Genomic DNA, 72089 nt, shown 5'->3' with positions numbered 1-72089 from the left:
TGAGTTTCATCCACATAGCACTGAAAGTTGGAGCAGAGAGCGGCAATGCAGTCAGTGAGATGAGCCAGGTATTGGTTGAACAGCCAGGGAGAGAGGTTAGACCCCTGGGGAACACCACAGGTAGAACGTGAGATAGAGGAAAGGAAGGACCCAAGTTCGACCTGCAAGGGTCTCTCAGAGAGGAACGAGGTCAGCCAGGCCAGGGCCTGATCGGTGATACCCAGGTCATCACGGAGACGATTGAGCAGGATGGCCTGGTTGATCGTGTCAAAGGTAGAAGAGAGATCGAGTAAGATAAGGACAGAGGGGAAATTAGAATGAAGGTTAGAGAGCATGTCTTCACCGATGTTCAGGAGAGCAGTTTCCATGCTTCTGGCTGCTCTGAAGCCAGACTAATGGTCATTGAGACAACCAACAGATTCAGTGTGAACATTAAGCTGGGAGATGACCAGTTTTTCCAGGAGTTTGCCCAGAAAAAGAGTGATGGAGATTGGACGATAGTTAGCCGTGAGCGGGGGCCGGCTGAGGGTTTCTTGAAAAGAAGGTGCACAAGAGAGTGCTTCAGATGGGAAGGGAAGGCTGCAGTGGCAAAGGAGTGGTTGCAGAAGTCAGCCAGGGCAGGAGCAAGGGTGTCAATCTGGTCCTTGATGGTTTTGGAACAAGAATCTGTTTTGACGAGAGTTTCATAGATCAGACTTGTTTTCGTCAGGGGAGAACAGAGGAAAGGAAGAGAAAGGGGGAGGAGATGTGGCCACAGGGGGGCCAGAGGTAGAGGAGAGAATAGAGGGAGGAGGAGGGGAGGACAAGATGATTGTCAGGATATACTGGGTTTTAGAGATGAAATGAAAAGCCAGGGCTGTGCTGAGGACCTGGGAGGGGACGGGACAGGAGAGGTAGAGACTGGAGCAGGATTGGCCAGCTACTTGCAGATTTTAAAGAGTTCGGCCAAGCTATTAGATGCCGCAGAGACACACACTTGGATTTGGGCTCTCTTCTTAGTGCGGACAGAGAGCCGGTATTTTGGAGCAGGCGGCAGGCCAGTTTGTCAGAGGATGCGCAGGAAGCTAGCCATTTCCTCTCAGCCACTCTGCACTTTCATTTAAGGGTGACGAGGTCAGAGTCATACCAGGAGTTGCACTTGGCTTTGGGCTTCAAGCAGATTCTCATGACAGGGGTAAGAACATCAAGCGTATCAGAGATAGAAGAGTGGAGCATGGAAAGGGCTGTGTCAGGATGTGAGTCAGCCATAGAAGGAGGATGGGGAGAGAAAGTGGCGGCCAAAGCCTCAACTGACACACGCTTCATGGGTCGGATGACCAAGAAGGTACGTGGCAGTGCTGGAGTTGGCTTGGCCTGAGGGGTAGAGAGGGAGAGACGGGAGGAAAGGAGAAAGTTATCACTCCAGGAGAGAGAAGTGGTGAAGGGGGCAGAAAGGGGGACGTCTGAGGAGATCAGAACATCCAGAGTATGCCCGCAGAGTGAGTCGGGCCAGAGGGGAGAATACAAAGAGAGAGAGTCGAAGAGGTCGCGAAAGAGTCCAGAGGAGGGACCGGAAGCATCCGGGTGGATGTTAAAGTCTCCAAGAAGGAGGAGTTGAGTGGTTGAGGCCAGGAGGGAGGAGGAGAGGTCCACCCACTCAGAGAGGAAGGAGGTGGTCTGACCAGGTGGCCGATAGGTGGTAGCCACGGTAAGAGAGTGGCCAGGAGAGAGAGAGAGCCTTCACACAAGGCATTTCAGAGAGGAGTAGGCCTGCATAGGAATGACAGAGGCATGGATCCACTCCGGGAAGATCAAGGCTACACCCCCTCCAGAACGGAAAGCACAGGAAGTCTCAGGTAAGGCACTGTTCATCCTAGGTTCCAGAATCGGTCTCACTCAACGGCAGGAATGTCTTGAAAGTCCTCAATGAAGAAGGGTGCCACCGTTCCTTGGCCTAGAGAGCTAGAGCTAAAAGCCATGCTCCAGGCAAAACAGGCATCCGTTGTGCCCCCAGTACTTGTTGCTCAGAGCACCAGACAGCAAGGTGTATTGCAAAAAATGATGTTTGTTAAAGAGAAATGTAGTAATTTACATATTCACTAACTTGCGTACAGTGCAGGAACGTTATGAAACACCCACAGTTATACACAAAAAATAATAGAAATTCAGTCAACGGGACGCTATAGTTAAGTTACATTTGGAAAAGGAGTGCTTCATAAGACATTTTTTACAAGTGAAGGCATATTACAATGTTACTGAAATGAATGTCAACTCTTTAAAATGCCCTCTTTTTCCAAACGAAGCGTACCCATATCATCCACTTCATAAAAGCAAACTATAGCGGGAGAGCTTAAGACTTACCCTCTGGAATGCCTTATCTGTTAAGGTGTTTCATTTCTCCACAAATAGCCTTATTCTTCATAAGTTACCCACACATTCCAGTCTGTAAGATTGAAATGGGGCGCTGCAAGCAAGAAAGAGCAAGAACAACTGCGTGAAGGGATGACGTAGTGCCAGTCATGACACGTGCAAGCCTGCTGATGGCTGGTAAGTTTTAGGTAGAGCCAGTTACGTGTCCTTTTCGATTGAGCCGGGTGCCCGTAATACCCATCTATGTTTAAGCTTGGGTTAGGGACTGCAGCCATTACCCTAATTCATTTAATACAGAAACTCCTTTCAACTATCAGCCAGAGCAACCGAGATCCCAGACGCAACCCACACATTTGGTATCAACGAATATTTCTCTGTGTGGGTAATATGTTCAAAACTGAAATTGAGGCGCTTGACCACATATAAAACCAGCTCAAACTACTATTGATGCATTCTAATGTTTGGCTCCTCAGGGGTAAAGACATATTTTGCGGCTGGAGCAGGTAGACAAGCAGGGGCGTTGCTAGGGGGGGATAAGTGGGCTATAGCCCCTGATCTTTTGGTTGTAGCCCCGGATAGAATCTCAGGAACTACAGCCAAAAGACTAGCTAGCCCCGAGTCCCAACAGTTCCGACATCAGCTTAGCCCCGGGTCTTTTTTTTAGACCTAGCAACTCCCCTGTAGACAGGTCTCCTAGGTGATTACCTGAGTAGGATATCTGAGGCGCTGCAAGCATGATGCTCCATAGGCAGGCTTGCTTGGTATTGAAATTTCGCTCATGGCTATCAGTGTCTTGCGGAGGTGCATCAAGCCTGCAAGGGAAGGGAGGCAACCTGATGTGTGAGATGCCGGCCAGGTGGCCTCATGCTGTACATCATGGGGCCAAATGGTACGCCTAGCACCACGCTGCCAGCATGTAGTCTCTGCTCAAGTAAAGCTTGCATCTGTGGCTTCAGGCTGGTGGTGGCTCTCGCACTCTAAAGTGGCACCCATGCTGATTCTCCTTCTTTTAAAGCGCGCACTTTCCTTGTTTGCACATGCCTGTGTGTATGTATGGGATTTCGGGACTGGGAACCTAGCTCGGAAGCAACTGTGTACTGTGTAAAGGGGACGCACCAAGTCGAGCGCAGCGGTAGCAGAGGAGCTGTGTGCTCCATGCCAAGTGCCGCTCGGACAATGTTGCAAGTGAGGCCATCTTTCTCCTGCACCCTTAAAACCTTTCCCCAGAATATTCTGGGGCTGGTTTTATTTACTATTCCAAACTCCAGTCCTAGATTATTCGGGTATAGAACCTGATTTTCTTCTAAGTGCAACGTTGAGGGGGCATTTTCCTAGGCAGCTTTACCACTGGATGCCGAGATGGGATGGGTAGGGGGTTGTCCATGAAATGATCGAAATAAAATACCTAATGTTTTTGGTCGAATTCGTTTTATAATGCAGTGGGAGACCTTCCGCCCTTCCCCCACTTCCACCTATCGGCGCCTATTCCCGTAGCCCAGCCCCCTTCTATTCCCCCCATCTATTTATTCATACAAATGTACAAAAATCCCTAACAAATGTAATCGATAATAATGAAGGAGAGAGGGGGTCTGGCAGAGTATAAATGTGAACAAACCACAGCCAAAGAGTTAAAGTTACGAGGTAAGAGTGACAGCGGTCATAAAGCTAACAGTGAATTGAAAGGTTCTATGTCAAAATGTCCCTGTTTCCCTGCACCCCTAAAAGCCGTCCACCCCATATTCTAATCTGGGTATTAATTGCTATTCTAACTCCAGTCCTACAATATGTAGGGAAAGTGCTTGATTGTTGTTCAGGTGCAATTTTGGGGAAATGTCGCCCCCTGCCGACCTTTTCCCAGGCGACTTTATCACTGCATAGCAATTGAAACTATGGGAGAGGCGCAATGTCAGGAGACAACCAGTAGGGGGAGGAGAGAGTGCGCAATGTCAGGAGACAACCAGTAGGGGGAGGACAGAGTGCTAGAGCGAAACCCTACTGGCATCAGTTTGATGCCCTGGTAAATGACACAGAAGCGGTAATACCAGCAAAGATGAACTGTGCTATTTTAGGAGTGGTCCCCTGGGAGGAGCAGGCCACGCAGCCGTAAACCCGCTCTGTGCGTTTTTCGCCATCACTCTTATCACATTTTGCTCTGGTAGAAGATGCGGGGCTTCCTATGGATTCTGTCTGATCCTTTTGCTCAACAAAAGAGCGAGTGCAGTCCATAGGGATCCCAGGTAATGACAAGCGTCATATGTGCATGCATGACTGTGGTCTTGGTGCATGCTCTGCCTGATATGAAGGAAAGTGACAGAGTACAGCGGTGAACAGGCTGCATAAGAGCTAGTGTGAGAAAGGGGGGCAATGGGGATGGGAAGGAACGAGGCAAAGAGAGATCAGCAAGAGAGTCAATGAGAGGACAGATACAGAGAGAGTGCAAGAGAAGGTCATATCCAGTCATAATGCTGCTGTGAAAATGGCCGCCGGGTGGCGACATTTCCCTAAAAATGCACCCTGCAGACAAACACTTTAGGAGCAGGACATTTCGGCGCCACCAGTTCGGCGCGGGCCTTATTTGGCTCAGACGTTTCGCTGCAGGAGCCAGTTTGGTGCGGCCTGTTTTAGGGTGACCAGACGTCCGGGTTTTCCCGGGACAGTCCGGGGAAATCACCTGACGTCCCGGGGTCCCGGGAGTTTTTTTAGTTTATAAACCCCGTCCGGGGTTTTGATTACAGACCTTTTTTGCCGTTTTTTTTTTGCCGGGCCCCGATTTCGAAATCCTGAAATCGGGTCCCGGCGCAACTTTTCCTGTGAGAATGGGCCCCCATTTCCTCCCCCTTCCCCTCCCCAGCGCTCTCCTCCAATGCGAGGAGTGTGCCTGTTAGCACACCCCCTCCATGACCCCCGCAACGGGCCAACGAAACAGAAGTAGGACTAAAGTCGAATGTGTATTTTCTTTAGTCCTACTTCTATTTCCATAGCCCGTCCGGGTTTTTTTTTAGAAAATCTGGTCACCCTAGCCTGTTTGGCACGGCCACTTTGCCACAATTTTAATGAACAGTGTACTTTTAATGCGTCCCTGCAGGCCAGAGTTCGAAATAGTATTAATATTTAATTTATTTTATTTCATGAAAAATAATGCTGCCGCGCTGAAATGTGCTTGCGCCAAAAGATGCCATTGCCGGACCGGAAATCGCCACAGAGGGCGTGCCAAACCGGCCCGCGCCGGACTGCCCACGCAGAAATGTGGCATACCGAACACTTTCCCCTAATATTCTACGATTGGAGGTAATAATATATAATTACACCCCTCCTCGAATATTTGGAGAAAGAATTTTAAGGGTCAGGAAAAAAAAAGTCGGCCACCTGGTCACTTTTTCACAGCAACATGATCACATGGAACCGACAGAGTTACAGTAAAGCCAGTGGGAATGCAATAGGGAGACACCCGCGACTGGGCGGATACATAGAAATAAAGACTGGCAGCCAGAGAAGGATATGGTGTATGTGAGGCAAAGATGCCCAGATACAGAATGCAGGCAAGAGAGAGAGGTAGTCGGACAGGATGGATAGAACTTAAAAGAGACAAAGACATTGAGGTACAACACGAAACAGAGAGTCAAAAACCGAGAAAAATAACGTGATTAAACTAAAAAGCAGAGACAGAGGCGCCCAGGGAGACATCAAGTGAAAAAGACTTTCTATAAACGGAGAATGGGAGCCTTGAGACAGTGTGAGACGGAGCGGCAGCAGAGTGACATCCAGAGAAGCAGACATCACGTTAAATGGATTTTGACAGACGGAGAAAATACGAATCAGGTTGTGATTGCTTTATGTAGCAGACAGGTATTGTGAAGCAGAGCAAGCAAAAATGAAATCGCCTCTCAGGGGCTCGGGGGAGGAGGAGTAGCAGTGCACGTTGGCATGTCCCAGTCTCCCGAGAATGCAATGATGTACCGGTACAGGAGGGCATCCTCCCGCTCAGCAACACACTGGCCTTTATGCAAGGCGACAACGTGCCCAGCGTTACTGACCCAAGAAGTAAAGGGCATGGGCAATTACTGTCAAGTAATGCCCAGCTGGGAGATCAGAAATCATATCGTGTCCTGTTGTGAAAAAATACTTCTGTAATGCTCCAGCAAAAGGTTACTTAATATTATGTGCCGGCGAACTAGTATCTAGTGTCTAGAGCTGTGCTCTTGCGTAGACGGATGATGATGCATGGGGCACCAGTGGGGGCATCTCACCCAAAACCAACATGTGATGTCTCCATTCCACAGCCTCTAAGTAAAAGATCTCTTGACTGCAGTTAGCATGCCCCAGCTCTCACTCATGACATTGGTAGAGTCTCATGGTCTGCCGTCATAATGCTTCCCACCATTGGTAGATTCTTACTCATTGGACAGCAGCCACACCTATGCTTTGCCCTCATGAGTGCTTCCGGACATTGGTAGAGTCTTACTCATTGGACAGCAGCAATACCTCTGGTCTGCCTTCATGAGTGCTTCCAGGCATTGGTAGAGTCGTACTCATTGGACAGAAGCAATACCTCTGGTCTGCCCTCATGAGTGCTTTTCCAACATTGGTAGAGTCTTACTCAATGGACAGCAGCAATACCTCTGGTCTGCCCTCATGAGAGCTTTTCCAACATTGGTAGAGTCTTACTCAATGGACAGCAGCCACACCTATGGTCTGCCTTCATGAGCACTTCCAGGCATTGGTGGAGTCTTATCATTGGACAGCAGCAATACCTATGGTCTGCCTTCATGTCCTCCACGGGTCCAGGGAGTCTAATGTACTAGACGGAAGTCTCCCTCATGGACAGACTCCATGAATTCAGATATGTACACTGGGTCTTGTGCATTCGGAAAAGCCACTGGATCCTAAGACCATGGCCGATCTGGATGGCAGCTTCAGATCTGTGCTCTCGCCACCCAGGACTAAGCATTAACATGTCGCCGGCCCTTTTTTTACTGAAGTTCATTGGACATTACAGGGAAGGCTTCAAACAATAGGTACCACCTCAAATAACATCATATGGAGGACCTATGCGATATGTGATCACCTTTGAAGGCATTGTGAAACTGGAGGATTACAGTGGAAAGGACAAATAAAGACAGTCGGCAGCTTGCACCCACACAGGCTCCACAGCAACGAGAACTTGGCAGAACATTGCGGAGAATGTGTTTTCCCAACTGGTGCCTCTGTCAGAGCCATCATGCAGAAGGTGTCTGGTGTAAGGTGTCTGGTAGAAGGTGTCTAGCAGCACCTCCAGCAGGCCTTTTCAATCCTATTGCTTTAAAGCAATGCACCTCGAATGAGTAGCACTTGTAGTCCTACCCACACAGCAGACACTGCAAATAGTGTAGGAGTGACCTGTTTCCCTGAAAACGATCATCTCCTGTTAAGGGTTAATGTTGATTATTTGATATGCAAAAGTGGTGCATATTATGTTTCACAAAGGGATGCAGGCCTTTATCAAGCACAGTGGTGTAGGCAGGTGGGTTTATCACAGACTCTTCTGGGGTATTTCTAAATCTTGAAAGTAGAAAGACCTATAGGACAGTTTACATAGAACATGCCAGTTGTGCAATAATCCACACTGACTGGATTCTAGGCTCACATTAGATTGCACGCATTCATGTACTTCTTTCTATATTTATAATGAGTACACAGAGGGCAAACGGAATGAACATTACTTGATCGCTCTGTTTTAGCATACTTTGAGGAAACAAGGGTGTGAATGGTGCAGCAAAGTTAGGTCACAATGTGAGAAGTGGTTTGTCTTTATCACTAATTTTGGTGGGATATAGAATTTGATGAGAATGTGAGAAGTGGTTTGTCCTTATCACAGGTTTCGGTGGGATTTAGGATTTGGTGAGAATGTGAGAAGTGGTTTGTCAGTATCACTAGTTTTGGTGGGATTTAAAAGCTGGTGAGAATGTGAGAAGTGGCTTGTCAGTATAACTAGATTTGGTGGGATTTAGAATTTGGTAAGAATGTGAGAAGTGGTTTGTTAGTATCACTAATTTTGGAGGGATTTAGAATGTGTACATTTGGAAGGTGCTTTGCTTGAACATTACAATGTCAGAAGAGAAACCATTTACTTCTGCTAATGAAGTGGGTTCATCCCGTGGGGCCAGGCACATATATATGTTGATCTGACTCCTGTAAGATATGGCAGAGAAACATGTTGTGTGAAAATTGAAAACGAACAATGAAGATGTAGGGTTATACAAAAAAATACTGAGGCTAATTTTAACGTGACTTTCACATTCTTGGTAAAAACAATTATTTGAGCTATCATGCCAGAAGTGGTCAGTGTTTCGTGCCACAAAGTCAAGTGGGATCAGTATAAGGGGGAAACAAAAGTTTAGGTTTTAAAAGTTACAGATGTATTAGAGTTCATTACACAAGTGGGCCAGCTAAGAAAAAAAACTATACCTCAATAACATCTTGGGGTTCCAAGAACACAGTCCCTTGGTTTTGTAATTCTCACTCCAGGGAACCATTCCCTGGATACATAATCCTCTGTCAGTCAATTACAGTCTTGAGGGATTGAGTGTCCCCATACTTAATTCGGATTGGGGTTGGACGCCATGGCTGAAAGGTTCGAGGGAGAAAAGACCAAAAGTTATTTCTTCAAAACTTTTGTTCTTTTCTCCCCTGAACATTGCAGCCACAGGCTTCCAACCCCACCCACACCCCCACCCTATTTACCTTCCGGTGGCACACTTTGCTGTGTGCCGCCAAATTGCTGTGTCCCTTTCACTTCCGTGATCGGGAACGGGTGCCACAGGGTCCTTTCATTTTTTAATTAAAAAAATAAAAATGTGTACGGATCGGCTGCGGGGGACACCCCTGAAACTCCCATGTACTGTATAGTGAACAAGGGTGTAGGGGACACCCCCGCAGGCCCCATTCACTGTGTATTGAACAAGGGTGGGGGGGACACCGCCTAGCCCCTGCAGCCCTTGCCAATGAATGGGGGATTTGATCGAACTTTTCAGCCGTTCGGAATTTTCGAATGGATGAAATTCGGCCAAATCTCTCATTCAGGGTTTTTTATTCTGGCTTTTTGAATGATACCCTTAATTCTTGGCTCTTTGACCTGTAGGTTAAAGTCTTCTGCTTCTTGTACTTGACATCCGGGATAGCCCTTGCATGGGTTTGGGTGCCCTGCTGTGACAGTACTCTAGCCCTGGACTGCAGCAGAAGTTATGACTGGGCACTATCAGGATAAGCCCCAACACTTCCACCAAGAGTCTAGTTACCTGAGCTTCTCTTCAGATTGGGTCAGAGTGCCTTCTCAACACCCACTGTCTTGGGTCCTGGATCTCATCCACAAATACCCATCCTTGCCTACCCCCTTGGCGAGTCACAAAACTCTTCTACTTAAAGGGACCTTTGCTCCTCCTCCTGTCTTCTTTGCTTCTTTCTCACTTAGATGCTGGACAAGATGCTTGTACCCCCACCATTCCTCTGCTGACATACCACTAGTTTAAATGTGTGTCCTACCCTTTATCACTTCTCTCTGGTCTTTTCCTCCAATCTCTTTTCTGGTAGTCCTTTACTCTTCAACTCCTCCACAGAATGTCTTCTTAGCACCATTCTCCTTTCCTCCAATGTCAACTTCGTTCTTACTCTTGAACACACTCCTCCACCACTCCCTTGATTTCTCCTTCCACCTCCTTCTACACACACCTCTTAACACCAACCCCCTGTACAATCTTCCCATCCTTTATCTCCCCCTCCTGCCACTTCACTCTTTTGCATGTTTGTCTCACCACCTTCCAACTCTTCTTAACCTCCACCGCTATCCAGCTTCCTTCCTCCTGCTCCACCTAAATCTATTTCTGCTTTCACTGCCAACCCCTTTCAAAGCTCCTCTGATGCTGCAAAACATCCACATTATTGCCCCAATGCTAGCAGCTGATATAGTGGGGTACCCCTAACTTCGGGGACCACATCAGCTTGACCGAGTTGAGATGATCACCTTCATTGTTCCTGGGAGCGGATTGGTTATTCTGGAATGGGCTCTGGTTTTCCTGCCGCCTTTCCAACTCTGCTCCTCTCTTTGTAGAGCTGTGGTACACGCCTTTATCAATGCCGCTATTTTCAAATCATATGATGTAGACATTAGTCGTAGGGCTGCTCCCTGAGAGCTTCACGTGAAGTGACCAACGGTTACATTGCTTCTCCGGAGTGAAGGGATCCCTGTATATGGCTGTCGGCAGAGGGCATTAGAATGTGGGGAGAAGACTTTCCACTGCACTGTGGACAATGTTCTCCCATGGTTCTGGTAATTCAATTACACTTTCACCTTTATGGGCAGGACTTGGAAAACAATTTCCACCCGCCACCCACAGCGTCACCGGGCCAGGAGGTGTGAGGGACCCAAAGGTACAACGGGCATTCGATGGCGGTCTCAGGGCTACTGCATGGGGCAATTTTGTGTTATAACTGCACTATTACTGTGCTCGTGCCTTGGATGTTTTATCCACGCTTTTAGTGTCCCTTAAAGGGACAGGGGCACATTCTTTCTCACTGAGACAAGTTCTGGGCAGAAGAGCAGGGCATGGTGAGGGTGGGCCAGGCAATCCTCCTATCACCGCCCCAGGGCCCCGCATCACATAGTAGATTTCAGCAAAAGGTCCCCTTTAGCCACAGCACCTTCTACTTCATGGGCGAGGGAGGAGGCCTCGCCCCACTAATCAGGCAGACCCCTCAAAAATGAAAACACAAATCAAGATGAGAAACCATGCTGTAGCCAATACTTTGCAAGACAGCTGAGCAATCCATTTATAAACTTTTCAGTAAAGGAACAATTCTGCCTTGGAAGCTGAAACTTACCATGCAGTGCAACATCAGAGACTCTGTATTTGTTAAGCTCTTTCTGCAGAAGTGATGGGGGGACCTTTACATGAAGCTCCAAAGCTAGCAGTGGGTCTACAAATGAAAGTTACTTTCTCTACCCACGCCATCCTAGAACTTCCCCAGCAACCAGACAGTCAGGATCCTGCCCCCGCTGAGGCACTTAAGCATATTCACCAGGACCTCGGGAAAAGAGGACAGGCCACCTGACTGCTTCCATGTTTAAGTAGCGGATGCAATCTACTAGTGTGCATGCTAACATTTCAAGCATGCGCCCCATGGAATTCAACTCCGAGGTGCAGGCCACCAACACCTTCCAGGACTCCCTCATTAATCTCTTTACACATTTGGAGACTTTTTAACTTTATTCAACTGCTTTCATGAGATGTTCAATGGGCAACCATCTCTGCAGTGTGTAAATGTGCCAGATACATTAATGAGATGAGGCCAAGTGCCCGGCACTCGCATGGAATGCCTGTGCAGAACGACCTTCAGGTGGCACCGGTGGGCATTGAGAGAGGTGTCCGTCTCAATCACAGCACCTCTGGGCACCCTGGCGCTGGAGCCGGCTAAGAAGCGATGCTGCAAAGATCGCCCCGTAGCTCCTACCCCTCCTGGCGCAGCGGCAATGAGAAGATTCACGGAAGAGATTGCGAGGTGTGGTGGCCAGCCAGTGGACCTAACCTCCGCTGCGCAGAACATATGAAGCTATCAGATATGTACAATGTGGGCATTGAAAAGGAAGCCTGCTTGGAATCCAAATCTTCCCCATGTTTCTTCCATGTCTATCATGACTTAAGATGGTGAAGGACTTGTATTTTTTTAATCAAATGTGTATTTATTGAATATAGCGTGACACTTTGAACAGACCTGTCATACAAAAGAAGCAATGCCTTAGGCAGGGGAAGTCCCTGGCTAGGGTGCCTTTGCAATAGGATCAAGATACCTGAGCTTGATGAGCCTGGAACCTCAACAAATATAACATCCACTATGATCCTAGATCCATGGCAGCTGGAATCAACATTCTAACGTAATTGCAACTCCTGCATGGAGGAAGGGTCTAAAGGGGAGGTGCTGGAAGGGGTCAGCTAGAGGTAGAGAGCAGAGGGTCCCCTTCTCTGTCTAGAAGATTACATTTAAAATCCTTTGTATGGTCCAGCAGGCCTTCTATGGTTTCGGAGCTGAGACTTCCATCTTGAAAGCTTCTGTCGGCCAATCAATTCTTGCCTCAGGTCCCTCGTTTTCACAAATGTACTGTAGGGACAGAGCCTTTTCTGTGGCTGCTCCTGCACTGCGGAACTCTCTCCCCCGGCCTCTTCGGAATATTGAGGATCACCAGCATTTTTCGAAGAGCTCTGAAAACCTTTCTGTTTAATCAGTGATTCGCTGGTCCTGTAGCTGGGTTTCTCTTTTTATTATTTTTACCGGTTGTCGGACCCTTCTTTCTTTCTTGTGGCCCTTTGCTTAACGCCAGGATGCCCCTGGGCTGCAGTTGCTCTTTATAATTCGTCATAAAGTAACATAGAAGGTGGAGCTCGAGTTTGGGTTTGAAGGTATGGCTTTGATGTATGGTGGGAGGGCATTCCAGTGAGGGCCCGCTTGGGCAGGCGACCGAGCGGTCAAGGAGAGAGGAGGAGCATAGAGTACCTGAAGGAGCGTAGAGTGGTGGGGGCAAGGCCCGTCCGTGAATGGTTTGTGTGCAAGGAGAAGACATTTAAACACAGAGCGATTTTGCGTAACAAGCCACCTGGCAAGGTGGAGCTGTGTGCAGGTGGGGGAGGATCGAAGGGAGCTGTAGATGGTACGAGTAGCAGCGTTTAGGACTTCTCTCTCCTGTGTTTCTATTATGGGGCTAATATTCATGCAGGGATCTGAAAGGTGGTGATGACCGGACTTTGCTGGTCTTTGGGGGCGGAGGAGTGTTGCTATTGTCTCCAACTCGCCCGCAGCAGTGATTTCTTTGCTGGCGTTACTCCAGGACAAGATTTGTGAATAATTTCATTTCAATCTATGCTTGCAAAAAAAGCTAAATGGACATATTTCAGTTCTCAGCATTTAATGAAATGAATACCTTTACACTTGCAGACATGTTTAACCAGTGGAGTAACTTTGCTGAAAATGTTGGGGGGTACATGACATCTGATGAAAAGGTGCCCCAGCCAAATGAATGGGGACAAAATGGTGTGCCATGAAAGTTGGGGGGGACAAACACCCTTGTCCCCCCCTAAAATTACGCCCATGTGTTTAACTCTTAATAAATGACAATTTCTCCTAAAAGCAAAGGTCCACTGAGAGGTTGTATTTGCAAGGTAAAAGCAAACTCATTCAGGTTAACTTCTAATATGTAATGTTCAGTAATCCCTGCTTCTTCGAAGTACTATAATGCACAATGCTCAAGTGCTTAGCACTGTACCTATGTTATAGTGTCCAGGCACTATATTCTGCCAGCAGTACCTGGTCAGGCCTATGTTAGCTTTGCTTATATTAGGGAAATTTTAGCAGGACATGGGGCCTCATTATGGGTCCGGCGGTAACCCTTCCGGTGATACCGGCGGGTTGCCTGCAGGACCCGTAAAAATATACCAGCGCCTGACTTCCCGGTGCCACAGGCTCATTAGGAGTCCGGCAGACGTGAAATCAGGCGCCAGTAATTTTGGTATTCCCCATCCCCATAGGACTCTATGGCAGTGGGGACACTAGAAGCACCGGCACCGTTAACACCCGTGGCGACTTTGCTTACCGTGATGATTGCACCCGGCAGGGTCAGACCTGTCGGGCACAGCGGCTCTGGCAGGCAAACCTGTAGTGGGCGGGACAAAGACTGATATGCAAATGGATATTTCCCATCTGTGAAGGTACAGTGAGCAAAAAGCAATGGCTGCGAACTCTCAATGTGGTTAATAACCACTGAACAGGTTATCATGCCTTGTTCTTTCGAGAGAGGGGCGCCTGCTACCTTTTTTGTATTTTTGAAAGGAACTTGGGGTTGGTCACCCTAGGTTACCTGGGGGCAACCAGACGTGGACTCCCTGCTCACTGTGCTTAGAGAGGCTCAGCTTCACCTCACTGATGATGCCCAACAAGGCTGAAACACGTGTATGGGGTTGATGTTGGTACTCTTGTTCAGAGAGGAATTGCCATAGCATTTCGGTGCTGGACTGCTCTTGTGGGCGGGACAAAGACTGATATGCAAATGGATATTTCCCATCTGTGAAGGTACAGTGAGCAAAAAGCTATGGCTGCGAACTCTCAATGTGGTTAATAACCACTGAACAGGTTATCATGCCTTGTTCTTTCGAGAGAGGGGCGCCTGCTACCTTTTTGTAAACCTGTAGTTTGCCAGTCCGGAAACAAGGGTCCCAGTGAGCTTACTTTTCAGCCTTATTTCCAGACCGGCAAACATGTCATGAGCCCAATGGTGTCTTATATGTTACTTCCCATGGCTGAGGGTGAAATGGTCAGAACCATGTGCCATTCCCAGGACTTGCGTACTGGGAACTCACTGAACCAGGCTGGCCTGGGAGTGGGTGGCGCAGCAGGCACATCTTCGAGGAGCTTAGGTGGCACCTCATTTTGTGTTAGATTACTGGCACATAGGCATTATTCCTAATTAAAGTCATGTGCTGGCCTGGTGATAATATGATCATACTCACATGATGACATCTTTCAAATTGCTCATATTCCTTTAAAAGCTGCTCCTTCCTATATTTGACTTATGATGAGTGCTTACTTTTTTTGGGCTTAACTGCTGCATCTCACTTTTACATTAACAACTTGAAACATAGCTTTCTGCGCAAAGGCCTGCTTTGGCACCAGCCTGTCCCAGACAAAATAGACACAAATGTTTCTGAGCTGTCCATGGTCATGCAGGACTGTCTGCTGGCATTCAGGTGCGAGCTGCTAGCCCACACGCTAAGTGTGTCCCCCTACCGCTGTGCCAGGCCACTAAGCCAGAGAGAGAGAGAGGCAGCATGCCCCAATAGAGCTGATCTCATAAAGCAAGGCAGTTGGGGTCCAACATCTGTAGCGCTTTATGATCATAACAGCTCTGCTAGATTGAACAGAGGGAGCGCATGGGCAGTAACGCCGATTGATCAATGCAAGGGGGATCATGGGAAGAGGTGGGCAGATAGCAGAGCAAGGCCAACGTCGGAGAGGGCAGCGGGGGTGAGAGAAGGTGTCTCACTCATGGGGCATGGATTGATACAAGGGGATATATATGTGTATGAGTAAACAGAGTGTGCGACTCGCCTTTTGATGGGATTGCTCCAGAGAGAGTACAAGGGCGGAATAAGCATTAATACAGAACAACTACTCTCCAGGGGATCATATGCCAGGTACCGCATTGGCTTAGCATCCAAAGTCACTCAGAGAGTTCACGCCCTTAGAGAGAAACCAAAGAATGGAGGATCAGGTAATCTCAACGCCTTCAATGCAAGGCACTTTAAAGAAGACCAAGAGCACATTACTGAGCCAAAATGTCTGAGGCGGCAGGCCGAGCCTGTAGGTAGCAGCCCAATGGACAAGCTAAGGGCCAGAGCAAATCGGTGGTTCCTTAACGAGGGTGGCGATGCTGTTACCGGGATGGTCACCCCGCCACTGAGGGGCATATCACCATTAGTAACCTACACGGGTGCTAATGGTGTCTTAAAAAAAGGTATCGCTATCCCACAGCTTGGCTCCATGTAGTGCCGCTTGTCAGTGAAGTCCGTTTTCAATGTTGATGAATCTGACGTCATCAGCATGAAAACGGACTTCACTGACAAGCAGCGCTGTGCAGCACCGGGCCACGCGATAAAAGTGTCTTTTTTTAAGACACCATTCGCACCCGTATAAGGAACAACATGGGCGCTAAGTGGTGAAGGGGGAGCGAGAAAGGAAAGGGGGCGCTGACTGCCCAGGCAGCTCGGAACTCAAAATTGTAGCATACAGTACAGCCTGCGTTCCGAGCCTCGTGAATAGCCAGCACCCTCACCGAGGGGGCTAATGGTCAATCCGAGACATGAACTTTTCAAATGGTGGGGTATTGAGGTAGGGAACCCATGCAATTCCCATAAATGCATCCAGTCGTAATTAAGGGTGGCGCTGATAAGCATCTCAATCCCTTTGTCAATACATAAAGCACATGTTCCTTTGAGGCTTATGCATTAACTGCTCATTCAGAGAGCCGTTCCAGGCAGCTTTGTCCCTTTGCAGTCTTTTTGTACTTAGCTACTATTAAAGTTGAATGATTGTGCTTACTTGCTCTGGTCCACTGAACGCATCCTGCACTGACAGTGAAAGGCTATATGTCACTGGGCTGACCATTTAAGCCCATCCTGCCTCGGCAGGGGAGCCTTTGTACCCCTATGACAATCCTTTAGCCTGAGAGAGGAGGGGCTCTGCAGCCATGTGCTAATTCCAGAGGTCTGAACTGTTTTGACAGTTTCTGTGCCACAAGAGTAACAGTGTTTTGTGTAGTGCTTCCTGTTGCCTTCCTCCTGCCTCTAATCTCTGTAATAACAGGTGGTATTAGCCTTGGTAATGGTACTTAATTGATAAACCTCAGACTGGTGAAGGGCTGAGTTGGATTTGAACCTGTCCTCTAGAGTAAAGACAAGCACTTAACTTGCCAACCTATTTTAAAACCATATGGGCCTCATTACAAGTTTGGTGGTAATTTGGTGGTAATATCACCACATTTCTTCCAAACAGTATTACCGTTGCCACCACTTGCTCTCGTGGGTTTACCACACATTACAAATGATGGTAGTTGGTGTAAATCCCCATTTCTAAGGGATTTTGGTGGTATTACCTCTGGGGGAATTACCGGGTGGTAATTCAGCTGATTTTTTAAAGGTAAAGTGGAGGATCTACCTCTGAGGTAAGTCCTCCATTCTTCCTCCAAAAACTGGCAGAATCACCACTCAGTAAGTTCGTGCAGTGCCGGAAAAATGAAGGTAAGAGAATTACCTCCACTTTTTTTGAAGCACCACCAACCTCGTAATGAGGCCCTATAATCACCAGAAATCTTCCTTTCTGCATGTGACCGGCTCTAGTTCCCCTGAGTGAATCCTCAGATGCCCTTCTTTCCTTCAGGCAAAGGTCCCAGTCTCTGGAGAGAATGCCCGGACCCATATTTTCTCTGTATTGAACAGTCCCCATCTCTGCATGAACACACCTTTTCTAGAGTCAACAGTTTCCTCGTCTGTGCAAACACACCTTTGATGCAGTTGACCATTTCTGTCCCTGGGAAAATCCCTAGAATCTGCCTTAACAGCAGGTGACATGCTGCCTGTCCTTGGTTGAAGAAAAAGAACGGGTTGTTCCTCGGAGTGACATGCTTTATATTTTTGAGTGAGTGAATCCCATAAACCATCCTTCCTATGTGTGACAGCATCAATTTTCTCTGTTAATCTCGTGAATCCATTCTTGATGCATATGATTTTTTATTTGCTAATTTTATTGTAATTCAGGGTCATTAATCCCTGGGCACATCTGGCCAAGATAAGTTTTGAGCTTGGCTTATGCTGCCCATGTGTGAGCTAGGCATACTTTGCACAGTCACTTGGCCTCTATCTGATTATGGTTGATTGAACAGGGTGTTGTGGGACTTCAGCTTGAGTCATTAAGCTTACACCCATGCTGCCAGTTTATTCCTCACATTTTCTCCATTTCGAAATCAATTCCTAGAACCGATCCTTCCTGCAAGCAAGCAAGTTCTGTCTCTGGTGAATCTTGCTCCCAAAAGTAACAAGCTCATTATACTGGGTCCACTTCCTGAATTAATCTTTGCTATAGGTGACTGGCTTGCCACCTCTTTGCTAACCATTTGAACTGATTCTTCCAGCAGGATAATCAATGTGTGTTCCTATAGCTCTTAATGGCGCACATTCACATTTCAATGACCGGTGCTGCATCTTCACGCTGAGCCCCACGGCTCATTCTTTTGACATATAGCAGGTTCTTTGTCCAAGGGTGAATCTCCCAAACCCATTCCTCCTATAGTTGACAGCTTCTTTGCCCATCATTGAATTCCCAGAATTGGTACGTTCGCAAATTCCCAGAATCCACCTTATTAAAGGGGACAGATTCTCTTTCCCTATTGTAATCCGCAGAGAACTCCATCCTTCAGGAATGACTCTATGGACCCGGCAATTTCACATTAGCCATTTTTTCAATGGATACATTTGCATTAATCTTCCTTGATTTGAGCGAGATAATGCCAAGCATCTAACCTTTGAAATGTTTTGCTTCATCCCTGGGACTCCAGACCATTCTATATTCATAGGCAAACTCCCAGAGTCCATCAATCTTTTGGGTGACAGTCTATGGGGCTTGGTGAATCCCCTTAGCTTGTGCTTTCCTAATCTCAGGAGCTCACCCATCTTTCCTAATTGAAAGGCAGGCTCCACTGAATACATAATTCCTTGAGGTGACAGGTCCTTTGTTCCTTCCTGCAGGCTTAAACCACAGTGTCACTGTACACAGCTAATTTACTGTGCAAGGGTGAGTAGGCAGCAACTTTGCGAAGCAATGCTGCTAAACACTGTTCCAGCAGCGCAATCCTAAATTGACATGTGTCAATGTTGGTCCCCTCCAACATTTCAATGGTGGTTGCTCCCCTTTGAACGCCCTTCTTTGGAAGACACTCTTTGGTGGTATTGGGGCACAGGGAGGCTGCCACTCAAGCACAGGCCTCTGTGGTGTAATGATGTGACCCACCAAAGGGTGGAATCTAGTCACTTCAGTCCTTTTTTGAGAATGACCATACAAATGCAATTGCACCCAATGTCCTCTGAAACCCATACTTTGTAAATGTGTTAATAATAATAAAAAATAATTTAGCATTTATATAGCGCTACGAACCCTCGGGTATCTGAGCACTGCTTATCATTACCCACGGTGTGTGGTGCTCATTTATCTACCTCGGAAGGATAAGAGGCTGAGTTTGGCCCTGTCAGGACTCGAACCTGGTCAGCAGGCTCTGCACGGATGTCAAAGCAAGCACTCCTACTCACTGTGCTATTGGACCAGCATATTCGGAATATCGGACCGGAATATGTTAAATGCATATTCATGGAGAATAATCTGAACAGAACTGAATATATTTCTCTATTGGGTAAGTCGATGGGCCCAGCCCACAAGGCCATCTCTTGGAAGCTTAACAAGTTCACTGCTTATCTAAAATAAATAAGAGCTACATCACCCTAATTCAGTGTATTACACATCTGTGTCGCCTGCTATTCCTAATCTCATAGTTCCTTTGCTAACCCAGACATTACTTTCAAAATAAACTCACACATACCTCACCATCATTCTTCTACATGGAGATGCAGGCGAGGGGAGTCGTTCAATATTTCTGTTCCATATTCACATACTCTCCCCGCTGGGCAGAATCTGGCAGCATTGTGTCAGCTCCTCCAGAGAATTGCTGCAAGCATGTGGACACACCGCACCCTGCTTGACGCTTTTGCTTCTCATTGGGCATCAGATACCAGTCCAGGCCTGGCAAATTTCTTTTTTGCGGCATCTTGGGCCATTTACATTGTTTTACTGCTGGTGGCGGTGGTCGGGTGGTGGTCACAGCAGTGGTTGAGAGCAGGTTTTAAAGGAAAGCAGACATTTGCCTTTATTGTCTCTCCTGCGGGAAACCTTCATCCCTGGAGAGAGATCATGGAATCTCCACATGCATGCCGAAACCCTGTGCTCTGCCACTGCGGGGCACGGATCACAGGGAGAAGCCCCCGGAATAGCCGAGTAGCAGCCAACGAAGCCCATTGGCTATTCCTGGAAGAATCTCCTGCAGAGACAGAAAAGTGAAAGGAATTCTCAATCCCCAGTCGGCCACCGTTGCCACCTAAATCTCAGCGTAGTCGCAGTACAGACCGCTGCGTATATTCTTTCCACATCGCACCAGCCTCCATTAGAACACATTCTCAACATCATCAGCTTCCAAAAGATGTCATAAGAGACACTCCATGGACGGGCATTTTTAAATATGTAGACAATTAACGGATTAGCAGATATCTGTGGAGCCTGAAAGCTGGCTCACATGTTCCTTATTGCACTGGTATTATACATGAATGGCAGTTCTTAATTTGTTGGGGTGTGCTTGCCAGGACTCAGCCCCAGCATTTATTTCTGAGCACCAGCACTTATTTATGAGCCCTGGTGCTTATCTTCTCAGACTGATTATGGTGTGGTGTTTTCAATACTTTATTATTCTAACTCATTCAGTGATTGTCAAACAGCAAGTGGCAACTGAGTGCACTGGGCACAGTATTTTCATCCACAATCGGCTCATTGTTATTCAAGCACCTGACGACCTAGGTGGGCAGGACATTGCTCGTTATCCATTATCATGGGCAAGCATGCGTTCCAAGACAACAATGCTGGGGGCTTATGCTGTCTGTGCTCATACAATGCTCCAGGCATCCTGCCTAACATTGGTGCAGCTCTGCTAATTCAATAACCAGCAACACTAACACAAGGGTGTGGGTTGACAATAAGGGAACTGTTACCAGCCAGTAGCACCGTCACAGGGTCAAAGCCAGGGAAAAGGCCACTGTCTAAGAGGAGTGTGTTTCATGAGTGCCTACCTACACACAAAGGATTTTCTATAGTGTTTGACAGGCAAGTTCATCAGTTTAGGAATGATTTTCCCTGCATTTGTCCATGGATTCAGCATAGGAGGAAATCATTTTTCCTCAATTGCTATTTTTTTGTGGATAGATGGTCAACATGTTCTGCTTGCCACTGATAGAACCTGGACAAAATCTTAACAATGATGATATGTTTAAAGAAGCCCCCAAACGTTTGCCCTAAACTTGTATGTTATGTTATTGTATCCTCATTGTTATCTGAAAATTGCACACCTGCCATCCATGGGAAGTGCATCCATCTCCCACAATAGCTGGTGGTGGGATTTGCAGCTTTATCCCTAAATTTGCTGACACTTAGGGGAGCAGCCGTGGGTGGTGGCAACAGTGGGGAGGGAGTTGCCTGCTTCGATATAAACATATTAAGCACCAACTAATTTGAAACCTTATTCATGATATGCGGCCAAGCCCTCATATAGGTCCCATTCATTAATAGAGTCTCAGGCACTGACATAAAGGCCCTTAGTGGCCACAAGGTGGCAACAGATGGAAGATTTTGTGTGTGTACATCAACTAGGCATATGGCGTCTGTGCCTGGAAAATGCATATCTAATACTTGCACAGCAGCAAAATGGTTGGCTTTGCCAATGCCTTATTTTAACAAACATAAGTGCAAGGAACATATGTAAGGACACACAACCGCTTAAAAATCAATTGGCTGAAGGCACCTTTGGTTAAGAGATTTTTATTACACCATTAGCTTGTGTACATCTGAGGTTAAGCCATTAACTCTCAAAACACTACTTAGAAATAACACTGGCAGACCATATACAGCACAAAGTGAATTTAGTTTCTTTTGTTTCACTGAGACCGCTTGTTGTTGCCGAGGATTGCTGACCTGACGATGGGGAATGTTCAGCATCATGTGACTCTATAGAAGATACCAATGCTAGAGAATAGGAGTTACCAGTAAGTAATGTTTTCCATATCTATTGCATGTGACTGCATATCATTTAATGTGAATGTATGCTGCATGTAGTATTGCGTCCGATACCATAGAGCTGAGTCCCAACAAAAATCACGTCCCGCTGTCATAATCTTTACCATATGCATGTGCACTACCTATAAAGTATAACATATCCCCAACTGTAGACGGTTGCTGTCGGGTCTGCAAGCCACAGCTCTGCAGTTATTTTGGACTATGTCTCCCATGATCCCCCACCATTGACTATGCTTGCCAGTACTGATGGGAGTTCTAGTGTACAATATCTGGAGAGCCAGAGGTTGCAGACTTCTTCCCTAGGGGGTTCATACACTTTTAATTCCTGCTACATTCCTCTTATAGCTCTGCGCCCCATAGCATGCAGCTGAGTCCCATGAAACATTCTGTCCAGGTGCCACATAGTCTCTATCATCCTCAATACACTTTTCTCCATATAATCTTAGGCTGCCAAAATCGCCACACTGGGCATCTCTGCTTTCTCTGCAGTGCCTCATCTGCAATTTGTGTCGCATGTATTGAATTGCTCCCCTCTCTCATCTTTCCAGACCACAGTCCGCTAAAGTGTAGTGCTTCCTGCAGAGCTTCAATGCCATTCCACATGGCAGGAGACACTATTCAAATATAAGATAACATAAGGTTGATGTTACTGCATTTTAGAGTTAGCTGAAAGAGACACCAGCAGGATGTGGTTTGAATGGGGAAGGGCAGGTAGCCAATCAGAGTGGCCATTGGCAGGGCCGGTCTTAGACCAGATTGCACCCCAGGCGGGAAGCATCGCTGGCATCCTCCCAAAAAAATGACAATATAAATTGTATGTTACAGATGTTGTTAATGGAGCACTCAATAAATAACTAGATGGAAATGCAATACAAAATGCATACATTAGACACCAAGTGACAATCTTAGAATCTTACCTGTATTATGTCTTCAAAAGTAACTTTTCTTGACTTTGTCTTTGCAAATACATCAGCATTTTAGAGTACCACCTTCGGTTGGGTGATACTGTATGTAAATATATTCTATGTAAAGTGTTTTTGTGAAAGTTCTTTATAAACAACATATCATTATCATTATTTAATTTGTGAAACTTTCCCTCCGAGCACCCTGCTCTCGTACAAGGTGGGGTGTCTCCACTTTGTACAAGAGCAGGGTGTTCAGTGGGGAAGATTTGTAAATACAGTAATGATAGAGGCACCCACACCGTAGATTGGTGATCACTCTATTTAAGCAGGCCTGGCTGAGGATGTGTGGGGGCCCATTTCAACAGGATTGTTGACGGCCACCAGCTTGAAGCGAAAACAGTCTGAAGCACCCGTGGGCTGATAGATTACAATTACAACTAGGATAGGGTTAATAGCTGCCAGTTATCACGAGATGGCAACCGCCATGGATCTAAGACACGAAAGGCCCATTGAAGAGCTCTAAACCCTTTGTTGTCAGTAAATGACAGGTGTGGAGGAATCCGTTTTAGAAGGCAATGAGGTGGTACCGCTTCTGTATATCCCATGGGAAGAGAAAATACAGCTACTAATGCAAGCACTGCAAAGCACACATGTTTAGCCCCAGAACGAAAATAGAGAAAATAAATTGAAAGTCTGCCAACTGAAAACCAGGGGGAACTTGCAGGGGGCAACCTATGTGTGAGACTCCTTTCATTTGAAAAGGTTGAAAGACCATGACCTGTAAAACATTTGTGCTCAGAAAGATATTAGGTCTTCTTTTATATGTGTGTGCTCACCCAAAATGTACACTGATTCCAAGGACAGAGCACATCTTTACATAGAAGTAACTCTTTTCGAAGACATTACCCAAATCTTTAAACAGCTTCAAAAAGGTTCTTTCATTAATTGGGACCAACTGAATATAAAAGTAATTTCAGCGCTAATGCATCAATGTCTCTCCATCAACCACCAGCAGGCCAAAATAAGATAGTGCCATTAAGATCACCACTACCACCACATGTTGAGAAATCAAAAAGGACTGGCAGCATTCTAAAGTCGCAGAAAGTAGCACCCTGAACAGACTAGTTAGTTCCAACAGGATGCGTCCCCACTGAACCAGGACCCTGAAAGTGGGGTTTAAAGGTAATTCCTGGGCTGCAATGTTGACGACAAGAGTTTCCAGGTATGAGCCACTTTTAACGGCACATTGATGTAACAATGCAAGATTTGTAGTGCATCTTCTCCTTGCAACATTGTGGCAGGGGCTCAGCGGAATGCACTAAGCACTGCGCCACGTTTGTCCTCTCTGGGGAGGTTCAGTGGAACAGCTTGTTTAAGGTTACCTGCTGTCATCGCCCCAGGCACACACAGAGTGCGATGTCCCCATGGAGACTGCACTGAGGTTGGGTTTGATGTACGAAGCTGTAAAGGTGCCACCACCATAAACTTTCATTGGTAAACTGCGAAGAAAGCGCTCAAGGGAAAATAAAAAGGACATTTCCTGTGGCCAAATTCTGGACAATGGCCATCAAAAATAAAACATTGTGAGCCCAAGAGAGAGCCTTAAATGTACTTTTCTGCGGGACCAGTAGCCCATGCACCTGAAACGGGAGAGAAGAGGTGTGACCGCTAAAATGGGATCTGGTGGCGTGCCAGGGTAATTCATTTTTCCTAGTGTTTCTACATTCTTCTCCACATACTGTTTTTCATTCGAACATGATTGTCGCCATTCTGTCAAACGTGGGCCCAGTTGTCCACCACAACTAGACGGGGGCTCGCCTACCTTTCCCACTGCAGAAAGGATGATTCATAAAACCGACATGAGAAGGGATTGTACTTTTATTTTAGCAGGGAACAGCTAACTGCAAAATGGGTACTTGTTTGTCTTCATTGTGAGATAAATAGTGGCTCTTTTTTGATGCATGGACCTGTTCTACTAGACCCAAGGCAACCTACGGTGCTGTCATGGTTGTTTTAATATTTTAGAGTGCCATCTGGGCTTCTGTGCATAGAATGTGCAAAGTGTGCCTTTTTGCACCAGCACCAGTGTTTGGATTCATGTTCCCGTGAAGTCTACCTCTGGCCCCAGATATTACTTTGTTTTAGGGGGCCATTCTATAGCGTTGAACATTTATACTGTAAGCTCATGAACTCTAACTTTCCATACAAGAACAAGTCGTCTGGTAACAGGAGGACGGATTTTGGCAGCTCCTGCCAGACTGAGTGGGGGAAGTGGGTTGCAAGAGTGGTTTCATACAATCTACTGATGATATTTTTCCAAACTAATGACGTGAAGGAAGTTTGAGAAAAGGTGTAATCACGAGTGTTTCGAGATTTGCAGGTGATTCGTTTTCTTCTGGTGTGTCTACTTTCAAAAGAATTGGCCTTATTCCAAGTTTGCTGGTACAGTAACAAAGGTACTGGCAAGCTTGCTGGTACCGTTGTTACCGTACCGGCAAAGTACGAGTTCTGCTCACGGGTACCTTTTCGTCCACCAGATCTGACCTGGTGGGCGGACCGGCACCCACGAGCAGACAATGCCGAATGCGCCGGCACCATTCTAAATGGTGCCGGTGCATCCAGCCTCCCCATTCCCATTGAGCCCTTTGGGTCTCGAATGGGAATGGGGAGCATTTTTTTCTGGCACCCAGGAATGAGCAATTACCGGGTCCGGTTGGGGCCGTAATGACCGGGTAATTGCCCATTCATAGGCACTGAAAAAAAAGGATACTGGCACCAGCTGTGCCTGTTATACCAGCAAGGCTGCTGCCGGTATTGTAATGAGGCCCAATGTGTTGTTTTCTGTTTAATGTCCCCTGTTTGCAGCTGTTTGTGTATAGAGAGCACTTATTGTTTGGTATGCTTAAAATGGAATCCGAATCCGGAATACTTTGCATATATTTTAGACGTGACAGATGCTTTTCATGTAATGTACCACTGTTTTCGGATCATACTCTTAGAATAATACAGTGCATGCTAACATTGATCTCGACAGGGCAAGGTTGATTATTTACTCACGAGTTACATTTTTGACATACATTATGGGTCAAGGGTGGTGCATTGTGCATGTGTGAAACTACAGGTATTTTGCAGGAATTCAATTTAAAAGCAAGAGCGAACTCCAAAGTTTACTGTTAATCTACAAAAGGTCACCTTTCAACTCAGACCGGTTATGCAAAGTTGGACTATTTTATAAATCGTTCGCACATACGACATAATCAGAATGTTGATGCCTTGCATTGGACGAACTGAAAACAACTTGCTACGAATATGATGGTAAAACATCAGAGACCCACTCTTCCATCCTTTGAGCCAGACTTGTGCAAGCAGCTGAACTGTTTCTAAAAATAACCGGCTTTAGAGTTCCTTTCTGTAGGGATATGACTGTACAGTCTAGGTAGGGAGCTGTCCGTCTACCGAGCACGCTGAATTCTTATTTCCCCAATTACAATACTGCTCTGAATATGGCTGCTGCTGCCTGCGGGGCTAACAGCGGGGGGTAGGGGTGTGCACCCTGCATGTCTCTGACAGCACGTAATACACAGAAAAAAGATATGGTGTGTAACACACCATATAATTGTATGTTCTTATGGGATAGTCGTGGTGGTGGTGGGTACTGGGTTCAAGTACAATAACACCGTACCCAGAAAACACTCTAGGGATCGTTAATGGCAAGGGCACACGGGGGAAGCATTCTCTCTCACTGCTGGAGCTCCTTGCTAGTTGGAGTTGGCCACATCCTGCCCCCTTTGGGGACCTTGCTGGCTGCTCTTGTCCTATGCCTGGACGGCTGCTGTTTTGGGGCTCTTTATGATTCTCATTCCTCTGAGCCCAGTGATGGCAAATCAATCGCCCCCTCTGACTGGACTGCTGTAGCGCATGGGGAGGACGGGGAGGAGGCACTTGCAGTCGGGCCCAGAGGGCCTGGAGTGATAAGCTACAAATGTTGCTTTTTACTAGAAGGATCCGAATAAGCCAAAAGCAGGTGGAGCTAGCCTGGCTTTGCTTGACAGCAGCAGCCAGAGCCAGGCATCATGCAGTCAGTGCTCTGCTCGCCCTCAATCTACATAGATAACGTTACCTAGGCCCTGGACGATGTACAGACTTTATGAAATTAAATGATGCAAAAGCATCAAACATCATTACGCAGTCTGTGTTGATTCTCTTGGAGGACCCGGACTGCGCTGGGGGTGCCCCCTAGAGGCTGACACATCAGGCAGCTGCCTGCATGGCTTTATGCAAAGACCGGCCCTGGCCATAGGGATTAACATAGTTATTTATTTTATTTTAAAATGTTTTTATTGGCATTTGCTTAAGTACGACCATGCATTTATCAATTGTTACACAAAATAGTTATGAACAGTCAATGGGTTGGTAAAAGGCCAAACACCGACAAGCTCTATGTCCCATCTCACATCCCATATCCCTCCTCTCTGTGCACCAGTGCAATAGTTTTAGCTTATAGGTGGCACTAAAACACCACCTAACAGGCAAACACGACAAATAGATAAAGGACAGGGAATTGCAAAACACGGTGGAACAGATTGTGAAGGAGCGGGGTGTAAGAAACACGGATTGAGGGGGGCTTCTCATGTATCTCATCTGTCAACAAGGAGAAAGACACGAACTGAGGAGAAACAGGAGGAGGCAAAGTGTGAAAGGTGAATTGATAGATGGCTAAACACAGGGGATCAGAGTGTCATAAGAAGGAAGAAAGAGAGAGGATTATTTGCATCAAAAGAGAGGAACACAGTTGAGGGAGAGATCAGGAGAGTCGGTCTGTTTGGTAAATGTACCCCCTCTGTATTGTCCATTGTGTACAATGCTTGCAGACATGGAGGGTTAGATGAGTACAGGGGACTTTGTTGTTATTCATGTAGGAGAGTCCATTTTATATCTAGGCTCGGGAGACTGGGACAGTTATGACACATGTTAGGGGTGCACGGTGTGTGGGGCTAGCGTGTACAAGCAATGGCTGCCCCAGGACACCTCGTATGGCTATTGGATTGCGTGGGACACGTTGCAGAGACACCTTTCTGCCCCATTCTGGTTGCTTTCCTACCTGGATGGCATTCTTAGGTACAGTCTATCTTCGGACCCCGCTTTGTGGTCAGGACATTAAGCAATGTCCAGCAGAGGGGAGGGGACATGTGAGACCCCTGGGCTAGGGATCCTGCTCATTCTCCTTGCAGAGGTGTCATGAAGGTGCAATGATTGGTAGTTCAGGTATATAAGGTTGTGGTCTTGTGCAGAAGGGATGTGACCAAGTAGTTCGGGCTGGACTGCCCCTTTTGGGGTGGGACCAAGCCTGATTTGCATATGATCTTTCCCCTTTTGTAATGGCTTCACAGACGAAGAACAATGGTCTGGAGGGTTGCCCAGAGCATTGCCAGAGGTTAGGATTAATTTCAAACCTTCAGCCATCACCTCTTTTGTTTTTTGTAAGTAGCCCAGAGTGGGGTGGGTATGCCCAGACGTGGGTCCTGTGCCTTCTGGGCCTAGAGACCCAAGCAACTCCTCACTGTTGAGGCCCAACTGGGCTGAAACATGTTTGGGGTTGCTTGTGGTCTCGTGCAGAATGAACATGACCAAGTAGTTCAGGCTGGACTGCCCCTTTTGGGGTGGGACCAAGCCTGATTTGCACATGGTCTCTCCCCTTTTGTAACGGCTATGCAGGCGAAGAACAATGGTCTGGAGGGTTGCCCAGAGCAATGCCAGAGGTTAGGATTAATTCCAAACCTTCCAGCCATCACCTCTTTTGTTTTGAGTAGTTCTCATATATGGGAACAGATTGGGTGACTAGATGCACTGAACAAAATGTAGTAAAAAATACTTAAACAGCTTAAAATGTACTCCCGGTGCTACTGTTAAGAACACGCCAATCTAGTGCCCAGATAATATATGAATTAGGAATGGGCAGGTTTTAAAGTGCTCGGTTTGAATGCCAGTTCGAACCTTTGAAGAAATGGTTTGAATCAGCTCAAGCCATTCAAGGCTCCACAGAGGTTGCTCATAAGTCAAATTGAGCAGTTCCACTAAATGTCGGATTTGGCTCAAACTGGCTAGACCAATTTGAGCAGCACATCACTATGGGTCGAATTGGATTAAAAAACATGCAAATTCTGTGTGGTTTTTACAGTGTCAGCCCTAGGTCACCCAGCGCCCTGTGCAAGATTTTTGGGTGTGCCCCCAACGTTCTGGCACACACGTAGAAGGCCCAGAATAAAATGGCATTCCACAGTTAAAAAGGGCTAGACTGGCTGCCTCAAAATCCAATTCTAGTAAGTAGCAACACATTAACACATACTGTTGCAGCGTAGGTTGGGCCTGGGCGCTGCGCGGGCACACACAAATAGACGGACACAGAGCCAGTGCTCAAACGTCCTCTTTATTTCTCTTCTCTAACATTGTGCCCGTCCCACCTCTCGCCTCGTCACTTCCCATTTCCCTTCATCACTTCCCTTCTCCCAACACCCGACCCCCAGAACTACAAAACGTCAACATGACATCTCCCCCCTTTTTATAAACAGTCACTAGGGTATTCACAACAGGTGATGTCTCCGGTGGGTCATTAGCCCATTTCTTCAATCCAGCAGCGCGGCTTGTTCCGAGCTCGCTGCGGGCGTGAACTCATGAGCTCTGGCAGATTTCCACTGAACTCACACTCCGCAAGCTCTTCCTGATCCGAATCATCCTTGTCTCCATAATCTCCCTGATAGGGGTCGTCTGAGGCATAGTCAATGGGAATGACCACTCGTCCAGTTAGTCTGTGCGTTCCCGGCGAGGGGATGCACTTGAAATGCAACGAGTTCCAAGTGATGGAGCCGCCCAAGCTTTGTGCTGTGATCATGGAGCCCTTCTTCTGCATGACCAGCAACGGTTCCTCTTGGAAGATGGAGGTGTTCTTGTGGGTCTGTGGCTGCTTCACGACTACAACATCTCCCACTCCGATCTGGGGGATTTGCGCCCCTCTCCGTCTGTCTGCATAGTCCTTCATGCGTTCCTTTGCTTCTTCATCTCGTTATCTCAGATCCTTATCCAGATCTGCCCTCAGCTCCCTGGGCGTTAATTGGAGGAAGAATTGTCTGAATGTCTCTCCCAAGCATTACCTCCGAGGGGATTTGCCCGGTGGTGCTGTGGGGAGTGCTTCGATAGTCCCTCATTAGTTGGTTCAGTACTTGTTCATATGGCTGCCCCGTTAGCTTGGCTATCTGGAGCGCCCTTTTTTTGGGTAAGCCATAAAGCGCTCTATCATCCCATTAGTTTGAGGCCACAAAGGTGTTATCTTGCGATGATGGAAGCTAAGATAGGCCCTCACAAATTATTTGACAAGCCGGGTCACTTTCGGTTTCTTGTGCTATCATTCCAAGGTCTATCCCTTCAGGGGTGGATTGGTGTATGAGGTACTGAAGATACCTGTCTGCCAATGAGGGTTCTGGTATGCACCCCTCCCGGGGTCTTCTGGACAAGAAGTCAGCTGGCGTGTCCCCTTTGCCTGGTCTATGTACAATTTCAAAGGCATAGTCCTGCAGAGGCAGCCCCCAGCGGGCTATTCGAGGTGGCATCTTCGCTTGGGGGTTCCCATATAGGAACAATAGCGCTTGGTGGTCAGTGATAACCTGGAAGGGCTTGACATACAAGAAGAAATGGAAATTTTGCACGCGCAAACTACAGCGAGACCTTCCTTCTCTGCCTGGGAGTAGGCCTGTCCAGTGGCAGAGAGACTCTGGCTAGCCTATGCAACTACATGTGTCCTCGAGAGGTCACTGGGGTCCACCTGAGCCAGTATGGCCCCCAGACCTACTGGGCTGGCATCCACCGTGAGTTCTGTTCGGTGACTAGGGTCGTAATAAGACATATTCTCGGCTGTGGCGACTCTTTTCCTGATGATTTTGAACGCCTTTTGACACTCATCCATCCAGTTGAAGGTATCTTGTCTGGTTAGTAGTCTCAGGGGCTCGCTTACCGTCGCAAAGTCCTTGATGTAACGCGTGCAGTAGCTCGCGAGCCCTAAGAAGGAGCGCAGTTCCGAGACGTTGGCTAGGGGTTCTGTGTCATTCAGTGCAGCCACTTTGCCGGGTCCGGGGTCATCCCTGACTCTGAGAATATGTGCCCGAAGAATTTCAGCGTGCTCTTCCAGAATTCGCACTTGTCGCGATTTAGGGTAAGGTTCGCTGCTTCCAGGGCCTTGCACACCTTTATCAGGGCCTCATCGTGTTTGTTGACATCAGCACCGAAGACTAAGATGTCACTGTAATTAAGGCAGTTCGGTACGTGCTTGATAACGTTGTGCACCTCAGCTTGAAATATTTCTGCAGCCGAGGACACACCAAAACTTAACCTTTTGTAGCGGAAAAGGCCTAAGTGGGTGACAAACATGTTGATGTTCCTGTCTTCGGCGCTTAGCACCAACTGTTGATAGCCTTTCTGCATGTCCAGTTTCGATAACACTTTGGCCCCATTCAGGAGGTGGATCATGTCATTGATGCGTGGGGCCAAGTGTCTCTCCCGCTGTATGGCTTGATTTGGGCACCTCATGTCCACACAGATTCTTATCTCCTCCGATCCCTTTTTTGGAACTGCCACTTTCGGGGAAACCCAGGTGGTAGGTCCTGCTCGAGTAACTTGTGTAGTTCGTCCTCCACTTTTTTCTGGATATTTACAGGGATTCCCCTGTAGTGTTGGGCCACCGGGAGTATGGATTCGTCAAAGTGCAGTTTTATGGGTCTGTTCTTTAGTTTTCCAATACTCCGGAATATGCGTGGGTAGAGGCTGTGGATCATTTCCACGGGGTCAACGTATTTATGGACCATAATGTTATACAGGATGTGGATGAGTCCCATGTCGGCTGCTGTTTTGAAGCTCAGCACACATCCACTATCTGTTTCGGTGGCCAGCACATGAATCGGTATCCTACTCTTATGTCCCTTATATCGACACGTGGCCTCGAACTGTCCTAGGCACTTGAAGGGTGTCTTGGCACCATAGGCATATATGTCTGCAGTGGCGGGGCCCAGTTTCGGTTTCATGGGCAATTCCTTGAAAACGGTTTCACTGACAACGTTCACCGTGGCGCCTGTGTCGATCAGGAATTCAGTGGGTTGTTCGTTTAGTTTAATGATCAGAGTGGGGCTGTGTGCGGTGGCCGTGGGATTCCCCAAGGCATATACATATGCTTTCTTCTTCTGGTCGCTTCCCGAGGAGCTTGGGTCTGAGTCGAATGGTGATTGCTCTACTAAGTAACATAAGTGACGCCTTGATCGTCGCTTGGTTCTCACTCGCGTTACATATCTCCTTCGGTCTCTCCTGTCTCTTCTTTGCTTGTCCTCCCCCCGTTCTAGAGAGTGTAGGGGTGCCTGACTTGACGAGCCTTGGGCAAAGATACTAGGATGGCTCCCTGAGGCAGAGTGGGGTTTTGTTTTGGGTCTGGATGGTGTCTCTCTGGTGCAATCTTTTCCTCGCTCTCTGAAGAGTCTGCACACCGATTTGAAATGGCCTTCTTCGCCACATGTGGCACAGCGCTGACCAATCGCAGGACAGACCCCTTCATGAGGATACTCAAACCCACACTTATAGCAAAAGAGTTCTTCCGATCTCTCCGGTTGGAGTCTGTAGATGCTTTCCCCTTGTGTGGGGCTATTGAAACTCTCGACCTGCGAGTCTATGGCTCTTTCGGCATGGGCCAGTGCGAGTATCTCATCCAGGGTGCGTTGTTTCTGGAGCAGCTTCCTCCTTAATGTCTGAGATTCACACCCTGCTATGATTTGGGACCTTAACGCTTCGGTGTTTGAGTAGTTAGCGAAGTCGGAATGTTTCATCTTTGTGCGAAGTCGCATGACATAGGCATCCATGGTCTCACCTTTATTTTGCTTGGTGCTGTGGAGCAGGTGCCTCTCATAGTCCACATTGGTGTGTGGCATGAATTACGCAGCTAGAGCATCCTTCAGGTACTGAATAGCGTCTATGGAGTCAGGGGGCATCTCGTCGATGATGTCGCGAGTGGCCGAGCCCACCGTCAGCTTCATAAGGCACATTTGGCAAGCGTCTTCTATGGGCCCTGTGGCCCCCATGTATAGGTCAAAGTCTCTGATCCACTTCTTCCATCTGGGGCCCATATTGCTGGTATCGGTAACGTTAAATGCCCCTGGCATCTGGGCCGCCAGCATGTCTGGTAGCCTGTATGGGGCCTGATCTGCCACTGGGGGCCCTGGTCCCGGCTGTCCCTGGCCTTGCGCCCCTTGGGCTTGCGCCCCTTGGTCATTGTCCTGACCTGACATTGTGTCTTCTTGGGCCTCCCCTTGGATGCTGTGACAATGTGGAAGGTTCTCTTACCCAGATTCCATACTTGCCCTTATTCTTGGAGATGGCTGCCACTCCTGGGCACAAGCACCATCCCTAGCAGGGCCTCCTGTCCTTGGGAGTGTCAATAGTATAAAGGGAAGTCTTGTAGTACACTTCCAGGCTTTCAGTCTACTGGGATGGCCACCTTTAGTAGGCACGAGCACCATCCGTGGCCCATTTGCTCTTGGTGGGCTTCCTGCCTGGGGCATGTCCCTTTGTCCTCCTACCATGTGGCTGGTGGCTCCTCCTTTGTACTGGCTGGTAGCTCCTCCTTTGTACTTGAGGCTCCCACCGGCTTGTTGGAGCTGTTCCCGCCTTGAAGATCACTGCCGTGGCCCAGGAATGGAGTGGTCAAGCCCCCCGACACTCTCTCTCCCCCCTGGCTGTCCCTGTGTCAGTTTCAGGGCTTCCGCTGGCTTAAAGGTCACCGCCGTGGCCCGGGAACAGAATGTTCGTGTCTCCGTGAGCAGAGGCCTTCCCTACATCACTGCGTGGGAGGGGGACCATAGTTCGTCCTGCACTCATCCTTGCCGCAGCTTCCTCTCCTTGTGTGCCTCCTGTCCTTGGGAGTGTCAGTAGTATAAAGGGAAGTCTTGTAGTACACTTCCAGGCTTCCAGTCTACTGGGATGGCCACCTCTAGTAGGCACAAGCACCATCCGTGGCCCATTTGCTCCTGGTGGGCTTCCTGCCTGGGGCATGTCCCTTTGTCCTCCTACCATGTGGCTGGTGGCTCCTTCTTTGTACTGGCTGGTAGCTCCTCCTTTGTACTTGAGGCTCCCACCAGCTTGTTGGAGCTGTTCCCGCCTTGAAGATCACTGCCGTGGCCCAGGAATGGAGTGTTCAGGTCCCCGACACTCTCTCCCCCCCCCCCGGCGGTCCCTGTGTCAGGTTCAGGGCTTCCGCTGGCTTTAAAGTCACTCCCGTGGCCCGGGAACAGAATGTTCGTGTCTCTGTGAGCGGAGGCCTTCCCTACATCACTGCGTGGGAGTCGGACCATAGTTCGTCCTGCACTCATCCTTGCCACAGCTTCCTCTCCTTGTGTGCCCTGCAGGAGGCCACCAGCCTCATCTCCAGTGTTGCGACATAGGTTGAGCCTGGGCGCTCCACGGGCACACACAAATAGACAGACACGGAGCCAGTGCTCAGAGGTCCTCTTTATTTCTCTTCTAACATTGTGCCCCGCCGCACCTCCCACCTCGTCACTTCCCATTTCCCCACATCACTTCTCTTCTCCCAACGCCCACCCCCCAGAACTACGAAACGTCAACGTGACACATACCATGCTTGGTTTATCCATGCTTTGGTTAAAAAAAAGAAAGTGCCAAGGCTAGATAATGTAATGCACTTTGAAGATTTGTGAAAGCCATCCAACATATTGCACTTTGAAGAATCTTTGAGGGAAGCTAATGCATTGCACATAGAAGAATTGTGACGTTTAGCCAACGAATCACACTTAGAAGAATTATGAAGGTTAGCCTGTTTACTGCACTTAGAAGAATTCTCGAGGGTAGCCTACGGATTGCACTTAGAAACACTGTAAAGGTCAGCCAAGGTACTGTATTTAGGAGCATCTACAAGGGTAGCCAATGCATTGCACTTAGAGGAACCTTGGAGGTTAGCCAACATATTGCACTTAGATGAATTGTGAGGGTTAGCTGATGCATTGCACTCAGAAGAATTTTGAGGGTAACCAATGTATTGAACTAAGAAGGACTCTCAGAGTATCCAATGCACTAAGCACCCTTGCTCCGGATCCTCTCCAGCATACCTCCCAATAACCACACGCCCCCTATGGGCCAGCCAAACTACACACAAACCACAAAAACACGCACCCAGCATAATAAAAATGTGCATACAACCAACAATCCCAGACACTGGGCCTTACCCCTACGGATACAACAAGCCAGGGTACACAATCTAAACTCACGCCAATACGCACAGGTTGCCTGTTTCTCTTTGTTCTGCAAGTATAAACATAAGAGCACAACCTACATCCTAACCCTCTCCCTTCAGTAACCCACCCGCTCTCTTTCTTACACAGCCAAAGAGCGCCAGGGGACCACTTCGGTGGTGATAGTGTGCGGTACAAATATCCTTTAACATTAACATTAACGTGAGCGCCTAGAGACCATACTAATGGCAACGGTGCGTGATATAATTTAACTTAATTTAGCATAACATTATAAAACACTGCACCTCAATATCCCACATGCCAAAATTAGCTCCTCCGCTGCTGGCCTAGCACAAACAACACACGCACACACCCAATCACATAACATTTGCTCAATACACATACATCATAAACACACAGCACAAATACATGTATACATAAATGAACACAGACAGTTCTCAGTCTCACTGCGCGGAACAGTGCAATAGGACAGGTGTTCCAAGTAATTCAAAGAAGGAAGGATTTCTCAAGAGTCCAATGAGTTTAATAATGAAGTAGCCTGACACGTGTTTTGAGACATCACCGACTCTTCATCTGAGGCTGAAAGTTTCAAGAGCTAGCCTAACCAATTAAGTATATCGTGGCCAGTGCCAGATGCACTCTCTCACTACTTCGCAATTGCTGTGCAATGCTGCTGAACTGCAGCATTGTACAGAGTTCCGCAATTGCGAAGCAGTGAGAGAGTGCATCTGGCACTGGCCACGATATACTTAATTGGTTAGGCTAGCTCTTGAAACTTTCAGCCTCAGATGAAGAGTCGGTGATGTCTCAAAACACGTGTCAGGCTACTTCATTATTAAACTCATTGGACTCTTGAGAAATCCCTCCTTCTTTGAATTACTTGGAACACCTGTCACTATTGCACTGTTCAGCGCAGTGAGACTGAGAACTGTCTGTGTTCATTTAGGTTCTTAACTGTGGGTGGCATCTGGCAGTGCTCCCACACCCCTCAGCCACCTGCAGCTTTAGTGCTTCCCTAATTTCTTCAGTGTGCAAGCGCTATGGACTTTGACTTGTTCTGCCAAACATGTGTGTTTCCTTACATACATACACACACATAAAAAATATTTTTTTCTTGCCTGCTCCATTTTCACCTGGAAGGCCTCCATTGCAGCAGACTCCAGTACTCAGCTGACTCCTGCCTCCACTACACACACAGGAAAGCAGGGGAGACTCCTGGTTTCCTGTCATGCGCAGTGGGGCGAGACAGAAATTTGCAACAAGAATGTTACTTTCTGAAGCCTGAGCGCATGAACCCCAAAATCAGAAATAAGCCACATCATTTCTTTCTGGAGACGGAGCGTATACACTCCGCTTCAGAAAGCTTGCAGGACCGGCTCAAAGGGTGATGCGACCTTGTGTGGCTACACCGCTCGATCGCCCCTTAAGCCAGCCATGTTATTTTATTACGAAAGGATGGGCAGATTCTGACAAACTTTTTTGCCACTGGTAGTGATAGGATGCGCTTGCACACAGAAAAGTGCTCCTTATTCACAAAGGGCATCTGAATGTGTGCATCACAGATGTGCACATTAGATGTACCTTTCCACCCACTTTGGACATTTGCATAAAAACTGCAGTTTCTGTGCATTTCAAAGGGCATCCCAAATCCACAAATGCACAGAAAATAGTCACATTCCGATGCTTTTTATTTGGAATAGTCTCAAGGAGATGCACAAGGCATGCCACTGTCATTGTCGACCCTGCCATGCATTAACTTTTAAATCGAACAGCAGCAATACGAACTGTTGCTGTCCCACTTGCATTTCTATCCGTGAAAGAGGATAGAATTTTTGTTTTCCTTTTTAACATTTCACAATGGCAGGCCATTATAGAATGCACTCCCAGCATACACTTGGGTGCTGGGGCCCCGTCATACATTAGTGTTGCGAACACGTTCTCCACACTAAGGATTGTATGCTAGGTGGCTGGTGCCCCCTGGCATACAACACAATACAATACACTATCACAGAGCCTCCTTGCTGGAGGCTGCACCGCCACATAGCCTCCTTGAAAGGATGCACATTTGACCATAGGTGAAAAGGCCTATGGCGGATATTCTCACCATTGGAGCCTTGGAGACACTCGCCTGGAACAAACAAATATTTACAAATATTTGGGCATCAATATCAAGGCTAATGCATCTCTTAAGTATTTTGCTGATACCATCCCCTCCAAAGCCTGGCTGAATTGGCTCGCCATCAAATAAGCTATTGATAAATGTGGGGGCTGCTCTCTTGAGGCCAAGCTGATGGCTTGCAGGGTTTCCATTATTCCTGGTATCATGCATGCTTTAGAAGTACTACCTGAGAAGGCTGTGAAGTGGCTTCATAAATTGGAGGCTAAAATACTGCCTTCTCTACTAGACCTCCCGGGATCAGTTCCTGTGGAGGCGATTAGATTAGAGTTGGGTTTACAGTCACTGATGTCAATCTGGAAAGAATCAAATTCTGCGGGACTGTAAGCAATTCGCGTCTGAACTGCACGGTAGATCATGCAAAGCGATAGTCCTGAAGTACATGGTACCATGGAACGAAGATCCTAGTTGGCCTTCATTGCTTGGCTGTAGGATTGACCTGAGGTGGCTTTCTTGCTAAGTAAATTAGGTTCTAATGCGAGATTACATGATCGTGTGCTGTCCCTGGCCTCCGTGAATATGCTGTATACTCTCAGCAGGGTTTCTTTAGAGAAACACCTCGCAGCTATCTACTTAAATTACATACACCAGTCTTGTCTCGTTTTATCCTTTACTTATGTTTTAATCTATTACCTGTGCTGGCTAATACTGGATCTTGGAAAGGCATCTGCATGGATCAGCGGCTTTGTCTATTGCGTCAGCTGCAAGTAGAAACCACACGCCATATGCTTACGCAATGTAAGGCGCGCAGGACGAACTATGAAAAGTGTTCTATTAAATTCAAGACGTGTGGGTCTGACCAGTTTTGGAGCACAATACTAGGGGCCGAGTCATCAGTGGTCACATCTGCCGCTTATCATGTATGCCTGAGGGCCAACGCTATGCCCGAAGCCTCTGCACTGATATAATATTTACCATGATGCCATACGGACATTAAGATTTGTTGATGTTTTTACATTAATGTAACAGCTATGTATTATCTTGATCTATGCATGTACTTTGTATGTTCGACGTTTTTAACTTAGATGTTGATTTTATCTGAAATGTAATGATTTATTAAGTTATTTATCCTTATATTTTTATTAAAATGTATAATGTGAAAGGCTGCTTTTAACACCATATGCACTTAAAAATAAAATTAAAATATGATGCACATGTCACCTTTGTGAATAATGTGATATGCACATTTGTAAAATTGACGGGAATGCACTTTTTCATTTGTACTCATTTCATGTCCCTATGGTATCACTTTCTCAGCCATCAGCAATACTGCATTCTACGATATTAGTCAAGTATCCTAGATGTGAGTTTTACAAAAGAACTGTATTCAGAGTGAGTCAGACCTTCACAAACGTGCACCCATGCAAGTGGCTCGAATTTCAGTTAGAAGGGTTTGAGTCATTTCGAGAGTCTGATTCAAATTGTTCGAATTATTTGTGCCTAGTCGAGCTTCTGTTGCTTAGATACCCTCACATCTTTTTTTGAGCCGCTTAGCCCATCCCTACTTTGAATAAAGGCCATTTATCAAAAGCTAAATGGCCCCTGTTCAGCGGACATTAAAGCAGACATGGGGCCTCATTACGATTTTGGAGGTAGCCATGGCGCTATTGGCGCTATGGCTGCCTCCAAAATGGGGCCGGGTCTGGGTTCTCTGAATGGGGAAATACTGGGCCATTCCGAGTATGGAGGGCCCGGTATTTCCCCATTCAGGGAACCCGGACCCGGACCTTCCCCATTCCCATTCGAGCCCCCATAGGGCTCAATGGGAATAGGGAGGGAGCTAACAACGGGCCCATTACAAGAGGGCCCGTTGTTAGCTCCCTGGTCCCCTCGCGGGACCCGCTATGGACTTCTGGATAAACCAGACATCCAGAGCGGGTCCCGCGAGGGGACCTCGTAATAGTGTGGAATGCGTTTAATGGCGCCGGCACCATTACCGGCGCCGTTAAACGCATTCCGCACAACTTGTAATGAGGCCTATAGTGTTGACCAATACGTGACCAAAATGTTCTGCACAATGATAGAAAACAATGTATATGTTGAAAGAAAAGTTATTTCTGAAACTTAAAGTATCCTTGGAGCCAATATTATTTATAATACATCAGATTGTATAATCTGTAGATAGTGATTCATGATACAGCTCCTAATCGAGGATATAACTCTTAGTAAATCCAACAAAAGGTAACTTTTGTTCCTTGCATGAGACAAAAGTGTTAAACCATCTCTAAATCAGGGGTCAGCCACTTTTGCCTCTTTGGACTACAACTCCCATCAGCCCAAACCATCATTATAAATGGCATGGGGTTATGGATGCTGTAGTTCAGAATATCTGCAGCGCTGCTGGGTGCAAGGCCCCACACTAACCCTGCGCTTCAGCTGCTTAGAATCCATCTAACAAGGCCTGCTTTGTTTTTCCCTTATCTGTGGTTCTAAACACACATCAGGATTTTTTTTTCTGAAGCTCAGGTTGATTGGGCCTACGAGCAACTCATGTTTCAAGAGATTCAACCTGAGCATTTGTATCCAGAAACAGCCAAACCTTCACATGGCAGTTGCAGCTTCCTTCTTCTTCTTCTAAACTACTGAATGCGTCTTCCATACTGGTGTATATGTCCTGCAATGTAGAACCATGTGTTTCTTAGGCTGAGAAGTTTGACCAATTCCAACTGCAGAGCCCAACTTCCATTATGCTCTCAAAAGCGTTTCTTACTGAATCACAATAAGACTTGTTTCAAATTAAAAATTCTGGACATACTTATGTTCCCATAATGCTCTTTGCTTTTATGCAAATCGCCAGGATTGGCTTCTATGAAGAGATGCTGTATTGCTTGACATGGCCTGGGACCACGCTGCTTGTCCCACCCCCTCCTCCCACGGCCCTCCCCTCCAAGGATGAGAGGGTTCCAATTTCCAGCACTGCAGCAGCCTAGTAACCCAATTGTGTGATAGACGCCATTGATATAAACATTTCCTTCAAGTGGTTTGACTATTGTGGGTTGTAAATACAGTATATTTCGGTAGAAATCCGACCTCTTTGTTCTTTGACACGTGGCATACGCTCCTGGAGCCTGGTTTTAAGGTACTTTCTGAAAGGTTGCACTGTTTGAGGCCTGATTGACAGGAAGGCTGTGGGTTGTTTGCCAGGGGGTCGGCTATAACAGAAGTAGACAGTTATAGGACGAGAAGAAGGCGGCCACGTAGAGATGGTGTGCAGAGAGAGGGAGAGAGAGACAGATGGGAAAAGACAGAGATAGCGAGCGGATAGAGAAAAGACAATTGCAAATAATAAAGAACCAAACGCTGGCTGTCAGGCATAGGACTCAAGTGAGAGGAGTGCGGAAGAGCCGTTGTAAGGAATGCGTCTGCAGATGTTTAATCTCCCTCTGCAATTCGTTTTTCTCTTTGTAAAATGTTGCGCTGTTAAAAATACACCGGAGCCTCATTATTTCCAGCCACAAACTTAATCTGCCTCCCATTGTGAGTAAAATGAAGAACCTTCCCTCGCTCCGGGAGAAGCAGAAGGAATAGATTGTGCTGTATAGAAACAAAGTCCCTCGTCCAGAGACCGTTATACCAATTTAAGCGATGCAGGATGCTGGAGGCGTGAACGGGGCCCTTGATGTCAACGAGTGAGGGCCAATGCATTGTGGCCAAGCCTTGATCTTAGCGCTGTTAGCCTCTTTGTGTCGCTTTTGGAGGCTGCAGGGGTCACTGTGGTGGCCAACACCCCCTTTAGACACATTCAAGCCTAGTCTTGTTCTGTCCGAGCTCTTCTTTTACCCCCATCTACCCAGTTACCTCGTAACAGCAGGGTGAGGGGATATGGGTGCAGGAATAAGCAGTGGTCCCTTTGCACTGAAAGAGAACCGCAGTTGTCGAAACGTGGCAACTGGGAAAGGATTCAGCTACCTTATTTCTGCAAATAAACAATGCTAAGTAAAGATTGTTACAGACAACAATTAGATCAGGAATGGAAGGATGGGAACAGACAAGATGGGCCTGTGAATACCTGGGAGACCAAAGACAGCGGTCACATTTTGAAGTTACCAGGCTTCTTAAGACCATACCACACCCACATCCCAGCGTGACGTTGTCTGTCAAAAGAAAGAGCGGCAAACAAAGAGTAGACGGCAGAGGGAGCGGGCCATCGAGATGTTTGATGAACATCTAGCAAAGCTAATCAAGAATTTCTGCCGAGGGCTGGATCAGAACGCAAACCCACTGATCAAAAAATTTGCTACGATTACTGCAAATCCCTTTGCCTGCTCCTCGCAGCCCAGCACAGCTCTGACCATGTGAAACCAACTCTGCTGTGGCACAATAACGCAGATCAAGAAGCAATCCAAAGGGTGAATACACTTTCAACCAGAGAACTTGGAGTAATAAGGCTCAGCCTCAGTATCCAACAACACTACTGACAGATCAAAACTATCAGCACGATAAAGAACGAGGTGTGAGGGACTTCTGCCTCTGGACTTTCTCTCCAAAAGCAACCGGTTCCTTTAATATCAGCTGGATCCTCTGCACCAATCCGGACCCATGAAAGAGAAGGGCATCCATGATAGACCTAATTATTTTGGGAAATCGTTAGAATGCGCTTAGCACACAGACATAGACAAAGTGCTTTAGCTTTGGTCACATTGATGAGTTCCCGGACAACCATGCGTCGTGCCCTTACGTTGGACATTTTGTGAACATTGGGAAATAGTGAGCAGATACAAATATGTGAAAACAGTGCACTTTGATCTTAGGTACATTGCAAGTTTCCTGGACAAGGGCAAGCAGTGTGTTAGGAGTAGGAGTCAATTATATTTTTGAGAACCTTTTCGGAATAATTGTGAAGTAATAAGTGAATTGCCACCTGTTAGGGGAACATTTTTTGAGCAACAAGTGTGAAGCAGACGGCAATGAACATTCATGCATTCAATTGATAGAAATAACAGCTCAGCACACCTTCTGGCTGCAAATCCTTCTGAAAATACCCAGATTTTTATCCCTTCAGAGGAATTAGAAGGTTTGGGGGAATGCTGCCAGGAGTGGAATGCTTCTTTGTCATTTCATGTAGCAGAAATAACAATGCTATACCCTAAGGCAGCTGAACACCCAGTCAATGTCAGCAGGCCGGCCTGGAGATGACACACAATTCCCCTCCCTCTTGGTGGCATTCAACAGAGCTGTCTATTCTAGCACTGGTGAACACCCTCAGGGATACCCAGGAATCCACAGCGCCCCAGGAGGACACATCAGGAACACATTCTGGATCTGGTACTGGAAACAAACAAAAAACGGGCACATTTGACCTAGTCCACAGTGTACCCACATATAAAAAACCTAAAGCTGCCGGTCATCTCAACGTCTGCAGTAGTGGCCAAGAAGCTCTTGGTTTGTGTAAAAGATGCCCTGAATTATCCATAAGGACTATGAACATAAGAGGAACACACTGGGGCTCAGGTCTGTTGGCATGTAGCATAAGAAACCTGCGGAAAAGCCTTGCGTAAGCTTTTTACATATATTTCTTAAGCCACGCCCCATTTTCATTCATTTGTATAGCGGGGAGGAGGGGCGGAACGCAACTTGCATTTCTGAAGGCCTCCCTTCCTCTCCACCATACAAATGCTCCAGCATCTGCACCCACATGGACTTTCATGCCTGTGCAAATGCTGGAGTGCCCTATTGGGTCCGCCAGCTTTATGAACCAGCATAAAGCAGCCATACCCCACAGCGATCCATTCTACATGCTGCTGTGTACAATTGAAATGAAACCCTCCCCCACATGCTCGCATCTCAGGGAAGGTTTAATTTCAATCCGGAACATTGCTTACCATGAAGACATGGTAATCAGTTTTCCCAGTTGAAATGAAACCTCCGATATGCGAGCATGCCGGGAGGGTTTCATTTAATTTGTGAGCACCCCTTGCCATGCGAGCATAGCAAGCAGGGCTCACAATGAAAAATAAATGCTGCCTGGCATGCCAACATGCCAGGCAGCGATTACTCACTTTTCACTGTGGAGTGCAAATGTGAAGGGCAAAAGGGGGCGTACAAGCTTGTACACCGCACGTTGCCCTTTAACATTTTAGTGGTGGGGAGCTGCTTATGTTACAGTGTAAACTTAACAGATCCCCACTATCAAATTACGTTTATATGAAAAAATGAGCCCCGTAGAGGGAAGCAGAGATGGGCGCTGGTAAATGCTGTAAACGATCCGGCAGCACCATTAAAGAAAATCAAGGAACGGGTATGCAAGATGTAGTCCATTTAAGGGCTTGAGTATGTGCAAGGTGGGAGCCGGGACAAAACTCTAATTTGTTCAGAGCTAAAGCTGTGCTGTGACAAAAAATAACGTTGTACTTACTGTCTGGGCCCTTTGTAAAGTAAAGGCCTTGCAAATGAGTATTCACTATTCTGCTGAGCTTCCTGGTGAGGCTCTGACAGTACACCCGACCCAAAGGTACCAGCAATGTAGGAAAAATTTGACAGAATCAGCACATTTTTTATTGAAAAAATAGAGAAAATCAGAGCAGTCATCGAATCAACCCCTCACAGCATTAGCATCCCCTGCACCACGGAATGCACACTGCCCCTCTGGACCAAATTCTCTCCTCTCTTTCCCTCGGAGCTCCTAAAAATGATTACCTCCCTCAAACCTACTTCTTACTCTGACAATATAATTCTGGCCTCCATCATTAAACAATTGACGGGCCCGGCACTCAATGCGCTCCTCAGCATCATCAATGCCTCCCTCGCAGAAGGATCATTCCTGGACACCTTCAAGCCCGGTCTCATATGACTCTTTTGAAAAAACCCTAGATCCAGACGACCTCGCTAACTACAGGCCTATTGCAACCCTTCCGTTTATTGGCAAAATCTTAGAAAAAGTAGTTGCTCCACCACTACTCGCAAGAATTCGAACAACTCCACCTCCTAAATGAATATCAGTCAGGTTTCCACCCAAAGTGTAGCATTGAGACGACCACCATCCTGGTGGTGGATGATGCTCTCCAAATCATTGATAAGAAAAGGGAGACTCATGAATCTTCATTCTCCTTGACCTCTCAGCTGTATTCCACACCGCTGGCCACCGCGTCCTTCTCTCCCTCCTAGCTGACAGGATGGGATTCTCTGGCACTGACCAGAATTGATTTACCTCCTACCTCTCAGGCTGACACCAGCCTGTCCAGATTAACTTGTGGGATTCTAACTGACTCATGATCTCCCGCCGAGTCCCCCAAGGCTCCATCCTCTCACCAATCCTTTTTAACCTTTACATAGAGTCTCTGGGTGCTCTCTTCAGAGATCCCAATATAGCCATCCACCAATATGATGATGATGCTCCGTTGTACATGAGAGTAAACAGCGTGCAGGACATTATTCAACTCTGTGATTACCTAGCCATCATCCAGTCCTGGATGTCGACTGCCTACCTCAAACTAAACCCATCCAAGACTGAATTAGTACTCATTGGTCCGCCCACTAGAAAACAACTTGTCCAACAATGGCTCAATGATATGTGTCTAGAAGGATTTGATCCACAACTCTCAGATTCGGCAAAATCCTCAGGCTTCACCATTGATAGCAATCTGTCCTTCCAGAAACACATAGCCAAGAAGTCCCAAATAGCCCGGTCCAGAATCTGTGTCTTTCGAAAAATCAAACCCTTCAACCTGCCGCAGGACTTCCGGACCGTAGTGCAGGCCCTTGTGGTTGTGCACATCGATAGGGGAAATTCTCTCCGGACAGGACTCCGAGCTGCTCACTTGGCTCCTCTAAAAGCAATCCCACATGCTGCAGCACGTCTTATTACAGGAGCATGGACATTTGAGTGTACCTTGTGGCTAAGCTCCCAATCACTGGCATAACAGGGGCCTCTGCAGCCCCTGCAGTGTGGGGTGCCCCGCCACCACATGTCCTGGGAAGGGGGCCCCCTTGGACTAAAAACTAAATGTTAAAAAAAAAGTGGTCACTCTGCCTTCGACAAAGAGAATGGAACTGACGAAAAGAATGGAACAGATGAAGTGAATGGAACACACAAAGTGAATGCAACAGACGAAGTGGATAGAACGGATGAAGTGGATGGAACGGATGAAGTGGATGCAACGGATGAAGTGGATGGAACGGATGAAGTGGATAGAATGGATGAAGTGGATGGAACGGATTAAGTGGATATAACGGACAAAGTGGATGGAGCGGGTGGATACATGGATGGATGGAGTGGATAGATGATTGGATGGAATGGATAGATCAATAGAGTAGATGGAATGGACAGATGGAGTGGATGGAACAGATGGAATGGACAGAGTGGATGAAGTAGATGGAACGGATGAAATGGATGGAACGGATGAAGTGGATGGAACGGAAGTGGATAGAACAGACAAAGTGGATGAAATGGATGAAATGGATGGAAAGGATGGAGTGGATGATGGAGTGTATGGAAGTGAATAGAACAGATGATTGAGTGGATAGAACGAACGACGGAGTGGATATAGTAGATGGAACAGATGAAGTGGAAGGAACGGATGAAGGGGATGGAACGGATGAAGTGGTTGGAACGGATGAAGAGGATGGAACGGAGGAAGTGGATGGAACGGATGTAAGTGGATGGAACAGATGCATCGGATGGAACAGATGAAGCGGATAAAACCGATGAAGCGGATAGAACAGATGAAGTGGATGGAACAACTTCTATGTACCTGTATCCCCACGTTACCCTATCCATCCTGTCGCTTTATATACGTATGCTGCTATGTACGCCCCCTGTCCTGCTCTTGTGCCTGGCCGCAAGCGCTTCACTGATAAACCACCACATCACACAACTACGATTACTCTCTCCTATACACCATCATTCAACTAGAACACAGCTATGCTATGACACATTCGGCCTAGCTGTTCTCATACTAACATGACCCCACGAACACCTCCTCATCCTAATAAAACACAGCTAGCTGAGCACATTCCGGCTAGTTTAGGCGTCTCCTCAGGCCTAACACAGCCAGAACTCAGTCTGAGTGTCCACCCTCCAGACTGAACACATCCAACTGATTTCCTCAGCACCACACCTACCACTATGAAGCATCTATCATGCAACAACCACACCAGCTGCACACATATCCCGTGCGCCCACGCACCATATCACATTCTCTCTCTCTACTGACTTGAACTGCAGTTCCCGAGGGCGTTCAATCTACCAGCGCTTTGAGGTCATACCAATGATACAAAAGGTGCTTTATAAATGCCAAGTAACATAACAAAACAAAACATAAAGACATTATTTGTAACAGAAATATTGGGCATCATTACACGGTAGGCGGTAAGGGTTAACAGTCACCGGAAATGGTACCGGTGACCGTTAACCCTTACCGCCTTACTACGAGGTCCCTTAGCGGGTTGGAGATTTTAACGCCTGCTTTTTGCAGGTGTTAAAAACCAACCTGCTAAGGGACCTTGGTGCTAATTACGGCACCGCAAATTTGCGGTACTGTAATTAGCACCTTCCCCATTCTGCCCTATAGGGCAAAAATGGGAATGGGGAAGGGCAATGGGGGAAGGGGGAATTACCGCCCCACCAACCTTGGAATAGGGCGGTAATTCCCCTTTTCACCAAGGCGGTGCCGGTATTTTACCGGCATGGACCAAGGTGCTACTAGCACCTTGGTCCACCGCCTACCGTGTAATGAGGCCCAATGTCTTTATGAAGGCAGAGTGACTACAAAAAGAAACTATCTCTTTTTGAAGTCCGAGGGATCCCCCATCTCATGAAATGGAAGCCTCTAGGATGGAGGTCTCCATGTCACAGGGTGAGGGGGACTCTATGACTTCAAAAAGAAATTGTTTCTTTTTGAAGTCACTCTGCCTTCATAAATAAATTATTTCCATTATGGTTCAGTCCTTAACGGACATAATTTCTTTATGAAGATGGAGTGACTTCAAAAAGAAACCATTTCTTTTTGAAGTAATAGGGCTGCCTTCAACCCCATGATGTGTGCGTGTGTGAGTGTATGGTGAAAGAGTGCACACTTAAATGTATAAGTGGCTGCCTGTGTGAGTGTATGGTGAAAGGGTGAACAATTAAATGTATAAGTGGCTGCATGTGCATGCCGAGTGTATGGTGGAAGGGTGCACACTTAAATGTATGGGTTTCTTGGTGTGCGTGTGTGTATGGTGAATGGTGTGTGTGTGCTTGTTTTCAGGGGCGCAACAAAACCTACATTTTGGGGGGTGTTAACCCTTCAAATGTTGGGAGAGGTGCTAACTTCACAGGCGATGTGGAAGGGGCAAACCTATTTGCGTGGAGCATCTAACTTCTTTATGCATTTTAATGAGCCTATTCTAGTGCAGCTTCAGTGTTACAAGCAGTTAACACTCTCCATTCAGTCTAAAAGCACCCACTTAAGGATTGCTGTGATAATAAGCAGTCTCCTGTCCCCCCTCAACCCTTAAAATCACTTCCCTGGCATCTAAGGACTAAACCCACATCAAAATTTCCATTGCCTAAAGCATTATGCATTTGAATGCAGGCACTAACAGTGAAATGCTTTATGTTAGTAATTGCTAGGCCTTTGTTAAAAGAGAAACCCTGGTGCTGTTTAACATCTGTGTCCTGTTCTGTCGGAAATGGCTCTTTAGGTCAGCCAGGTTGAGTCAGCATAGCTCAGAATTTCAGTGGGTGGGGGTGGCTGAAGCCCAGTCAGCTTAATGGTGTTCTGCCACTACTTGTGTTTAATTCCTTGGTTACTTATTAATAATCTTCATTACTCATAGCCCTAATCTTCCTCCTCCCAGTACTTGGGTAGGAAGTACTTTGTTCATGAGTAATGCGCAAACGTAGCAATCTAGGCCGGCCCAGAGTGCAGTGCGACCCATGATTTGTAGCTGAGTTGGGGGGCCCTTCAGCATGGCTCGCAGGGGTGCCCCCAAATTTTGAGTTATGCCCCTGCTCCACGTACCTTGTGGCACATGCTCCTCGCACAGCAAATAGACCAACTGGTATGAACCACAACTCGTCCACAAAGAGAGGACCCGCAAACAATCAGTCTGTTGTCATGCACCCACATTCTTGAACTCGATCTCGGTGTCGGCTCGGAATGGCCCCAGAATTCTCCAATTTAGCAAATCTCTCAAAACATGACTCTTTGAACAACTCCTGTCCAAGGATTATTTCCAAAGGATGGACATACCGATGCACAGACCTCACAGTACTGCGCTATTGTTAAAAATGCCAGCACAAATGCCCTCGAGCTAGGTCAACACTTTAAAAAATAAAATCAAAAATAAAAGTAATAAATATGCAATATTGTTGCATTCTTCTCTTGAGGACTTTGGGATAAAGATGGAAACACACCTTCAACTTGCAAAAGGTACAGTTTTTCTAGTTAGTGACAGCCAGCAGGCTTACATGATGATGGCTGCCAGTCAACTAGAGACTTTCCACAAATCTTCAGTAGAATGAAGGCAAATCCAAAACAAACCAATAAGTATTTGCACATTATAGGATAATGTTTGTTTGGGAGTGCCCTGTAGTCACACTCACAATAATCAAACCCGCCAGCGATTTTGAAGTTGCAACAAGCACAACAGAGTATGTAAAGTAAAAGGAGTAAAATGTGTAACATTTAGAACGTTGTCCTTGTGGCCCTTTGACTTAATCATATCCCTCCATTCTATCATGTTCCAGCCTGCTGTAACATTATAGCATGTGAGAGAGGTTATGCCTGGATCTCTCGGTGCCATGTAGAAGGAAGCTGCACTTCACTGATGAAGCCCAAGAAGGTTGAAACAAGTCTTGCGTTGCTTGTGTTCTATCATTTCAGGCTGGACCTCTCCCATTAGTGGCAGAATTGAGAGTGGTTTCACTATCTAAGATCGCATTATCTTTCATTCTCCAACATGCCTGCCCCTGCCATTCAACACCTGTAATGGAGCAGGTGGGCTAAATAACAGTGGTATAGAAGGGTGCCCACCACAATGTCAGTAGTTATGATTATTTCAAAACCTTCGGTCCAACCATTTTAATTTTTAATTGAGTACAATAAGGACAGGAGTACTTGGATTCTTTACATTTATTAAACTAGAAGTACCTGTTTTATTTTAAAATAGCTACTGAAATGTGTGGTGCACTTTTGCCTTTCGTTCCTGTACAATGTTAACATCAGAGCCATTGTGTCCTTGGGGAGGAGAGGCTTAAATGATAAAAACATGAAAATACATATTAGAATGATTGTGGTTCAATCAGTTAAAATGCCATCCCTTTAGCTACAGTAAAAATCCTAATGACTAGATTAGGTGCAACCAATCGCGCTAAAAATCCTGCCAGACTTGGAGCGTTTTGCATTCATTAATTAAGCCAGGTACAGTACAGCAGCCATTAAGGATAAATATGCTTTACTGAGCCACCGAGGAATAACAGTTCAGAAAATGACTCAGCATCACGACTACATTCTGTTATCTTGGCATGGGGTGCAGCGAGCACACGACTCGCAGGAATTTGCGAAACAGCAAATTGAAAGGAAGGCAGTGACGGGGTTAGGCGAAATAAGCAGAAGACAGAGAGGGAATAACAAACTTTCGCATGATCAGTTTGAACCATGACGTAAATGGAAATGTATAAATTGGGCAGAAAAAAGAAAGCGTATGAGTTTTTCATTGTCTTTGTGTGAGCAGATGCACTTAATAATAATAATTTAGCATTTATATAGCTACGAACCCTCAGGTATCTAAGCGCTTCTTATATTACCCACGGTGTGTTGTGCTCATTTATCGAGCTCGGAAGGATGAAAGGCTGAATTTGGTTCTGCCGGGATTCGAACTTGTGTCAGTAGGCTCTGCACGCAGATGTCAAAGCGAGCGCTCTACTCTACACTTACAACAGAAGTGAGCGTTGTCGTGCCATATTCAGGTAGAGGTCGTAAAACGGACAATACCAAAATCAAGCTTCAGCTATGGTCTGCAAAGGCTAATGTGGTAAACCCTGAAAAATGTAGGTTACAAATAAGGTTATTTTTCCAAGTCAAGTTGATGCTTAACTCTCATCAGCTTAGCTTCGGTCATGATTGTGAGACACAGTTGATATGCCTTCTTCGTCTTGTGATTGGTATCTCTGTTGTCTGCACTAGAAACCCCACAACACTTTGCCACCCCGCTGCTGTTTAACTGGCTCCTTCAATGTGCAATAGCCACTTAAAAGACATGGGCCCTCATTACGACCCTGGTGGAAAGTAACTGACCTGACCGCCATAGCGTAAATAGCGTTTCCGCCATTGCACGATGGAGTAAAGTGCGGCTAATTCTGACCCATCGGGCACGAGCATTACGCCATGGCGGAAGTGCAAAGTCCGCGATGGCGGAAATGTCCCCAAAACGCCCCTCACCGCCGTCGTACGGCGCCCTAGGTGCAATTCCGCCACCCATCATAGCGGTCACCGTAATGAGCGGTAATCGCTAAATACGGTGACCGTAAATATACGGAAACGGAAGCAAAAACATGGGGCCGGAACGGGAAACAGCACGCCGTACACCTATAAAATCAGAATCCCAACACAACCATTAAAAATCCGACCCTGAAACACATCCCAACCCGTTAGCCACCCTAGTTAAAACAATCAAAATGGGAAAAGTTGCTAAAAAAGCGTGCGACCGCAAGCGGCAGGTCCACTTCTCCCATGAGGAACTCACCGTGCTCACAGAGACCCTCCAGGAGAATGCTGCCGTCGTCTTCTCGACGCAAATGACCAGGACGGCACTTGCGAACAAGAAGGTCATATGGGCCCTGGTGGCACAGCGGGTAAGTGCGGTGGGGACCGTACCCCGCAACCCACAGCAATGCAGAAAGCGATGGGACGACTTGCGGATACGCGTACGTAGCATACTATCAGCCAACCGTAACATTGCCACAGCTACCGGGGGAGGATCGGAATCACCCATCAAGTTGACCCCCTGGGAAGAAATCTGTGCCTCCACCATTGGAATGGAGAGTATAGAGGGAGTCGGAGGGATGGAGAAAGGAGTGCAGACATCCGAAGAATCAGGTAGGTGGGCCAAATAAAACAATGCTAAATCCACAATGTCCAATCATGTGAAGTACCATGTGTCCACATAGTGCAACAGAAACACATGTCCAGGAGAACGTCCACATACATTGGCCTGATAGCGCACTTTAAAAGTCACATTAAATATATAAAAAATTTAAAATCCGAAAAACACCCTCTACACGTGCAGCATGCACACCCTAACTGCAGGCTGCAAAACAACTGCATCCTCAATCCACACAAAAATGAAACCACCTCCAAGGCCCTGACCCAAATCACCCTCAGGTACCACCCCAATGCATGTGATACATTGCCATTCCAATTTCCACAGACCCATAAATAACGCTCGCCCTCCTTTACTCCACCACAGGGTCCGATTCAAACGACGAGCTTCAGGACACCCCTACCAGCACACCTGCAAAGAGGGCCAAGACCAACGGCCAAAGACCCTCCACCTCAGCTGCACGGATCAAGACACGGCAGCAGCACAAATCAAGTGGCAGCACACAGGAGGGGACTTCAACAGGCACCCCAGCAGCCAGCATGCCCACAACAGCAGCACCACAGGTCCCCCCAATGGATGCCACAGAAGGCACTGCTTCTGGTGGCAGCAGCACCATAGGTGACACTGCATTAATGGCAGCATGCTTCGACACAGAAAACGGTGCTGTCGATGTAGGACCCATCCATGACCTGTCTCAATCCCCCTGTTTGTTTCATCCCGTACACCATGAGGATACCACGCAGGGGCACCCACAAGACGACGACTGGCCATCCCCCACAAGCCCTGTGGCAAGGCAACATGAGGTGATCAGCCCCTCTGTGACACCACCGCAAATGGGCATGGCCCAGCAGAGGCAACAGTCCCTCGACCAGGTGATCGTGCAACAGCAGCAACTGGCCACGCTCCTCAAGGAGCATGCTGATGAATGTGGGGGTTCTAAGGCAGCCATAGAAACATCTACTGAGACACTTAGGGCACAAATGGAGCGAAGTACAGAGACACTAAGGGTACAAATGGAGAGAAGTACAGAGACACTAAGGGTACAAATGGAGAGAAGTACAGAGACACTAAGGGTACAAATGGAGAGAAGCACCGGGAGCCTGAGGGGGGAACTGCATGCGACGTCCAAAGACGTATGTGTTGAACTTGCCGCTGTGCGCCGTGTGCTCACTGAGCTCTCACAAACCCTTAGGGACATGCATGGACGTGAGCAGGCAGAGACATCATCCGTTGCAAGTTCCGTCCAGGGCAGCCCCCAACGTAGATCTGGGAGGAACTTGCGCTACACAGGCAGGGGTGCCCCTGATACCCGGAGAGGGGGCTTGCAATAGCGTCTGCCCACTGACAATGAGCATCTTTGGACACTGGTGTTCGGGGGGGAGGTAGGAGGGTGGAGAGGGGGTGTTGGGCTTTCTTGGGTGGCGGGTCGATGGGGTGTGTAATATAATTTCACATATGCTATAAACATTTCATGATCATCCAATGAGATGTGTGGACATTGATCTTTGTGTACGAGGCCTTTAAAGGCGTACAGTCCACATTGTGCATGTTCCAGACACACACAGTGCCACAAGTCCTGTGTCCATGTATCAGCCACCAGGCGTGAGTGCTAGAAGCATGAATCTATGATATTCTGATGAATTTCACGGGCCTCCTGTGCCTCGCGGACTCCTTGAGGTGTTGCCACATCCCCACCCTCATCATGACCATCTTCAGGTGCTTGCAGTTCTGCGTCAGGGGGCATGGGCACATTTCTACGTACGCACATGTTGTGTAGCATGACACATGCCATGACCATCTTTGCAACCTTCTCATGGCGGTACAGGAGTGCCCCGCCAGACCTGCTGAGGCAGCGGAAACCAGCCTTCAGTAGGCCGAATGCCTGTTCTATGACTACAGGGGTACGTGAGTGGGCATGGTTGTAGTCCTCCTCATGCTGGTTCTGTGGGTTCCGGAGTGGTGTAAGGAGCCATCTCTTCAGTGGATACCCGGCATCACCTGTATGTGGACAATAAAGGATGTTTGTGGAATGACATTGCTACGTACGCATCCCACCCCCCTTCCTGCCATGTCATTGCCGCATCACATACCCCACATTATCATGCATGAAATGAGACTCACCGAGTAGCCAGGATCTGTTCCCTGTGTGTCGCTCCATGTAGCGTGGTATTGTAGAGTTCCTCAAGACCATAGAATCATGGGTTGATCCAGGAAATCGGGCACAACAATGTGTAAAGATCCTGTTGGAGTCACACACCATTTGTACATTAAGAGAATGATATTGTTTCCGGTTGCGGTACTGGACCTCCATGGCATGTGGGACAACCAATTCCACATGGGTGCAGTCGATGGCACCAATGCAACCCGGTATGCCGGCAAGTGCATGGAATCCCACTTTTGTGTTTGTAATCTCCTGCTCCGAGCGTGGTAAAGAGATGTAGTCGTCTGCGTGCTTCAGGTGGGCATCGAGCACTTGCAATAGTGTCCGTGACAACAGTGGCTGTGAAATGCCATGCAACTGTCCGACTGTGTGCTTGTATGTGCCTGTGGCCAGGAAGTGGAGTACAGACACCACCTTCAGTAGGGGTGGGATGGCGGTTGGGCTATCTATCATGCTGACAAGGTCAGCGTGTGTCATGTTCACAATGGCGGTTATGGTGTCCCGGTCCAAACGGTAGAGGGTGTGGATCTGCTCAGCAGTGAGGTTGAACGGATGAGCTCGGAGGCGTGGGATTGCGGGCTGCCTGCGTGGTGGTAGTGGCTGTGCTGGTGGGCCTTGCTGGCCCAGCCTTGCCCTCCTCCTCTTCCTGCGTCTCCTCTGTGCGGCCGGTTGTTGTAGTAGTTGGTGTTCGTCTTCTTCTTGAAGTTGGAGTACTTGCAGTGCTATCAGGTCCCCCAGGGCCAACATCGCTAGTCCTGCCGGTAGCATTTTGGAGTGGGTGTGGTTGTGGGAGGGGGTTGGGTGTGCAATTTATGTGTTTTCAGCCTGTATAGCCTCCACCTGTGGTGATTCATTCCACCTGTGCCAGCTGCAATCCCCTTTGGGCGAGCACGTCCCGCACACAACGCTGCAATTTGACGCATGGCATCTTGCTATTACAATCATGTATTTAATCCCGATGGCAGTGAAATATTGGTTTATATGTTCATTCTGCTATGGTCCCATTGTTTCACATACTATCTTTGCAGTCGCGAACAAACTTGTGAAGGGTCAGTGGAATGTAGTACTCGATTAACGGTGGACCCTCATGCAGCACTGTACCGAGGTTCACCGACGGGCGGGGCGTCCCATTTGTGAGTGAAGCCAGTTGCCATTTTCACGCACTGCCGCACTACATGGATGAATTTGTGATTTCTAGCGGTCACAGATGCCTTTTCGACGTGATGTTGCAAATGAGGAATTCGAAGGACAGCGCTTTCGGTTTTCAGCTAGCGGCGAGGAGACGCCCACAGATCTGACTGCAAATATAACGTTCTATTGTTTAATGTCCTTGGGACAGGAGCCATGGCGAGAATGCAATGATTGATATGAATAGTATGGGATGCGCAATAGCGTAGTGGACGATAAGGCAGGACGTTCCCAAATACATGTTACTTCACAACACTAGAATTCCGGGCAGGAGCACAGTGGATTTTGCAGACTGCATTACGCACAGACTCAATGGAAATTTCAAATGTTATGTGAGTAAATAATCAGGCGTTTTTATACCGGGATGAGGGAATGATGTATGGATGCATGGACAGATGATTTAATTGAGAGTTTGCCATGTACATGGCTTTTTGGAATCTATCCCCTTCCCATGCGCTATGTGATGCAGAGCTGCCATAGTGGGACCATCGTCTATCTGCCCTTGTTGAACCCTCCCTGTCTCGACGCGCCTTCAAACACTTGTGTCTATGAACGTTACTAATCCCATCTAATGGATTCTGTTTTAAGAGACGCATGCACACAAACACTCGTTTGTAATAGTGTTTTCACCTCGATTTATATAGTTATGATTCGCAAGTGATTTTTGGGTGGAAATAATCCTTTTGAGTGGGCTAGCATGCATATGGCTGTAGATTTAGTGTGATCATTGAAGTGAGTAATACAAATGAAGTTCTGATGCCCATACTATTCTTTTTCATTTCATTTGGGTGACAGGTATCTCCTCCCCTTTTGCCGCTGCCATCTGTATGCCACTCCTGCAGATGGCTTTTACTCCCGACACCTGCTGCTTCGAGTTAATCAGTGGAGCACCATTACGATCTTATGGGACGATCGCCAATGGGCCACATGCCCTTACGCAGTACTAGTGGCTAGGAGCAACATATCAACCTTTCAGCTGGACTAGTGCCTACCTAATGGGACGGCCCTGCGGTTCTAGGCGCTTCCATGTTGCCTTTTTGAACGTGAATGTAGCCCCTGTGTACCATGAAGGAACAGGGCGTCACACAAGAAGAAGCTGGTCATTTATTGCGGATGCAGCCCACAGTAATGAAAAATATTTTGGAGTTTATGACCTAATAGCTGTATGGGCTTGGTGAATTTGATGTGCATTAAATTTTTATTCTGATATTAACCCCGTAGCGTTATTCTTTGCAAGTAATGTAGCATATTCCTATTTGTGGAGCGATGTATTGTGAGAAGATCTGCATTGGGTTCCGGCTTCTGAGTATAGTTGCGTGGTACTGTACTGGCCGCGTTTGCCTACGAAGCCCAGTAAGGTCAGGGATAGGGGCTGCCATTATGACTGTTTTAATGATGTCATGCTCAGGGGCGGGGGATTACCTTTTGTGTAACAGATGCCGGTCAGCCAGGTGGATTGGTGAAATGATGTGATTATCAGAAAATGGCTGGTCACAGGTGCCTGTGTTTGCGTGCGTTTCTTGGAGGGAGACTGAGGTCATGTCCATTGGAATAGCTTCTGTATTCGTGCCATCTGTGCCCTGCAGCTCCCATTGGCCCCTCTTGAGATGAGCCTGGCTGCTCAGTCACTCTGCCAACTTGTGTGGTACATGCTTATGCTGATGGTTGGTTTGTTTACTGGCAAGAGTACAGGGCTGGTGCAGTCTCCCTCAGGATACTGCTTTGAATGTTGCCTTACACTGGTGTCAAGCGATGGGGGCCTGTTGTTGTTTTGTCTCATATTTCAGTTCATATTGCTGTACTTGAACCTTCACATGCCTGTGCTGCATCAGTACGGCAATGGTGACGTGCCAAATATGGATGGCCACTCACAAGGCACTTGGAGCCCCTACATTCATTTGTTCGTTGGCATGCATGGGTGACTTGTACATTTCACTGGTTGCATTGTGTAACTTCATTGCACCTACGAGGAGTTGTGCAATGTGGGCAGGGAGTGGTGTACAGGCACTCAGTAGGGCCATTTACGGTTGGTTCACGATGCCGTAATTCTCACCATGGCGGAATGGTACTTTCCGCCATGCTTGATGGCGTTAAGTAAATGTCCGCTAGGGTCAGAATTCGCGTACCGTTGCGCCATGGTGGTAATTACGGTTTTGCATGGCGCGCGTGCGCGTACTTGGTGCAGTTAGCGTTGGCGTTCACTACGGTGTCGCTAATGGCATAGTACTTTACGGTGACGGGTCATAATCGCACCGAGCGGTATTCGATGGCGGTATTACATTTCCGCCATCGTTTTTCGATTTCCGCCAGGGTCGTAATGAGGGCCATGGCATCACTGTGGAGGAAAAGGTTGCTAGGATTTGTCTGTATGCTGTGGCCCTATGGCTTTGATTGATCAAGACGCGAAGTGAAACCAACATAGGTATGAATATCATGAGGCCATCAACAACATCCATCCCTGATTCTTACCTTAAAGGAAGGTGTGGATGGAAAAGTGGAAGATTCAGAAGCCCATTATGGCAGAAGGGTTTCTGGGTTCACGAAACTCCTTGACTCTGTGCCTCCTTAGCCTGTTGCCCCCAGAGCCTGCGCTTCTCCTGAACTTCCAGGGCCACTTTGTAAATAGGGCGACCATTTTAAAGAAAGTGCAAATTGCATGCTGGGAACCACCAACATTAGAGCTTACATTGCTATTGGGTCCCCTACATGCAATTTTATGTATTTGCAAGGCAGAGTGTAATTGTGAAGGGTAAAACAAGACAAAATCATCCTTAATCTTTACTTTTATGTTCCATTTTTCAAAAAGATAAACATTGCCTTTAAATTACACCCTGCTGGCATCATTTACTAATGGATTCCTATGGAATCTGCCTGCTCGTTGGCAGATGCAAATGGGAATTGGATTCCATATAAAACCATTGGCTTTATGGCTGCATGAAAATCTCATGCAGGCGTAAAAGCTTTTGCTCTCCCAAGAGGGAGGAGGCAAGCAAACCGGAGATGTAAACTCCGCTTTTTGCCTCTCCTATGCCTTGGATGTGCATGAATATTAGCTTTCATTTTGCACTCCACTCAGTGCAAAATAACCACTAGATGTCTCGTAGTTCATACATCAAATAGTGATAGAGATATTGCAGCTCCTAATTTTTCTGGCCATGCAGTCTCGGATAATCGTCTGCTATACACTTTCAAGTTATGTTATGTTATGTTGATTTGTACCACGCACCACTACTACCCAGGTTCAGTCTCCAGGTGTTTGCATGGTTCTACAAGAGAGAGGGTGGAGGGTTATTGGGGAAAAGGGTGAGAGGATGGGTCCAGAACCAGGAGGAACTGGCGTCTGTGTTGTTTTGCATGCAATATTATTGTGAGAGGCCTCATGCATCATAACCGTATGGGTAAGATTTCGTGCCTCGGGTGTGTTGTAGTGTTTTGTGTTGGTGTTAGTGTGCTGTGTGGTTGTGATGGGTTGGTCGTGTGCACTGGTTAGATAGTGTCCATAAGGGATCCAGAGTCACAGGTGGACGAACCTGTATGGTAAACCAACATCTTGGTGTGTAGTTGAACTGTGGATGGTTTTGGAATATCTATGTTGTTCAATCTCGGTGTGGACATAGTACTGGTTATGTTTGTTTATGTGGAGAGTGGCTATACCAAGATCTGGTGTAGTGGCATCAGTTATTTAGGAGGAGCAGGAAGGGAAAAAGGGTTAGCAAAGTCAGTCAGTGTGTTTGTTGGGGTGTCGGGTGTGGCCCTTTGGATGCCTCTTGATGGTATCTAGCCAGGTTCTTGTTTGGGGTTACTTTTGGCCTATCTCGTCTCTCTCTAGTTGTTTGTCTGCGGTGTTGTTTTTACTGGTGTCCCTTCTCGGTTGTCATTGGCTGCTGAATATCTAGGTTTTGAACAGTTTCCTGAAGGTGATGTGGTCTTCTGTGGTCCTAATTACTTTGGGCATGTTGTTCCAGATGTTAGCAATTAGACGTGATAACGCTGTTCCTCCAATTTTCCTTTTTTCGTAGAGTTCTGCTTTTATTTGTAGGTCATTGCTGGATCTTAATTCTCTTACTGGACGATATGGCTAATCTTGTCTCGGAGGAATTCCACTCCTTGTCTGTGCAAGGCTTTGTGCGCAATGCAGAGTGCTTTGAATTTGATGCACTTTTTTAGTGATTTGAATTTGATGCACTTTTTTACTGGCAACCAGTGTAGGTTTTTCAGTGTTGGAGTGATGTGGTCTCTTCTGTTTAGTCTTAATAGGATCCTGGCTGCTGTATTTTGCACCCTTTGGAGTTTCTTGGTAAGCCTTTCTGTAATTCCTATGTAGGGGATGTTTGCGCAGTCAATTCTTGTGTGTATCAGGGATATGATTGTGAGGGTTCTGTATGGGAAGGCAAGGTAAGGGATCAATCCTCTGAGCAGTCGTAGGAGGAACAAACATTCTTGGGTGATTCTGTTGACTTGCAGTTTCAGTGATAGTCCATTGTCCATGAGTATTCCCAGGTTATTTTCTACATTGGTAGCCTCTGGTTGTGTTCCCATGACTAACGGCCAGTCCAGTTGTGGGTTTCCTCTGATGAATGCTGGTTTAATGGGACTTGAGGAATGCATAGCAGCTCATGCCATAAGCTAACCTTCCATGCTTGCAATCACATATGCCCTGAAATTTGCTCAAAACAGTGTCCATCCTTCAAGAGCAATGCTTCATCTATGCTACCTAAAAGGTTAGTCTACTCTGATAACATGACAAAAATGTGGCTTCGGATTGTGTGTTGGGAAAGGAAGCGGGATTGTCACAAGTAGTGCCCTGTGAACATCACACACTTGTGTATATTGCCCTGCTTAGAGGTAGTCAGCTTGATATGTGTCTATGGAACTGCTAACATTTATAACAGGGGCTGAAGGTAAACCAACTCGGATGACAGTCTGATCATGGGCTGATGGGCTGATCATTCATTGGGAGGAGACAAGAGCACCAGTGGTCCAGGGATGAATATCGGTTTCTAAACCATCAATCAGCCCCACACCTCTAGTACACCAGAACGGATCCAAACAGATTGGAAACACAAGTAAATCATAAACCTCCTTGTCCAATTTTGAGAATGTGATCGAACGGCAGGCTTATCTCTGCAAGGTCGTGGATCATTTGTCAGTTGCAACACATTGAAAATACAATTATTACCCATTGATAACAGGGACTGTCCAGTCAAGGTTGTATACAAATATCTACTTTATTATTATTACAACAGACAGTTCTAGCACACTACAAAATACAACACACCCTGTAAAGGAACACAGAGGACAGACAGTTTCATGAAGGAAAGGGATGCACTCTGGATACTGACAGGAGGATAGTCCGTAAAGCAATCAGTCTTTACTGTTCAAGGTTATTTGGTTTCATCACCAAGAGAGCAAGCAGTCGTAAATGTCCTTAGGGGCCTTTGGAGAAGTACCAGGGGGACAGATGTACCTGGTGCTTGAGATGATCTTGATGCTCGACAGCGTCGAGTCGGTTCCAGGACTATTTGCAGCTTCTGTGACAGAGTTCAAGTATCAGGCACCGGCAGTTCAACAAGCAAGACTGGACGGATGACTGTAGGCTGGCCTACACAGCCACTCAGGGTCAAGAAACTTTGTCTCTGTGCTGGTTGGCAGATCTGGAAAGCTGTACAAGTTGTCTTGGACGACTTTAGTGACTGCAGCGTGACAACAGTCAGTGGTGCAGCCGGTCGCAGTTCGAGGGCTCAACTATCTTGAAAATGTCCTTAAAAAATTGACACTAGTTGATGCTTGTTGTGGCACTCCTCCTAGTTTCTTCGGTGGCTCATGTCATCCTTTAAGGCAGACGGCTAAAAGCTGAGGAGAGTGTTTGCAGGCAAAAGCCTTCTCCTTTCCACCTAGTAAGCTTGCTGGCAGAACCTAGCAGAGCAGCTGTGTGCTGGCATGGTACCAGTTCTGGAGCTGCTGGATAGGTCCTCTGAGTCCGGTATCTTCCTCTGTTCGCTGGGAGATGTTTTGGGGAAGGATATTACTTACCTCTTGAAAATCCTGGCTTTCCTTCATTGGCAGAAGCTGTAAGGCAGACTGTACCTTCAGCCAGGGTCCAAATGAGTCCTTCTTCTTACTCCTTTCAAAGTCGTTGGATGATCTGCTAAGTGAGGGGCTCAGCTCTCTTTTAAAGCCAAATGGGCCCCAGTGATTGGTGCAGGCTAAGCTTACCTTAATGAACCAATCCTGGGTCCCCACCAACAATCTACTGTTATCATAACCAGAGTGCTGTGCAACAGGGAAAGTAAGGGGTGACAACATGTACTACATCATCCCACCCATCTTCCTGTCTTTCGTGGATTAAAGTGTCTCTCTGGTTAATTGAGCTTTCTGTGACTCCTGATCAAAGCGCAGGTTTCCCTTGAAGTTTGTGGTGAGAACAGACTTTCTGTCTTCATCAAATCAAATACTTCTTCCCTGCACGGGTTGCCTACTGTAAACAGTTGTCCCAAACATGCCATTCACTGCCCTTCATACAGAAGGGAGGGAGCTAGCTTCAAGTTGCCACATTGCATATCAAAGAGGTGTTGGGGTTTCTTCTGATCTTTTGTCAGTTTTGCAATCAGGCCTATCACATGCTTGTTTCAATTAACTCTCATCAGTATGCGCTGCCACCAGCAGAACTTAGACAATAGAGCAAGTAGGGTCCATGGAGTGTTTGATATTTAATTAAGCTGGCGATGGCAGTAGAAAGGTGTTGCCTTCCCCCTTCTTGAGATGCTTTCATGTACTCCTGGCTGTCACTTTCCAGCTAAATGTGACAGGGAGGACTGTGCCTGTAGGATGTGTTCCTGCAGAGTACACTTGACTATTTGATTGTTGTGCAGCAAGCATAGGAAAATATGTGCGGATTAGCCCCACACATTTTCTGAGGTTGATCTCCCATCATTCTATTTCTTAAAACATTTCAAAAAGGCCCAGGTGAGCCCACACTCCCTGTGTGGATGGTTGAATTCCTCACACCGTTATAGCAATAACAGAAGATAGGGAGCCATTCTGCAATAAGAAGCAGACAATGAGAACCAGACTAGTCTGAACCCTGTACCTTTGACCCAATGCTGAGGAGAATAAGGTTGACAATTTCAATTGAGAGTGAAAACAGTTAATTTGGAGCACAGATGCTGAAAGCCAACCCCAGATGTGATCCTGCAGCTCAGTTTATCAAGAAAAGAAGCAATACAGTGTGGGAAATTACATTTACACTCGAAATACTCTTGAGGAATCAATCAATTGGAAAGTATTGCATTGTATTAATTGCAGTCTATATTCTCAGTAAGTCTGAGTGAGAGGGATACTGCAGGATCATTCAAGAAGAGAAATAGCACTGTGTGAAGGATTAGTCAAGTGTATCAACATTGCATGATGGGAGTGTAGTCCATATGCCCAATACTTCCACTCTAGCCCTCAACCCATCCCGAGCCGTGTATGCCTCAGAGCTTCTACTGCCAGGAAGCATTGTAAATACTGGGAAATCACATGCAACATTTTGATTTGACTCAAGATCATTTTATATCTATGTCTACATATTTATTGAGCGCCGAAAGCCCGTAGGCATCAGGACGCTGCACGAAGAGACAAACAAGACAGACACGGCTAGGATGAGAGAACAAAAGGGGAACCAATGGGTGAACAGCAGCACGTCTAAATAAAGAGTCTGGTTTTCAGATTCTTCCCAAAGATTGAATGATTTTTTTCTTTCTGCCGACATTCTTGTAGAACATTCTAGGCCAGTGCCACCAGGACTGGAAAGGTACGACCCTTTCCCTGACATCTCCTAACACGTCAGATGGTCAGGCAATGGGAGTCAGAAGACCGGAGGCTGCACTTGGGCTGAAGATTGCCAATTTTTCCTCCAAATAGAGTGGCATTTGTGGCCAAGGGATAGTATTGTGAACTGAATCCTGGCAGAAACAGGCAGCCAATGAAGTTCTCTGCGTGCCTCAGATATGGGATCATTACGAAAATGTTAAAAACAGCTTGGACCGTATCATTTTGGACTTTTTGGAGCTTTCCTAAACAGTCCTTGCTTGCCCCACCAAGTAATGAATTACAATAATCCAATCTGGGTAGGACTATTGCACGGACCAGTTTCTCATGGTTTTACTGAGTTACCAATAGATTGACCTCTCTGAGGACTCTCGGGTAATAATTAGAGTTTTTTACTACATGGTTGACATGAACTTCCGCATTAATTGAGGCCTCCATATGGATGCCCAGAGTTTTAACTTAATCAACAACAGGGACAAAGCCCCATCTACACTAAAACTCTTATAGACCAGACCCAATTTTTCCCAGGCTTGTTTGGATCCGTAAACCATCAGCTCAGTCTTGGCCACTTTCAAGCATAACTAATTTATGGTAATTCATTCTTTAATAAAAGTATAGATTCTGTCCAGTTTCTCCTGGTCCACTTTGTAATCTCCACTCAACTCCATGATCAACTGGAAATCCTCGACATAGTTTGCAAAAAGAACACCCACAATTTTTCGATCTCCACACACAATGGTTGAATGAAGGGATTGGACAAAGATGGATTGGGGCAAGCCCCCTGTGGAACCCCACAGGGGATAGGGGCAAAATCAGATGTTGCTTCCTCCCAACAAACCCTAGAATTCTGGCCGCAGAGAAAAGACTCCATCCACACTGTGGCTTCACCCGAAAATCGACCAGTTTTAGTCAGCGCCTTTAACAACCGTTTCTGATTGAGAGGATGAAAGGCAGCTGATAAATCCAAGAGTATCAGCAAGCCCGATCCACTCCTTTCCAATGCGGTTAACATATGAATGCGTAAGTCAAGAAGAGCACTCTCAGGACTGTGTGATGTCTGGAAACCGGAGAGTGAGGAGCGAGGAGGATGAGTAAAGAGACATGTGAGTGGATGAAGTGGAAAGGACACAATACAGGAAATGAGGATGAAAGGCAGGGCTGGAGAGGAAGAGAAGCACTGGAGGGGACGGATAGAGCACAGAAGAGTTGAGAAGAGATGGAGAGAAGTGGGAAGGAAGGAAAGGAGTGCAGAGAGGAGCAGAGGAGAGGACGCAAAAATGGAGAAGCGCAGAGGAGGTGGATTGCATGAAGTGAGGAGAAAAGGAGAACAAAGGGCAGAAAGAAGAGGGATGAAATGATGGTATCGCCCCAAAATCCTAACAAAAAATGCTGAATGCGTATTTAGTGTGCCTTCGGCAGGGACAAAATTACTGATTCCAATTATAGCAAACAAGGGGAACAGGGTTTGAAGGGGTGTCCCCCCCTTTGTTCCCGAATTGGTTTAGGGGTTGAAGGGGTGTCCCCCTCTTCCATTACATGGAAAGCAGGGGACAATAAAGCAAACCGTTTTATTAAAAAGGACCTTGCGGTGCCAGCTCCAACCCACATTAGTGGGAGAGAACTGACGTCGTAGGGATAGACGGGAGTCGGCGGCACACACAGAAATGTGCCACTGAAAAGCTACGTTGGCGGGGGAAGCAGGCAGGAGAATGCAGGGAACAAGTGATCTGGGTGATCACTGTGCTCGCCATAATGGAAGTCAGCATTTTCTTAGTTGACAATTTTGGCAGCACAGTGATCACATAGATCCGAAATGATCAGACAGTTAGAGGAGATGAACAGATCCAGAAGAAAAATAATAGAAAGGGTGTTCCTAGGATATAGGGCCAGTACTGTGTGAGGTTTAGGATGATCCCAAGGGGTTAGAGCAAGCCTAAAAGGCCAAAATCATATACAGCTTAAAAAGGATGGGTAAAGTACTTTGGGGTCCAATTGCCGCAGTCTATTTGTACCTGACCTCACCAATAGACATAAGTTGTTGAAGGGCACAGTTAGGGTGTGGTTGAATGTGCTTAGCTTGGCATTGACAATCTCAGAGGGTTCAAACATGGAGGCCAATGTGACAAGGTTTGTTTCTTAATACTATGGCTGGAGAAGTGGTGAATACCAGATCATGTGCGTTGACTTTTGTTGTGGATAGGTTCGGCGATGAGTTGCTTGATGTCCAAGGTATGAAGCAGTTTGAAGAAAGTCTTTAGGGTTTTCTTGGTGATGTGGCTACTGGGCAGGTTGCAATTTCAGAGGAAATTGTTAGTTGTGTTGCTGATGGATACTGTTGTAAAGAGATCTGTGATTTCACTGAGGATGTGCTTGTTGTTTTGGGCTGGTTGGCGAATAAGTTTGAAGGTAACTGTCTCAGTGTGGGTGAGAAACAAGTACCTGAGGAGTTCCATGGATGCAGGTGTTGTGTGCTCCTGGAGGGTGCATGTCCCTGAGGTATTGTGGATAAAATTTATCCACCCACTAGTCTTCCCTTTTCAGTCCTTGTGTTGAATGCCGTAGCCTGTAGGGATGAGTACATCCAGCGTGTGTGTCAAGTACTTAATGTAGTATTATGTAGTGAGTAGTGAGTATTGATGAGGATGCATTTGGATTTTGGAGATGGCATGTGGGTGGCATTGAGTGGCATGTGGATAAGATTCTGTAGGCTAGATATGTGTGTGTGAGCAGATTAATTCTGGGTGTTATCATGTGCGGTTGAGGTTTGTGATGGAACGGCCAAGTAAGAAGCTCATTCAACTGCTGTATATTTGTGGTGTGTGGGGCAGCGGTTCTGGCCCTTTGCAGGTCATAAGAGGACCTACAGCAAGTGTCCTTTTTTTCATCTGCAATTCACTTAATACACCCGGGCAAGAGATGTCCTGCGATCTAAATGTTAAGAAGAGGTGAGGGAGAACAAAAAGAGTGCCAAACGATTAGGAATGATGTGACGGTGGGCTGGGCTCATGACCCAGATCCCCTTGCTCTAGTTAGCATGCTGCAAAAGAAAAGAGGCTGGATGGCAGCTTAAGAAGAGAAGGAAAGTAGCAGACAGATGAAGTCTGCCAAATGATTGGCAGTGATTAGCAGATGGACGGGGCAGTGGTCAGATGGCCTAGATCCACTTGCACCAGCTAACCAGCTGCAACAGAAGAGGCATCGTGTACACTTTTACTTGGCCCGAGTGCTGGCAGAATGGAAGTCTGAGTTCCAAGAAGTCTTTGAGAAAGAGTGGGTAATAGGAACTATAGTCTCAGAGTCTACAGGTATTTGAGAAAGAGTCTGAGAACCTGCATATTACAGACTGGTAACTAACACCTTCTCCTAAAGAACCCTATGAGAAAGAGTTTCAGCTCCCCAGGGTTGCATACTGGGAACCCATGTTCCCAGAAACCTCTGAAAAAGGGAATTTGGACCTGAACCCCAAGACACCGGACCAACCTGGTGGAGTTGACTTTGAAACATATCATCACCCCAGACCGCCTGAGAACTGAAAGCCAGCGCTCTAGATAATCCTGAGAAGTAAACTGCGAAACCAATTTACAGTGAGGGGGAACTAAAGCCTGAGTTTGCAATAAAGCTTAAACAAGACACTATCAGAAGTGTGAACACTTGAGAAAACCTATATTGATACAGCCTTCCTACTGTATTCATGGCCTGACATCATCCTTTAAGGAAATTGTCTCAATACTGACCGAGATACACCCACTGGATGAAACACAGAGACCAGGGTGGCATCTTCACTAAAGGCATCTGGCATGTGAGGGGTTAAAAGCCGTAACCTAGAGAGCCTGTGCTACCATTGGCGACGGCTGATGGAAAGAGAGAATTCAGCTGCCTAGAATGGCCCGATCTGTATCATGCCCTTGCAGACTTTGGCTGTGATCAGGGTCGGACTGGGCCATAAAATTGTCTCGGGCACCAATGGAAAAGTGGCCCACCATTACAAATTGCATTCCTTTTGTGACATTGTTTGAATAGTACCCAAAGCGGAGATTTTTGATAAAATACGATGCATATGTGCATTTTAAAGAATATTTACTCAGCAACACTGGTCAAAACTACTAGCCGCATAGTGAAGTAACTCATCAAACTGGCCCATATCGGCCAGAAAAGTGGCCCACTTTCACCAACAAAACTGTCCCACAACGGCCTTTTGTGTTTTTGGTCCGGCCATGGGCCTATTGCACTATAGGCCAGTCCAAACCTGGCTGTGATCTGAAGAGAGGCGCAAAAGGATGTATCCCTCGATGACCACGTTTATTTGGTGTCCCTCTTGATCCCCCGGCATGTGTAAAAATGGATTCACACTAGATTAGAGGAAACGTATGGCAGTCCAATGCTCTATGCGAATTTAGTATTTATTTATCTATTTATTTGAAATGATTTATATAACCACTTTATCCAAAGTGCTTTAAAAATCCTCAAACCATGCCTGAGAATCATACTATTTTTCCTGCCACATCTGTGACAAAAGGTAAAGCATCCCACAATTAGGGAGCAAACAACTGAACAGATTGAAAGCAGGAAGAAGCACAAGGAGCAGAAGGAGTGAAAAGAAGAAACTGAAGAGCAGAACTGAGGGAATAAGACAGATTACAGCGAGAGATTAGCTTGCAAATATAGCGAGGTGGTAGTTCATGTATCCATTTAAAAGCTAGACAAAGAAATTAAATTGAAAAGGAGAAGGAATAGAAAGCCCTCTATGTTCAGTTAAAAAGGAGACATAAAAGTGAAATAATCAAGACAGAACCGCGTATGTGCAGCAGAATAAAGAACAAATCGAAGAGGCAAAATAGCATCGTGAGGAGAACCTACATACAAAGAGCAACAATCATTAAAAGGAGAGAGACCCATGGTTTGAAGAAGAAATATAGTTCAAAAAAAGTGAGAATTTTCCAAAGATTATAAAGCTGCCACTGACATGTTGGAACAACCACTGCAATTTGGTCCTGAAAAGATAGACATTAATTTAATAAAAACATTGCCTACTTGAGAGGAAAATTAAAGCGAAAGGGGAGGAAAAGAAAGGGATAGAGGAGAATAAATGGCAGTAGAGGCAGGAAAGAATAAGATCTCAATTTTCTTGCGATTAAGTTAGAGAAAATTATTAGACATCCAATAATTAATGGCAACAAAGCAAGTAGAAAAATGCTGGTGAAACTCAGGAGTAAAAGGGGAAAATTTAGCTTGAAGTTGCAGAAATGGGGCCTTTGTCCGGTGGTGCTGCATTTCAAGAGAGCAATGTTTTCTGCTACTTCTGTTACAATTTGTGTTGATGGAAGTGAAACTCCCACTCCCCCTGTCCACACAAATAGATGTCTAAAAAAGGGATGTGGTATTGCCCCTGTTTTGTATAATTTGTACGTAGCAGATATGAATACTAGTCTGTCCTTGGTTAATCGTTTTCCTCCTATGATAGGTGAAGTGGGAATAAGGTGGTTATCCTATGCGGATGACACCGTTGTCTTGGATTGGACCCCCTATTGGCCTACAAAGATTATTGGGCACAATATGTGTATATGCCTCTAACAATGATCTTGTTATTAACACCCAAAAGATAAAAATGCTTGATGTTAGGTGCCAATCCAGGAAAAAAAGAAAATATGTTTTTCTGGAAGATAAATAATAAATGTCTGGAACTTGTGGATACTTACCCATATTTGGGCATGCCTCTTGTAAGCCATCTGACTTTGTTAATGTATGACAACATATTATCCTGTAGGATGGTTAACCGTTGGAATGTTATCAGAAGATATCTTGCAGCAAGGGGTTGTTATTCCATTGAGGACTTTATTGAAATATATAGATATAGTATTATACCTGGAGTACTGTATGCATTGGATGTTCTAAATGACAAATATGGGCAATGGCTTGATAAACTTGAGGGGACATTCTGGAAAACAGTTCTCAAACTCCCCAGAGCCGTCCCAATAGAAGCAATTAGATGTGATCTAGGAATTGTTTCACTGCCCACATTGAGGAAAATATGCTGTGCCAAACGTTATAATAGTGTTATGCGTCCATCTCAATCAGTGAGACATTTTGGCATTATAGCTCATGCTATTTGCGCTGGTCATACAAATACCCTTGTGAGCAATTTGCAGAAGACTGTGAATTATTTTTAATTGAATAATAACTTACCAATTTTGATCTTAATAATGAGGACCTTCATTTTAATAATATAATGAAAAGGAAAGCTACCGAATGGGATATGATACTTGAATACTAAAAAAAGATATGCCTCCAATATTAAACAAGGATTTAGGCTTAGTAAGCCATGTGATTATCTGTTAAGATGTGGAAAAGGTGATTTTAAGAGATGTTTGATGTTTTCATGTTTTAATCTTCTTCCTTGTAAAGAGTGTACTGAGGGTTGGAGCAGGGTTCTGTATGAATTGAGGAAATGTCGATACTGTGGTGTTGAGGTAGAAACGGTGAGACATCTACTCACCGGGTGCTATAAACCTGGTGGGCTATATATCAAGGGATATTCTCACCTGGTATGCAATTTGGAAATGGTAACTACGGGTCGATTCTGGGCTGTTATTTATGCTGCACAATCTTAGTTGTATGTATATTGGTGCAGCGTATTACATTTGGAAGAAGAATTTGTGTGATTCTATGTAATTCCTTTTATGTAACCTATGTAATCTTATGTAATGTTTTTATATGCTGTGTATGAATGATATGGATTTAATATTTTCTCAAACTTTGCGTATAAGGTTTTAATTAACCAATTTGCACAATAAAGATTTTTTTGTAAAAGAGGGAAAAGAGAAAACGATGTGGGTATTGTTAATGTCAAAATGTACTTACAACCCAGATTTAGTAATTAAGGTAACAACAAAGTCAATATCGAGAGAAAACAAAAGATGACCTAGTAACAGAACTCTCGGCTACTCCAAAATGAAGAGGTCTAGAAGAAGAGCATTATCCATTCCCGGAAACCGTGAATGAACTATTCAATAAATACGCGGATAATCATGCCAACACAGAGCCAGAGATAGAACAATAAAAAAATAAAAAAGAACAGCAAAACGGATCTAGTGTATCAAGTGCAGCACTTAAGGCTTGACTTAAGTCAAGTAGAACTAAAATAGAGGAAAGTCTTAGATGACAAGCATGCAGGATGGAGTTGGAGATGGCCAGAAGGGCGCTCTCAGTAGAGTGTCCGGGTGCAAACCTGATTAAAATGGTGAGAACAACTGGTGTGAATCTAAAAGAAGAATCATTGTTCATAAACCAATGTCTACAGTATTTTGGAGAGACAAGGAAGAAGGGAAATGGGCAGATAATCAGATGGATCAAAAACATCAATTTTGAGCTTTTCAATAAAATTAATAACTGTAGACAGTTCAAAGGATGCAGTAAAAATATCAGGGTGTAAATATGCCTTGAAGATAAGAACTAAATAAGAGAAGGAAAAATAGTTTTAATCAAAGCAGCGGAAGCGGTTTCGAATGGGCAACCAATGGGTTGGTTTCGGTAATTAAAGAAGTATTCCAGAAGAGAAGACAATCTAATTGAGGAGGTCTCCAAAGGGATATGAAAATGAGAGAAAGAGGAACTGGTGACATCACACGAGATGAGCGTGGTGCACTGAGAAAATAGGCTGAAGAAGATGCATGAACCTTATAGAACCTAATGACGAAATAAAGAATTGAGTGAACATTCATATGCGAAAAGAAGATTGCATGCGTGAAGAGCACTGCAGAAAATACAAGCAGTTCAATAACTGTACAGATGCACTAACACAAGTAGATTAAGTGATCATAGAAGCTGAATATATGTAGTGAATAGGAAGCAGGCGGAGCCGCCATTGTATAGAAACTGGACATCGGTGTAAAAAATATAGTACGTTCAAACTGTGAGATGCTGAATCATCCCTTGTTGAGGTGCAAAGAAAGAACACCACGACTACCAAGTTGTATTTTATCAAGACAATTAAATTCTGCAAAATGGGATGAATTGTGGTCTTCTGTCATGTGAGTCAAGGATGAAAAAAGAGTTGTGCATGCAGTTCCTGAACTATGATAGAATGTGCTCACACTCCCTTTTATTCCCAGAGACGAGAATACACTGCAAGGCCAAGTTCAAAGACAATCTTCACGGCAGAAGGCATGGGTGATGAGAGACGCTGGGCTAATTGGGTTGGGAGGTAAAGTCATGTCTACTTCCTGGCACCTGTGTATGAGTTTATGTGCTGCTAGTGAACCGAATGTTCCAGACCAACATGAGCATGCCAACCAATTGTAGAGGGCCATATAACGAAGGGCCTTATAGTATTAGGGTCAATAATACACTGTGTACTTAATAATGATGAAGAATGACTTGTACTAGAGGTGAGCATAAGTTGTCCACCTGACAGTAGATGTCCAATCACAACCCAACCCCTTATAGAAAGTATACTTAGATGTTCCCCTTGAAAGTATCACAAACCCTCTTAGGTTTTTCTTAGTTTGCCATGTAGTATGATGTCACGTATGATGACCTTTTGCTCTAAAAGTGTATTTTTTAATGAAATGCTTCGAGAATACTTGTGCAATGTCCGTTGATGTCCGTTCTAACTCCCTGTTTTAGATAACTGACCTTAAAACAGAAAACACTTTGCCATCTTCCTGAGTTGGTTCGATTATTTGGTGTTAGAGTTATTCTGCATCCCATCCATTGCATGCCTGCTTCCAAAAGGGCTTTAACGCTCACCACTACCCTGCATCTTTTGCTGCTTGGATGGTGTTGTAGGCTTGCATTTTGAATCTCGCTGCTGACTGGTGCCACTACCCTGCATCTTTTCCCAAAGAGATAGGGCTGTAGGCTTGCATTTCGATGCCTACAGGGACTCTCTAGTACGAATAGCACTCCATCTCAATGGGACATAGCCTTATACCACCCAGAGCACAGCCACTCACATGCATACATCTGCAGCAATTCACTACTCAACTTCATAACACACATCACCTCTGCCATTAGAATTCAGCTGATTCCCATGACAAAAATGTGTTTGAGATGGACACATAATCAGTCTCCTTGACTCACTTACTCTCCTGACAGCTTATCACAGTACCCATCCACTAGCCAGATCTCCATGGGTCACTAGCAGGAACTTAGCCACACCTCCCTACCTTCATGCTTGCTAAAATGCACACATGCATTCTAAAAATCCTCCTTTCATTTCTCATAACTCAGACTTCGGTCCTCGAAGGGCGTTCATCCCACAGCGCTTTGAGACCATACCAATGGAATTGAGGGGAAATACAAATGCCACATAGCATAACATAACTACAACTCAAGCTAACAACATATTTGTCTGTATTCACCTTTCAATGCACAGCAGATATTTCAACAAGATGAAAGCATTTTAACTGGCATCCCCTTGCATGAAAGGACAGCAAGATATCTAAACTATCCATCATATATAAAGGCAAATCAGGTCAAGACTTAAAGGTATCCAACCTTTTACCTTGCACCTGGGAAGCAAGGTTGACCAAGCCTAATATAAAAGAGAGTCGGGAAGATGGCATTAACTATGGGCAAAGTAGGAAGACATTCTCCTGATTCTGTTTACTACAATGGAACTAGGCCACCAAATGATGGATTACCTCGCTAGAACCCAATCCATAGAGGGCCTTGTGTCGACACAGTTCGTACACGACACATTTCAGGCCCACATGGTCCTATAATGC

Source organism: Ambystoma mexicanum, chromosome 2p (assembly GCF_040938575.1).
Source record: "Ambystoma mexicanum isolate Mex_15411 chromosome 2p, UKY_AmexF1_1, whole genome shotgun sequence".
Classification (NCBI taxonomy): Eukaryota; Metazoa; Chordata; class Amphibia; order Caudata; family Ambystomatidae; genus Ambystoma; species Ambystoma mexicanum.
The sequence above is the reverse complement of the archived record's forward strand: the minus strand, read 5'-3'. Positions refer to the sequence as shown.